The sequence below is a fragment of the Vanellus vanellus genome (assembly GCF_965231255.1).
Source record: "Vanellus vanellus genome assembly, chromosome: 4".
In the NCBI taxonomy this organism is placed as follows: Eukaryota; Metazoa; Chordata; class Aves; order Charadriiformes; family Charadriidae; genus Vanellus; species Vanellus vanellus.
The window spans coordinates 54,386,162-54,458,250 of record NC_138909.1 but is presented as its reverse complement, the minus strand read 5'-3'; positions in this window follow the sequence as shown (position 1 = coordinate 54,458,250).

Below are 72,089 nucleotides of genomic sequence, written 5' to 3'. Positions count from 1 at the left end.
TGGTCGCGATCTCTCCCTGCTGAAATCACCTTTTACCTACTTCTCCTCTAATCCTGTCAGTTCCAGATGGTTGTCTCAGTTTGCTGACCAGGCCTACAGTTCATCACTCTCTTGACAATAATATCCTATTTATCAACAAAGCTATATTGTGTAGCAGTTAGTTCCTTAATAAAATCTTAGATAAATCACGTCTAGTTGCTATTTCTCTATTTTATTATTAGGCAAATAATTAAATAGGGTTGGAGCTGCAGAGAGGACTTTTAGCAGCAGCAGGTTTCCTTGGTTGCTTCAATTTAATTACATTTCCTTTTTTTTTCTTCTCCTAGTTCATATCAATTTTACTACAACAACAAGACACACTAACAGGATGAAACTCTTCCCAGAGATTATAACTTTTTTTTTTAACATACAGTCCCAAGAAATTCTGTTTTCTCTTTATTATCTAGTGTGTGAGGAGGATATCAAACCTCGCTTTCTTGCTTTGGGGAAAATAGTCTAATAGAAAGGAAGAAACCCCAAGAGACCTTTTTGCCTTGGGCCAGAATGATCAGCTGCATCCACGCCTCAAAGCAAAAATGCTTTTAGGCAGTGTCCAGTACATACGGAAATCTATGAGGATGAAAGCGCCCCTGTTCTGCTTCGTCTTTTGCACCAGTCAGCAATAACTTGACAAAAAGAGAATTATGGATATGCCAAGATCCTCATCTCAGCTGTACAATTCTCATTGCAGTTGTCTTTTGTTCTGAAATATTCTATTTCAGCCATTCATTTTCACAAAGTTTTCCTATATTATCTATCATACAGCAGTTTGTGTCATTGAGCTATTTTTGTTGCCTTTCTTCGGTATTCATATTTTGCTTTCTATCCTCATATCCAAGGGCTGAGTAGCTGGAGAAGCTGACAGAATTCATAAAGCTAGACTGAACATGAAACTGATATTAATGGCCATTCCTCTTTGTGTCCAGACATAGATTTTAAAAAGGTTAAGTGTTCCCTCAGTAGGAAATCTCAGGAAGAGGGAAAAATATATAAACATGGAGATTCAGTTGTAGGAGCAGAGAAGGAGAGAAAGGAATAAAGGAATGCAATAAAAAACCTACGTCAAATTCTAAAAAAACCCTTGTGTTCTCCAGTCAAAATAAAGTTGTGCTTTATTCCAGCGTAGTCATTGTGGTGAGTGATAAAGCGAGAGTATAATGCGCAATAATTTTAGATTATCACGAGTATTACCAACAGTATCTCTGAGCTTCAGTATCTTGGCTGTCACAAGCCAATGAGAGGAACCATGGTGTTTGCTTTCTTTATGCCTAATGTTGTAGAGGTTCTGCTTAACCTATCATTTACCGATGAAAATGTATCTGATTTTCTTCCTAAGGCTTTGAGAAGTGAAAATTATACCCTGTGCATTAAATTTAACTGAATGTAATATGTAACAGTATAAATCAAATTTAATTGGTGTACTGTTCCATACAAAAAGTGACAAGATATTTCTTCAGCTGTGGAAAAGATAAAGTGTGATTGATGGCAGAAATTAATAATTGAGGAAAGTAATTCACTGCAACAGATACAATGTACGGAGCAGTTTTCAAAATGATTAGACAAGGCTAATAAATGGGAAAAAGTATTTCCATAGCTCTTCTTCGAGAAGCACAAGGTTGTGAGATAAACAAACAAACAAATAAATTAGAAGGCTCTTAAAGACAAACAGAGCCAAACTGCAACAAACGCCTTTTCAAGCAGTATGCCCATGTCCTCTGCACACTCAAGGGATATTACAGCGACGGGGAGTCCCCAGTGCGGGGGTCTGTGATGGGCTCTGCTCCGGTACGCAACAGCCAATTCGCAGTTCACGCCATCGAGGCTCAGAGCACAGTGTGGCGAAGGGGGATGCAGAAAACATTTCTGAAACAGAGATTTGACAATGTGAAGCATCCTGTTTTAAAGTTAGATTCCTGCCTGTCAGCTCCTCTTGATAAGAAATGAGTCTTCAGTGTCTCCTGCCCAGGTTTCATGGCAAAGTCCTATGAGAAAGACACATGTTGAGACACCCGATCCTGCTCCTTGCTGTAACCAGGCTCTCCCTCTGATTTGAGCGGTCTCAGCTCTTCTTCACTCCTGCCCAGGATCAAAACCTCCTGCACTTGTGCAGGTCATTTGGACCATTCCTGGGAACCAAGGGAGGATAAGAAAGGAAGATGCTGGCACAGAGGCATTGAGTAGCCCCAGCAGCATTAGATGTTGAAGTTTGCTTCTTGTGATGCTTAAATATAGTTTACTCATCACTGGTCCCTTTTCTTTACCCCGGTATGATGAACTTCGGTAAAAATAGAAGGGAAAACATAGATGTAAAAGACCTAAAAAAAAAATAACCTGATTATATCCAGTTACATAGAAGGGTTTTGTGAACGGTCCTTTGGGCTATATAAGAATTCAGATTTGAACACTTTTACGCCTCAGATTCAGGGAAAATAATAGCTCTGCACTCTTTTACTTTCCCCAGCTTTGTGCCTGCTTCCCTGTGAAATCAGCTGATCAAATTAGTGTTCAAACTAACGAGTGGCTAAAGTGCTGAGAAAAGCACTCAATCCAGCTATGCCAAGCAGCCATACCTTCCTCCTATGCTAATGTCTCGTAGGCACTGTTTTACATTTATATGATCAATAAAGTGCTTCCAGTTGACAGCCAGAGGAGTAAAGGGTTGTGCTGGATTCAGTTTGCAACGTGTGTTTCCAACTGTCACGACGAACAGGACGTTCAGCTCATTATTTATCTATTATGCATCAGTGTCACAGCCAGGTGACTTACATTATTCCCGCGGAGCTGATCTCTCGACCTCGGCTTCCTCCACACGCATGTGCTGAGGCTGCGGCTACCCCAGCCCCAGGAGCCGTCACGAGCCACTGTGACCCCGATAAGAGCCAGACAGTCCTCTGGAGCTCAGGTTTCCTATACGCACCCCTTTCAATATCACTTCTTCGCGTCAGTCTTCCCAGATGATCGGCATCAGGAATAAAAATGTTGCAGTCCGCTGAATGGGCAGGGCACGAGACGTGCCCTGAATCAGGCCCAAATTCAGCGAAGCATCGCTTTATAGGACAAATCTGTTTGATGTTACCAGGCTGCAAGCTTGAAGGAAAGTGCACGCTCCAGCGCCTGCAGTCCGGAGGAGTGGCATTTTCCGTCTTTCAGGCAGTGTGTAGTTTGTGTTGACATTGAATAAAGCCCTTTTCAAGCTAATACATTAGAGAAATTGTTCAAAAACTGTTCATCCTTTATAAACAGCACTATGACTGAACTGAACGTTTGCGCACTGAATGCGCATGAGATTTGAGGCACAGGTGTGGAGATTAGTAACTAAATTTTCATTTTGGATTCAACAGCAAGTGGACTTTTTTTCCCCTAATGATCACCGGCACTATTTAATATGACACTGTAAATTAGAAAAAATACAATTATTATCTGGATTGAAGCTTTATTATAGGAATAAATACCTTATTGCTAGCTTGTTGGACTTTTTTATTTAAAAAAAAAAGCATTTTTATTTCAGTGAGTGTGAAGGAAGCGGGCAAAGGGCTCAGACCAGGGGCGTGCTGCTTCCTGCACCACGCGGCAGGGATGCAGCCGTGACTGCCCTGTGCTCAGCAAGGGGCATCTTAACCCTGGGCTCCGACTCCTGCCTCTACACCAACCTGTGTTAAAAAGTGTTAAGTCTTGGCACTTAATGTCAGCTCTCTTTCAGCCTGTGTGGAAAAAAACAAACAAATGAACCACCTCCCAAGAGCTCTACTCTTTGCCATTGAAGATTCTGGTCTGAAACCTTGCTGGTGGGCATGGATGGAGACTGCGTTGCCTTCCAGGAGAAGAGTTAATAAGGCAGCTCAAAAAGCACATTTTCAGATATGAAGTAGGCCAGGAAGGAAAAGAGAATTGGTTTAGTTGTTCTCTCCATATCAACAATTCCCCCCCCCCCCCTTGCTTCTCTCTGTCTGTCATTCTTCCTCCTCTTGTGGTTTTCTCCTTTTATTTTACTTTCATCATTTTTTTTTTCTCCCTATAAATTTCCTGTTGCTAATCCCTGCCCCGCACCTGCAGAGAGCTAAGCCAGAGGTGTACAGCAGCTGGATCATTTCACAGCCTGGAAGGGGAGAAGCTCTGCTCCCAGCAGTGGAAACCCCACGTGTGAGCTCAGTGCCCTTACCCTCAGCCAGGTGCAGAGTCTCCCAGTCTCCCCAGCTTCTCACAAGGGCTTCATCCCAACACAATTGAAATGTCCTGGAGCTTTTCGCAGGAGTCAGTAGTGCGCGTGGTTTGTTTTACCTCCATAAGTAATTTTCTGTTTTCTGTTTACAGGAAACAACAACAGCGAGGCATCTTATAACCACACTCCTAGCCTGAGATGATACTGCTGCTAATTCTCAGACACTTATGAGTGCCTCTTGCTGTCCGTGTTGTCTGTGATATTTATCCGCAGAACTGCTGCTGCAGTTCCTCAAGGGGTGATCCTGCTCATCCCTCACCTATGTTAAATTTTCTTGATGTACTGTAAAGACAATTTTTTCCCTATCAATTTGAATAGTTCCCAAATTTCTCTTGGAAAGGGCCAGATTCTGACACCTTTATAGTGGGCACTCACTTTAGGAGCCATCCCACTAAAACCAATGGGACCACTTAAAAAGTAAAAGATTACCCAGTTTCAGAAAGCTCATCTTATCAAGGCAACTTTATCTGTTCTTCTGCACTTGAGAGTTTAATTTGGCCATCACGCGTTGGCTTATTTAGATTTAGCAAGTTTGTGCCAGAGAGCATATTTAATTTCCTCCATTTGATTAGTTATCAATATTTTGCAGATGCCCTGCCCCTATTAAAAATGCTGCACTTCATCACAAAATGGACATGAAAGGTTTAGCTCCCTTCAGTTCAACACCTGGATCTCCTTAAGTGTTATCTTCCTTGCTTTTGAGCCTCAGGGACCAGATTGTCTTCCCAGGAGTGGAAGAAGTTTCAAGTGGGAAGATATTCTGAGGTTTATACCCAGTTCTGCACAGTTTCTCTTTCACTTGCAGTTATGAAGAAACCCCACACTGAGAAGCAAACCTAGACTGTCACCACATTTTATCATATTCCACGCTTGAAAGCCAAAGCTTCATGATTCTCATGGAAAAGTATAATTTGTCAGTATTCATATTATAATGACTCCTGGATTCCCTGATCCCCAGGGTATTTATGAGTTTACAAGCAAAGCAGGGAGAGGCAGAAACTCCTTCTGAAGTGACTGGCATTGCTGGAAAATGCAGGCAAATATTTATGTACAGAGACATTTCTTCAGGTCACCTGTACCTGTAGCAAACGTACACCTCTAAAGAATAGTCACAGAGTTATAAAGATACTTGACACCTTTTGTTCCAATCTGCAGCACAGTGTTAAGTGGTACTCATGTACGTAGCTGGAGCAAGGACGGTTCCCACTACCCTCAGAGTAAAGAAGGGCTCTCAGTCATTCCTGCACCATTCCCAAAACAGAATATATACTTTAATAACAAGAAAGCTCCGGTTATATTGAACCTGCAGTTTTCCAAGGATAATACATAATTTTAGCTCAGGACAATGGGGATATTATATGGATTTTCTTTTGGTTTTCACCCTTCCTTTTATTTAAGCCAGCTATGTATAATAGAGCTGAACTACTCAGCAGATTTCAAGTCTCGGATAAGCATACTTGTAATAGATCACAGAAAAAAAAAAAAGAAAGATTATGGTCATTACTGTACCTATCAACTAAACCAGCTGTACTGTAAATATGCTATTAGGAAGTAAAGAAATGCCCTATGTGAAGCCCTCTGTTGTCTTTTTTCTCCCATCTCCTGTAAGATGATCTTTTAGCTGTGTTCAGAACACGGCTAACACTCTGCTTCCTGCGCTTTGAAATGCAAAATGACTTCTTTTCTACCTGAAGGCAAAAGCCGTGTGTATGGGTGTGTGACACTCAGTGCCACGATGTCTGTAGCAGACAGACGATCCAACAACTGCAGTGAGATTAATCATTTCAGTTCAGTAATACATTCACTCCTCCTGATTAGTATTACGCATTTGCACGGCCCCTGCATGTACCCAGGCACCGGCAATACAAAGAAAAAGCCTCATCCTTGAGGAGATTACAGTCTCATCTGAGTTATGATCTGAAGGAGGGGTTGAGAGGTAGGAAGCAGTCCCGGGCTTTGCAATGAGAACTTCAGAGCTAACTAACATCAGCTGGGGTCTTTGCTGGGCCAGAAACGTGGTCAAATTTTGTTAGGTACCTTAACTTCTGCAGATGTCATCTGGCTGGCACTGTCTGTCTTCCTTAAGAGGTGAGAGGATTACAAACAAGGAGATGAGAAAGTACCTGGAGAACCTGCCCTGTTGCAAGGTGGGAAGAAGAAAATGCCATACATCTCTTCTAAGGGAGGCTGTTGTCCTGCCCCTGGCGTGCAGGGGTACCTCAGTCAGCTTTCCCATTGCTGGGCCTTCCCACTGAGTCTTGTGACAGAAAGCTGAGGAAAGGGAAGGTAACTGTTGAAGTGTAAGAGGAATTAAATCATAGACTTACAGAGCAGTTTAGGTTGGAAAAGACCTCTACAGTTCATGCAGTCCAACATCCTGCACAGAGAAGGGCTCGCTTCACCATTAGACCAAGGGCCTAAGGGCCTGGCCCCCTTCAGTATTGGACACCCCCCCAAGGACAGCAGTTCCACAGCCTCTGTGGGCACATATTCAGGGTGATTCCCCCCCCCCCAACACCTCAATCAGAATTTCCTTGTTGCAGCATATGGCTATTGGTCACCTGTGAGAAAAGCCTGGCTCCTTCTCCTTATAGCCCCTTGCTGGGGAGGTGCAGACAGCAGCCACATTCCCCCACACTCCCTCTCAGCTTTCCCTTCTCCAGGAGGGACAATCCCAGAGTCCTCAGTCTCTCCTCACACATCATATGCCACAACTCCCCAGACCGCTCAGGGACCTTCTGCTGGGCTTGTCAATCCCTCTCTTATACGGGAGACCCAAAAATTATTTCAGAGGTGGCCTCCCAGGCTCTGAGCAGAGAGGAGCAGACATTTCCCTTAACCTGTACCAGAGGGACAGTCTAAGCTGGGGACTGAACCAGTAGTTAATGGGATACTGTTAAGAATAAATGGGAAGATGGAAACCTGTGTTGCTACTAACATCTGAGAGCTGCAGTGGTTTGAATAAGACACAAATGAGATGTCAGATGTTTACGTGTTTATTGAAACCAGCCCCTAAAACTTGTGAAGTTCTCCCACCCCTAAATAGTATGAGTGGTTTCAAGATGTTTCTGTTTTCCTCAATCTGTTCTTGTTTCCTTGGGAATTTGTTTTACTGAGAGAAAATGATGGTCTTTTTGCTTTCTATGAGCACCACTGACACATTGCTATGGAAACTGGAAGTTCAATATTTTAGTATTATAACTTCAGGAAAAACATGCAGGTACAGTCAAGCGCATTCCAGTTTATTTGCATAAGTTTTTCTTTAATTTACTGCTGTTCCTGGTTAACTGTGATTTTCATCTCCGCTAATACTATTTTGCAGAGGTTGGCCTGTTGGCACGTAATTCATCAAGATGAAATGTGGGTTTCCTTCAGAATGGTAACTGCTTACCAGCTTTCACGGAAATTGATTTGCCAGCGTCAGTTTGTGCAGATGGACCCACGCACGTGTATAGTGTTCAGACTTTCCAGTGACTGGGAGCACGTGATTTTGACAGTCTCAAGTTTTGATTGTCCCACCTGAGACAGTAAATTAACTCAGCGTATTCTGAAAATCCTGCCCAGCGGGCAACCTAACTAGTAGCTGCCCATGACTGGTAGTTAAAGACAGCCCGGACAAAGAGCCATCCTTTACCTGGGCAGTCGTCCTGCTGACGAGCCACACGGGAATTATGTGATGAAATGATGTCTGTAGTCACGGTAGAAACAACCTGATGCATATCCAATGCTTTTTGTTACTAAAATCAAGTAAGCTTTTTAACAAAATACACTCAGTCTCTCTGGCTTGTCCAGAATAAAGCACATGAGAGACAGCAGAGATCTTATCCTGTGGAAGCAGCTCCTGCAATTACGTCACAAAGCATGTGGCTGGCCTTAACCTGTCCAACGCACATGTGCTCCTCTAAGACATAATTGCAAATTAGATCTTTTTCAAAATATTGAGTGCTTGTTAAGACTACAGTTACATCACTCCACTGCTAGAGTATCAGCTGTCACAGAGTTGTCAAACATCAATTTTCCTAAGTATCTTAAAAAATATAATCTGCCTTCAAGGACACGCAATGCCAAACCATCATCGTTGTCTAGTCGGCAAACATTTCAAATTATATATTAATGTGTTACAGGGTTAATTATGCTCATTACACCATTAGCAAATCTTATGCCTTCTCTTACATGTGCATTTCTGCTATGCAGAACACCTGTGCATGTTACACAAACCTATAAGCTGTCTCTCAGCAGGACTCCTGCCTCCCCACCAGCACCCCCTACTTTTTTCCAGGTGAGAACAGCAGTTGCTTTGTCTTCCTCAGGGACATTGCAAGTTTGGCTGGTCCTACGCCAGGAGAGAAGAAAAAAGCAAAGAGAGGAAGATCTGCTGCCTCAGAGATGCAGGTAGGGAGATGGAGGTGCTCATCTTTTGTTGAGGTGGAGCATTACTGGGGAAAGTCCTGACACTTTTTAAAAGGTACGCATTCTCTGTTTATTTATACATAATTCATTGTGCTTGGCTGAAGAAGAATGGGAGTGACTTTCTATAGCGTAAGCCATTTCTCAAAAATACCGTTTGTTATTTAAAAAGTAAAAAAGACTGATGGCAGTGAGTGTGAAATAGAATCTCTGTTGCAATGAATTATTTAGACTAAAAACTAATGCCCCAGGGTGGAAGAACATGATTGTTTTACTTTAAATCTCTTTGTCATCAGTAAGCATAGTTTAAGTGGAGAAGTAAGCTGAAACTGAGAAGCGGTTGAACCCAAATAATTTGTTTCCTTGCTAATAAACATCATAATATGATCCAAAGAATGGCACCGATTCAACCCACCATGAAATGAACTGGAGAAACAAAGGAACACTGTGTCAGGGCAGCAGAGTGAGGTTGTCCTCCCTCTAATAAGGCAGATGTTGTTGACAGAAGATATACAACTGAGATTGCTAATTTTCTGTGTTTCTAGCTGCTCCATACTGTTGGTTTAGAAAGGACCATGATGGCAGGATCCCAGCTAATGTCAGTCTTAAACCCTTGCACTGAAAAAGCTTCTGGGCGTATTAGAAATCTGTCTAATTGGAAGCACAGGGTAATATTCAAAGAAACAGCAATTAATCATGCAATAAAATGATTCATCTATATCATACACCAAATGAAATGTGAGAATTACCCCAAGGACATTTTAAATATTAAAAAGAAATATGTACATTAGGATAAGGGCAAAATTATGACTTCACTGTCTATTATGGTCTACATGCTCATGATGAGGTTACGCTCACGATATAGGGAAGTTTGGGTTTTCTTTGCGCTCCAGATTACCCAAGCGGGTAATACCCGTTAAGAATCAGCTTTTTCATCAAGGGGTCCCCAGAACATTAGCTTGTGTATCGTAACCCACAAAGAACACCCAAGACCCTCTAGCTTACAGCTAAATGTACTCAGAAAACAGAGGTCTGCAAGCTCCAAAAGCCAGAAGAGCTTGCAGGTCTAAGAGCAGCTGGAAGGAAGGTGACCTTAATCAGAAAATTGTTCTTAAAATGCAGGTTAGTGTAAAAACTTAGACTGTGAAAACTGTACAGTTCAGATGAATCTACATGGAGTTTAGATGCTATCAGTTAGAAGTAATCATTTGTTGCACAGAGTTGGTACCTCTCCCCTATAATATGTAGACTGCATGAATATTTGCCCTTAGTGACAGTCAATTAATTAAAAAAAAAAAGTTTAATTCTGCGGCTCTTGCTTACTTAATTTTTTTTTCAATTCAAAATGTATAATTATGCATAGAGATTGAAGCTGACATTCTATTCCTTGCCCTCAATGTCACATTTGTAGTCCACCATATACTCCTGTATTAATATGCTAGCCGCTCTCACAAATCTTGCCTGAAGTCTAAGACCTATAAATTTTATTTGTCACATTTGTAGTCTCACTTTAAAACAAAAGCTCTTTCATTTTGAAATGACAAAAATATTCCTGGTTGTTTTAAGAATTATTTTGCCTTAGTTGCCATTCTCTACCATACCAATGAGAGGGGAATGATGGAGTGTGATGGCTTGTCAGTATAGAACAAAATGCCACCAGAAAGGTCTGTGCTTGAATTTTGAACACTCCTTTTCAAACAGAAAATAAAAAAATCAGAGAGATATAGGCAAATTATTGCATATCTACTGTATCTAAATTGTTATATATCTACTCCCACAAGCAGTCCTCATGACATAAATGTTCCTAGTGATTTCAATGACTTTCTACTGAAGCTGTAAGATGTTACGTACTCAGAGAAAATATGCAGAGATTTTTTTTCAAGTATGTGATTTATAAGCTTAAGGTCTAATCTTATTGTGTTCTACAAAGACACTTGAGACCACAAAACTATTCTGTATAAAAACCAAACACATATACCTTGCGTCAGTTTTCTGCAGTTCACAAAAGCATGTTTTAGCAATAGTACTAATTGCACTAGGGTTGACAGCACCAGCAGTATAAAATATGTTGGCAACTTCAGATCTTTTTGAGGGTGTTCATTTGTGTGTCAGAAACCTAGGACCTACCTAGCCATAAACTGTGGTTATGGTCTCATGTAGTGGCTGTCACTGTAGCAACTGATTTCACTTCAGTGCAGAAAAATGATCGTTTGTCTACTGACAAAGCAGATATGAGGTCTCAAGTTTGAGGTCTGATGATGCAATCTCCCTTGCGAAAACCGGGGACTCCAGTTACAGGATAACCTTAATAATGTGAATTTACAGCACATCTAATTTAAAATACAAGTTTTATATAGAGGGGTCATATCCTTTATTAGATCAACCAGTGTAGTTGGAAAAACATCACAGGTTTTTGAGCATAAATTCTTTCTTGCATCCAAAACAAGTTGGAAAGTTCAAACCTAATGAAGACTGAGAACAACTGCTCTGATTTTAATTAGCAGTGTTAATCACTCTGACCACATGAAAGAAAAGGTGATTGGTAATAGTAAAGGTGATAAGCTGGTTTTCTCTGGAGGATAAAAGAGAGGCAGGCCATTTATTACCTGCAGAGCATTGAAGAATTAGTGAGAGAGAGAGGGGTAATAATGGTCCAAGAAAGCAGTATGTCTCTGGGCTCCATGACTTCACTACTCAGTAGAATTAGGAATTATAATTCTCAGAACTGAAAAGTCAAAGGAGAAGGGTCTTTATAAAGGAATACTCCCATACTGGTAATGGAGGATTCTTTCCTTGTTGCCTGTGTGTGCCCCATTTGTGATGATGCTCAGTTACTTGAAACATGATACTGCAACAAAAATCAAAGCTGTTGCAGTGCAGAAGACTGTCAGTCTGTGGCATAGGTCAGCATCAGCCATTCCCTGGATAGAATAGCCATGGTGGGGTTATGCGAGCTGTTCTGTGTCAGCAGAGTAAGTGCCGGCAGAATTTTTAGCAGAACTTGGAATAAACAGAATTAAAAATGGTCTTTGCTTCTGGCTTCAGAAATGAGTGCAGGCTCCCCATGAAAGTAGCGGATGAAAGCCTGACCAGTGACGCAACCTGTGGGGGTAAATTATCCCATCAGTCACAGTCCCCCCAGTCCCCACACCTCCAGCCATCTATTTTGTTTACAGATTAAAAGAATCCAAATCTTTAAAGGTGTTTAGGGTGCACATCTCCTGTTGAATTTTCTAGCTCGTTGTTTATTAAACTTTAGTACCTATGTTTCTTATCTCCATGTTCTGAGGGATCCCAGCACCGAGATGGGACTTGCACACAGCACTGTCCCAACCAGCACCGACTTTCCTGGGGCAGAAACTGGGATAGCCCCAGGGGAGAGAGCTGAAAGGGGGCCCAGCTGAGATGGCTGGAGAAAAGGAGATTGTTAGGAGTGTCCTAGAGCACTCCTTTCCTCCGGTCTAGATGCAGCCGACCTAGTCTGACCCTTCATGCCTATCATAGCCACGTCTGAGCGCATCCTTCTGCATCCTTAAGCACAAAGGCTTCCCTATGCCCTTTCCTGCAATACAATTAAATCGACCTGGCAAGTATTCATATTTGCTTTGAAAAATAAATTGTTGCTATGTCTAGCTGATTCCTAGAGCACTATGGGTCCTGGAGTTCCTAGGGTCCTCATGGCATCTGACAGGGGTTGTCATAAAATTTTCACTTGGGCTTCCTTAATTGATGCCATGAGTGGACATTTGGAAAAAAATAACGTTTGCCGTTCTAGTTTGAATCTGTCAATTTGGGTTTTCTAGTTTTCATCGTATTTTATCTTTTGAATCACAAGCATATGGTACAATCCTGTGAGCTTTCTTTTCCTCTCTCACTCATATTCTACCACTTTATCAGTATATAACTTTCTAAAAAGAGATGAGGATGTGAATGGAAAATATTCTTCCACCTCCAATATTTCCCTGAGCTTTCTGCAAAGAATACTATATTTCTCTCTTAAGTTTGCAAAATAGCTCCATGTTGCCTTAGCTCCAGGAAATTTATCATTTTTTGGTTTTATAATGCTGAAAGTAACTTAGATGTGGAGGAGCCAAAGATATTTTAGGAATAGCTGAGGTCAGCACAATAATCCGCTCTGATCTCCTTTGTCATACAGGCCACAGAATCACAATCACAAGCATCTTTATCAAGCCCCAAACTCTCAAGGAGAGGTATCTAGCCCTGATTAAAGGCTATGAGGGGCAGAGAATCCAGTGTATACTCAGTAAATTGTCCCAATGAGAATTCACCCTCACTACTAACATATTTCTAGCTGCATATTACTGAATTTTCCTTTAATGCAACCAATCAATGTATTGTGATATATACTCAGAAATTGTGGTAAGTTTTCCTCGCTCTCCTTGTACCATATTGATGACTGTTGTTCTTCTAGTTACTGTTGGATCAATTAATGACATTCCTTGAAATTTCCTTCACTGCTTCTGCATTGACCAACGTTATATTAAAGTACATTTAGAGGAAAAGGTTAAAACCCTTTCATGGTAATGCAATTAGAGCGAACATCTTTTTACATCCATCAGATGTGAAATCCACTCACAAAATCCATTGCACATAGTGGATTTCAGCTGAAAAACCCCTGGTTTTGCAGTCTCTGATGAAGTCCAAGTTTTATCAGTTGAGGCAGATATTTAATTAGAGTTATCTTGCAAACTCAAGGCTAAAATATGTCCACTGTCGGGAATAAAGACAAAGATTCTGACCATAACTGCAAGGTGGGAATAATTCCACTGAAATCAGTGACAATTGCATTAAAGAAAATTAGCTGAGAGTCTTACCTAACATCTTTTTTTAACACATTACAGGACAGCTTCTGCCATTCTTGTTAGTGATAAATAATCCTTTTCACAGTCAAATGCTATAGAAAATGGCCCTTTAAAGTATACTCATTTCTGTGCTAATGGTCAGAAGGAGATGAATAAGTATCCAAATGAAAATTTGGAAGTTATGTTAAATCTCTGTTCTGTTCCGCTTTTCCACAGAAAGTGCCAAGGTGCTTATTTGAAGTGCTCAGATGGCAAATCAGCTTTTACCAGCCTTTCTGTTTCAGCCACTGATTACAGCTATAAGCCTTTGATAAACTCCATGGAATGGGAAATTAGCCTCATTTGACTTTCTAATTTTAATTTTTATAGGTTGCTGCTGGTTTAAAAAGTAGCCCTGTGGTAATTTTATAGCTAGAAATAAACAGGAACCTGTAGTTTCTTTCCCACTTCAATGGCTAGATTATAAATACTAATTTTAAATTATAGGCAAATAATACAATATATGTTGCTCCACATGCCAGGCAGCATGGAGCCAATCCTCTCTGCAATCCCAGTTGGCAGTGTGGTCCTGAAAGTACGGATTGCTGAGAAAAGAGTAACCACAGCCCCTCGGTCCTACTGTTGCTGCAGAAATGTTAGGAAATTGGGGCCACATTTGCATAGAAAAATAAGCATGTTACAAAGGAATTCTTCAGTTACAGTTACTTCTGAGACATGAATTCGTTTAAGTGCACGAGTAAAACAAGAATTTGAAATCTTTTCTATCCTAAACAGGACACCTCATTTTAAAGTGTACAGCTTAAATCCCAAATAGTATAGATATTTTTTTTTTTTCAATGTAAAATCAGGTAGTCAAAAATGATCATTCAACTGACCTCCTAAATAAAACAGGTCATTGAACTCCACCGATAATTTCTAAAGCAAACACAGCTTTATAAATGACTAACATACCTAGAACCTATTTTTGGAAAAGAATTCAATCTTGAGCAAAAGATTCAACTAGCGGTGAGTTTACTACCCCCTTTAGCAAGTATTTAATTGGTTAATTGAGCATGAAGAGAAAAATACTGCACTTTGCGTTTTCATAGCTGTAATATTTGGCTACTGGATTGAAATCAGTTTTACAGGCAGGTATCTAAATATTTATTTTATAAACTGAAACCTGCAGTCTTCACATGTATGATCACAGTGCTGAATCCTGCTAGATTACAGTTGTGCAGCACCTCTGAGTTGAGAATGACATCTTAACTTGCTTTTCTGGTGACTGACTTTAGCTTGTTTTTTCTTTTGAAGATTCCCCTCTCCAGCAGTCTCAGAGTAGAGTATCCTCCAGACTTTTTCTCAGTCTAGTAATTCTCTCTGAGCAATTTTACAACATTATTTTCATGTCTGGGCTCAAGACCTGGAAGAACTATTCTGTAGAAATCAAGGAAATCTCATTTTATTGTTCCTCCGAACTTTTTTTTTTTTTTAACTTCCATTCCCCAAAATCTCACTGGTAGAACATATTGAGGTTATCTGCCATTAACCTTCAGGTCTTTTCAGAATTGCTGCTTCTAGACCACAATCTTGTCGTCTGAGCTTGCCCTTCTCTGTTTTGATGTTTGTGACCTCTGTAAAAGCATGATACTCTATAAGTAATTTTTGGAGGCAGTTTTTTCTTTTCTTTATGCATTTAAACTTCACATACTCAGAGACTGCTGTTTGACTTGGGATGCTCAACGGTCCCTAATGTTTCTCTCAGGTCTAACATTTCTCTCGGGTCTCGCTCAGGTCAAGCTAAACGTTTGTCTGTTCAAACCCCACAGCTAAATAGAAAAAATCCTCATCAAGGAGTCTTTGTTCCTAAATGTCCTTTAACTTCCCTTTGTCCAAGAAAGCTCTTGTCTTAAGTGTCCACTTGAAATATATTCAAGAGTCCACTCTGATTTTGTCTGACCTTTTTTAAAAGCCTGTCTCTGCTAAGCCACCAATTTCTGACACTCCCTTGAGTGGCTCTTCAGCAAAGGCTTAAGGATGCAATATCAAAGCTGACAACCTCTGATTCTGCCTCAATAACATCTTGAGGTAAAGGTTAGAAAATCGTATCACTAAAATGATCTAAACAAGACTGCAGAATGCCATAAAACAATAGCAGTTGGAATAAAGGCAGTGTTGGTGAGACTGAGTTTGCTAAAGCACCAAACTAGCCTTGGAGGACGAGGTAGGGAAGAAGTAAGAGGTAATATATTTCTTCTAAAATAAGAGCTTAAGTTCCTTCTCAAGTCAATGGAAAGAGTAGCTGGGATATCTGTGAAGACCAGGAGCAGTAGTAGCAGTTTCCCTAACACAACCATTGTTTTCCTCCACTGCTGTCCAGGCAACTAGTAGGAATCAAAGAATCACAACCTGGTATTTCCTATTCCCCTCTTGAGCAATAAGATCCTGAGGAGCACCTCTAAAAGGTGCTAGCAGCAGCATCAGTTGTCCCCTAATCTCCATGACCACACAGTTTGCACAAAGCTGGATGCTAACGCAGACAGCATGGCAAGGGCTTCAGTAAGTCCCAGGATGGCACCCAAACCACCACAGCGAATGGAGTAATGTGTGTTCCCTCTCTTCTGAGCTTCTGTTGAAGCGACAAGGACTCTCATTTGGGAAAGGGTAGGAAAAATAAATAAATTCAATCTGAAGTCCTTGTAATAAGTAATTTGGCAAAAATTTTGCTTCAGCTAAAAATGAATGTGTGCTCGCTATGGCTTCAGCTAAGATGGGTGTGTGCTTGCTATGCGTTTGGAAAAGGGATAGTTTTAAATAGGATATCAGACGAAAGCAACAGTTAGAACTACCGAAAATTTGCAGAACAAAGGGTGGTGTAGTTAGCTAAGATAACCACAGAAGTGTAAGGAGTGAAGAAGCCACAAGAAGGACATGGTGATAAAGACTTTGGCCCTCCCTCCATGGACTATCAGGAAGACCCCGGAGGAAGCACGCCGCCTGGGAGGGGGGCATGTTGCATTCCCAGAACTCATTGACTATGTATTTGGGGGTGGGTTGCATTCCCAGAACTCATTGTTTATGTATTTGGGGGTGGGTCGCGTTCCAAAAACTCATTGACTATGCAAACTATGTTCCAAGAAGAAACATGAATAATTATAAGGAATACGAAATAAAAACAAGCGGTTGTAAAGGGAAAAATGAGACACAGGAGGAGAAATCCCCTGTGTAACTCCCAGCGCTGCAATAAATATTCTTTGCTCCACCGAATTTGCCCCGGACTAAAATTCAATACAGTGAGCGCGTTTCTCACATCCTTATCAGTATTTTTACAGCTGTTTAAGAAACTAAAACCATTTTTTCATATAAATGTAAGAAGTAATCTAGCTGGTTTTACAGCTGTTTGCTCTGTTAGAAACTAAAACTATTCAGCCATATAAACATAAAAAGAAAGCCAGCTATGACATTGATTCTTGTGCTACAAGTTAGGTTACTTCTTCTGCGGTGAAGAAGGCAGATGTATTTTACCAATATAATCTAGACTACCTTTGTCAGTACATTTGGAACAGTGTTTTTTGTTTCCACCCTTTGTAGGTGTACAAGCGAGTGAAAAATCCATCTGGATAGAAAAAAATTTGTAAACCAATGCATATACTTATAAACCCAAAGCAGATTTTCCTGAGCAACAGAATTTAGCAGCTTTCAGGTTCTTTCCAAAGGTGCTGGAGCAAGTGCAGAGGAGGGCAATGAAGCTGGTGAAGGGCCTAGCAGACAAATCATATGAATAGCAGTTGAAGGAGCTGGGACTGTTTAGTTTGAGGAGGAGGAGGCTGAGAGGAGACCTCATCACTCTCTACAACTATTTGAAAGGACACTGTAGAGAGGTTGGTGCTGGTCTCTTCTCACAGGTAATTAATGACAGAACAAGAGCGAATGGCTTCAAGCTCCAACAGGGTAGATTTAGACTAGGAAATTCTTTCTTTAGGAAAGAATTTTTCACAGAAAGAGTGGTCGAGCATTGGAATAGACTGCCCAGGGAGGTGGTTGTGTCACCATCCCTGGATGTGTTTAAGAGACGTTTAGATGTGGTGTTGGGGGATATGGTGTAGGGAAGAGCTTTGTAGAGTAGGGTAGATGGTTGGACTGGATCCCAAGGGTCTCTTCCAACCTAGACAATTCTATGATTCCTGAACCACCATAAAATGGTGATAACTGAATAGGATGATGAATCAGAAATAGCATACTGACCCATACTTTGATTCTGTCAAGTGTTGATGCTACTCAAACATTTCAGATTTGTGTTGTGAATTGCCACATCCCCTAAATATTGTTATAGTCACAATCAATCTCTGAACAGCTTCATGTTTTTTGGGGGGGGCAGATATTAAAAAAAGGATTTTTTTGTTCAAACAGGAGGTTGTTTTGCTCTCACACCAGAGATGGAATCTCAATACCTCTGGAAGGTATTGGCATGGCACCTCTTTACTCTTGACCACTGTTGCTCCAGTAGGATCAAAGGATATGTCCTTCAGGTTAGGAGGGACCTCAGGAGGTTTCTAGTCCAACCTCCTGCTCAAAGTTTGATCAACTCTGAGGCTGCTGTTAGATGCCCTGAAGCTGTGTCTTCTGGGCTTGAACAAGCCAAGGTCCCTCTTCTCAAAGAACAGGTGCTTCAGCCCCATTTCCACCTTGGTGATCCTTCACTGAATTCGCTGCAGTTTATGGATGTCTTGTTCTGAGGGGCCAAAGCTGGATGCAATGTGGTCTAACAAGTGCTGAGTAGAGGGGGATCATCACTTCCTTCAATCTACTGGTTCTGTTCCTGTTCATATGAGCCAGGTGCTGCTGGCACCTTTGCTGCCAGGGCTAGCTCATCCTCAGCTTGCTGCTCACCAGGACCCCTCTACGGCAGAGCTGTTCCCTACCGGTTGGTGTCCTCCTTCCAAGGAAAGGACTTTGCATGTCTCTCTACTGAATTTCACAAGGTTCCTGTTGTCTTGCTCCATCTGGAACACTGCAAATAGTCCTTCTTCACAGTATTTTGGGCAGTCCATTTTTGGTCCCAGTCACAGATCGCTGCAGATTCCCAGTCTCCATTCCACTTCTTTTTGCTCTGTAAAATAGCCAACTTTTACTAAGCGTAAACTTCTTACCTCTGGTATTTCGCCAGTTGTGAGTCCTGTTTTATTTAAATAAACCTCAGTATAGCTATCTCAGAAAACGCAGACAACGTATAGGTGCAGGTAAATAGCACTTCTGTTGAAGCAGAAAGTTACTTCCTGAAAAAAAAAAAAGTGTGATGTTGTTTTAAAGGCTGTGCTATGGGGCGCGAGATTAGTCACTTGCCAAGATAATAGGTTCCATGGTGCTACTCCACCTGCACTTCTTCCTGTGCATACCCTTTGTAACATCGCTTAAAACTGAAATCATACATGGGTGAATCAGGCTTGGAAAGTTTAAGAAAATAAGAAATGGAAGTGTGGTGGGAGGTTAATTTCCCTCCTACAATATTTCACAACAGTGAAAGCAACAAAACTACCTTTTTTTTCTTCTTTAAAACTGAAAGAAATGTAATCTACCTCTCGAAGCACTTCTACTTTGTGTGGTGATATTGTTCAACAGCTGCTTGGAAAAAAAAAAAAAGTCCCTGGTTTTTTAGCATAGAATACTATTCCAATACTAAAATAATGGAAAATGCACTGATGAAATATACAAAGAGGAAAAATAAGAGAAGAAAAACAGGAAAAATAATATTCAGTGAAAGCACATACTTCAAAACACTCAGAGTTAAAAAATTCAGACTCACAGTTTGCTGAATGTCTGTACAATATAGAAGAATTCATCTTCTTCCAAAACTGACATGACAGCAATGCTATTCAAGGAGCTGGGATATAGGTCTAACAGTTGCAGTTCTGTGGAGTGATAAATAAGTTCTCATCTATTTCCTTTTAAATAAATAAGCTGGGTTTTGGTTTTGTGGTGTGTGGTTTGGTTTTTTTTTTTTTTTTTTCAATGCTAAAGAAAAAAGTTGTGTTCAAAACAAGCTCTTAGCTTACTTTCTTTTGTTTATTACTTTTTTTTCTTAACCCTGTCCGTTATGATCAGTACATGACAATGTGACAGTAAATAGCTTACATTAAAGTTAGAAAGTTTCTAGCAAACTGTCTACATCTGCTAATCCATAGGGAACATGATGGACTAGTGAAGAGCTTCTCTTGGTTTCCAAATATATCAAATGAAGATCATGATCAGAAAACTTTTATTCTTAGCCTTACAGTTCAGAAGAAACAGGTTTAGAAGTTAGCAGATCTATTTGGTATTATTTAGGGAATTATAACTTCTACATTTCCAGAACATTATGCTCAATAATACTCTAAAACAGTACTAATTTCTCTGCTGCATTGTCAAGTTATCCCATCTTAGTAACAAGAAATGCAGTATGAAACTGGTGAAAAAAAGCTGCATAATAGTTTGATTTCTGTATAATTGAGTTTTCCAGATCTGCCCTCAGACGCTAAAGCACAGCTCTGTCTAATTTGCAAGAACAAGAGAAAGACACACATATCTGAACAAAAATCAGCACTTACTGTTTAATTTCTTCACAAATCTGCTTAGTACATTAACATCATTATTCTATTACTCTATTATTACTCTTTGCTGGGCCAATGTTCCCTGACACAACCTTCCCCTAAAGGGTTTAGCTTTCCTGACATAAAAAGAAGACCAAACTTAAGGTGTAATTTTGATCTTTGTTTAATTTCTGTGTTTTGCAAGAGAAAATGTGATTGTAGCAGCAATACCAGCAGCAAAAGGGTGAACTCTGTGATTTGCCTTCCAGCAGTAAAGTAAACCTGTTCCCTTGCTTATATTATTAGCAGTCAAATTTACCATTGCTGTATTTAATGCTATCCAAGAATAGATCCCCAGAGTGCTTTAGGAACACAAATCTAAGGTGGTCATCGCCCCAGAGAATTTTCATTTAAAATCATTCAGATGGGAAATGAGAGAAGAGCCATCCACAAGCAGAGTAAAGGAATAGTACAATAATTCAACTGTTCGGGACTTTTTGGAGGAGGAAGCAGAGACAGGGAATGCAAAGGGGTCTAGGGAGGGAATTAGCTTAGCGGAAAAGGAAGGGAGGGCTGGTGAGGAGGACCTTTCCAGGGAGCGCGTGTAAAAGAGGCAAAAGAAGACCAAAACTTGGATAACAGAGGGTGGACACCAACACCCATGAGAACAGGGCAGAGAGGATCCTACCAGTGCTAGGGAGCATCTGAAACCCCCTAATACCTGACTCCCAGTCACACCAGCTGGGTTCTCTCACTAGTTATTCTGCACCTTCATGTTAGGGTGTCCGAGACAGCAGTTACCCTGTCCCATTGTCTGCAGCTGTTCCTGACATGGCTTTTGCTGTTCAGGAGCCCATGCTTGATTGCCCTCATCCACCAGTGGAGCTCCCATGAGGTCGCTTAGCACCACCACTGCAGAATAGTGCCGACATTGTTGCAGCAATATAAGAATACATAATCCCATGGTAGCTGTGTTCCCTGTGTAAGAGAAACATCATTTTCTAGAGTTTTGTCATTCGTGGCATATCCCCTAAACCAATCCCCACAGAATGGGTATAGAAAAAGGAGAAGACTCAACAAGATAAGGAGTGTACCATAAGGATAGTTAAGTGCACCATCAGGGCAAGCCTTTCAGAGTTTAAGAGAATGAGTCTGCAGTGGGGGGGGGGGGGGGGGGGGGAGGTGTGCCTCCTCACTCATTGCAGATCTGCATTTGAAAAGCCCCATTATGTTGGAGCAAGCACATTTAATGCTTTTTCTGCTAGGCATGAGGTACCCTGAGAAAGGAACATCCTCTGCAAAGCAAGCACATTCAGCAGATCAGACTGCATCACTTACTAACACAAACAAATGTGTTTCTAAAACCCCAACCATTTCTTCTGTAGGATTATTAAGGAATTATTCTGAAAAGAAAAAAGAACAAACCAACAGCTGTTCCAAATAATACTTAAAGATTTCACTCTGGCTTATTGCACACAGGTTTATTTAAAGAATAAATCTTTCTGTGAGAGAATATGAATAGCAAGTCCTAGATCTTATATTACTATAACTTTTAAATATTACTTAAGTCAAAGCAAATTATCTTGTCAGCCTCTGGTTACATATATTAGAAACTGAGGAAGTTGCAACTGCATGTAGCCAGCACCGCCAACACAAATCTGTCACTGGCAATGATAATATGGGAAGAAGTATTTTTCTGACAAACATTATCAGAATAAATAAATGTGTTGGATGTCCACACTGTATCATAAAATTTTCACCGGAATCCACGCTAAAGATGCCTTAACAAGAATTCTGTTTTAAAACCATTTGTTGATAACAAAGTCTGATTCAAACTCTACTAATGCCTTTGAAAATGACTTGTCCACCTCTAATTGAAACTTTTGCCTTTAATGAGAGCGAGGCGAATCCAACGCATGAACAGTGCTGAAGAGTGCTGTTATCTCATCTCATGCTTCTTATTGAGTCTTGACCCTCAGAGAACATCCCAAACAACAGCTCATCGAGTACTTAACTTTTGTTCAACAAAATAAAATGAAATCTTGTGTCAGGAATTACATACTTCCGTTCCTATGTCAGCTGAGCAGGTAGAGTGGAACTAAGTATAGTTCTACACACTTCTAAAGGGCTCTTCCACCACCATACACAGCCTTGGTGTCAGTGCAATGTTGTAATCAGATAAAAGGCAAGACCACATACATCAATTTTTCTACCAATTATCTCTGCCCTCAAATGCTTAATCAAGTTACTTTATACAAGCTGACTGAGGCTACAGTAGAAGTTGTCTTCGCATTCTTTTCACACTTCTCTGGTGAATGAAGATATCTCCTCCTCAAGCATCGCTTGTCAGCGCTCTCTGTGTTGCGCTTCAGAGATGCTTAATTAGCTCATCTCAGGTAGCCTGGCAGAATTCAGAAGTTACTGTTGAGCTCCTTCGACTGTGCTCATCGAGGGACAACCCTTGGAGGTGAAGATGGGGATGTTGCTATGGAGACAAGAGGAGCCAGCATTCCCTCATGTCCCACTCGATCACAGTGATATTTCGGAATCTCTATAGTAACAGAGGCGTTTTTTGGTCTCTCTGGCCATCTGCGGGTTGAAGCCGCAGCCCTCAAGGACTGAGATGCAAAGAGTGTTTCAGGTGGCTGTAGTTGGATTGCACAGACACCTGAATAAATTGTTTTCCCTCGGCTCATAGCACAATGTTTCTGCTACTGGACAGCACCCTGAAATATGGAAGAGAAAGTGATAGTTGAGTTCCAATGAAAGATGAGACAGAAGTTACAGTTTAGGAAAATATAAGTTTACAAAATTAAGCTATGTATACTACAGACTACAGGCTTGCCTCTATCCTTTCATGTTCTCTTATATTTAGTATTTTTACACTGTGGGTTTTTACAGTGAGTGGTCCGTGCTTAAGGAACTGAGTTTCATTTACACCAGGCATTAAAAAGCCTAATTTCCTCATTTTTTTTCTCATACTGTAAATTGTGATTCTTGAAAAAATTGTAATGGAACTCAAAGGACCTTGGGAAATGCTTGAATCAGTTGTTTTTATTGGAAGCTGCCCCCCAGGTAAAGAGGCTGAATATTTGTAACTGCATCTAGGAATTACAGCTGGTTCTCACTCTCACTTTGAGAGACTTAAGATGCTTCCTGCAATTATAGGTAATTATAAACTTCCTGGTGAATACAAATGCTTCAGGGTAATGGAAGGTTGCATGCAGATAGTTGCACCCAAAGATGGAAATTTGGCATTATCAATTAGCATATCTATTATTTGTATAATCTGGGTAATCACAGAGCAAGCAGAAGTCCTAAGGAATAGGCACGATATCTTCTGGGTCCTCCTTTAGTTTTGTGGTAGAATCAGTGTGGGAATAATGCAGAAAGGAACAGAGAATGATCTTACATTTACAGTGAGGATTTCTGATCCCTTTGGTGGCGCGACCACATACTGAGTTAAGGCTCTGCTACTGTTTTTTTTTTTTTTTTTGCTAACATTTTTGTGTCTCTCCTTCAGAAAGATCCAGAGGCCCAGGTCTCGCTACCAACAGTTTTAATGATGGCAGCCCCTTGTCTCCATTTACTTTCAGTTGACCAAAAATCTGAGCAAAATTTACCAAATCAGATTTTTCTGTGTGATAAAAAGAACAGGGACAGATAGCACTAAGGCACCCAGAAAAAAAAGGAAAAATTTCAAAAGATCCAAAATGAACCACTGAGCAGCTGCTCAGTGTTTTCAAAAAGACACTGTGATTGTTCATAGAGTATGGAAATGAACAGGGCAGTAACAAGCTGCATATCACTCAAGCGTCAAGTGTAACAGTAAAGCAAATCACAGGGTCAGAGGGTGAGCTGAAACTCAGTAGAGTACAATTTAAAAAGAAAATCAGTCAAAAAGGCATAAAAATCGGGCAAAAGGACATGCCAGGAAGCACACAGAAGTTTATACGCAAGGGCAGTACTTTCTGTAGAGTTTGTCTCATTGGCTTTTGCATTGTGAGCTGAGAGTGTGATCTACCTCCAAGAGGATTTGGGTTAGAGATGTTCCTATCAAACATTCATCAAAGGCTGTGGGAAATAGGGGCATTGATTATGCGTCCTTGGATAAAGCGGGGAGCTTTCAGATTCAGTGAGGCAAATGGACAAGGGTGGGAGCTACAGCCTGATCAGAATTGATAAGACCTGCATGGTCACACACAGGGAACAGGAGAAGCAGAGAACAGGATGTTTTCTTTTTAATGCTAAAAAGCCACAAAACTGCCAGCATGATTGTCCAAGTGGTGTCAGTTGGTTTATGGTCATCTAGTGGATAATAAAAACAAGGCCTGAAAGAAGAAAACGCTAAAAGGATTGAAGCTTGGGGCTCCGTTTCTATTCCCTGGCTGATAAAACTGCCAACTGACAAGCGGTAACCCACAGCAACCAGAAAAATTTATTGAAGATACAAGTTAATAATTACAGTGGTACACGGTGCCTGTAGCTCTGGGATAGACTTGACGTGCTTTCTTGCTGTCCCTTTTGAGGTGGACTATAGAAATCCACATCCTGCAGTTATGTTCTTATTTAACCAGACAATGAGTGAAGCAGATCTCCCACTCAAGACTGAGGGCGCTGGCTTGCCCTCCATCAGCGTGTGATTTCCACCTGAGACTGTGCAGGGAGTGAGTTGCCTTTCCCCCTTTGAAGACTTCTGTCCCTCATACAAATATTTTCCAGCTCAAGATGGACCACCTTATTTTCATCTAAGGTGTACTTCTTAATAATTTATAACTTTCTATGCTGCTATTAGTATCATCACATCCCTAAGTCTGTTTTCAGCTTCTTAGACTCTGAAACTCCTATTTTTCACCATCTGTTTCAAAAAAAAAGGTATTTTTCAGTCTATCACTTAACTCAATTAACGTCTCATTTTTCTTTGACAGAACAATGTGTGTTATCATTATGATTTTCATGATCTACTTAGGAACTCAAAGCAGGGTTGGCTTTTTTTTTTTTTTCTCCTCTCATAAGCGCTCCTCTTTGCAAAAGCCCAGATTCATTAGGCCTAAATTAGGAGCTTAGTCACTTCTAGGAAGTGATTCAGCCCACCTCACACCTAAACTGACCCTTCAAAGTACCCTGGTCTATGGAGGGAACCTAAAGTGATCGGGCTTATGATGTAGGTGTGTCAGTTATGTGTGTAGAGCTAAGTGGGAAGGACCATAGTCCTTTGCTTCTTGTGGCAGAATCTTTATTTTTTGCTTTTGTTCATAATGACAGTTAATTTACTTTGCCTTCAATGACAGTTAATTCCATTTGCCACCTTTTTTTTTAAATATACCTCAAATAGCATGCTGATCGGCACGCAGTTTTGGAAATCTAATATCAGCTGTTCAATCTGAAATTGTGGTTGGCAATATCAGATCCTATAAGGCAAAAGCTCATAATATGTTTAATTTCATGCATTTGCAGTAGCACAGAATTAGTAAAAGTGGAAAAATATCTAATATATAAGTAAGTATGCACAGATCAAGTTTGCATAGTAATCACCTCTAGATAGAATCACATAGATAAAATGCCCGATTTTTGCTGTAAGAGTTCTTGTTTAACAGTATCTTCTTGTGTTTTGACAGATAAATAACTAAAAATAAGGTAAGAACTAACTCGTTTCTAGGAGCTCTCTAGTAAGTGTCATGACCATACTCTTGCCCAGTGGTAAATGCTTTGACTTCTATTCTAATCCTGACCCCTCACTAGTGCACGACAAACTCAATACTACTCTCTCTCTTTCTGCTGCACTGATCTTTGTCATTCGATGTCACAAGTTACGGGCATTGCATCTGGGTTTTCTGTGTGCTAAGGAATTAGGATGGCAGAACAGGTTCATCCTGAAATCCACAGTAAGGTGAGTCAGACTCCAGTCATTGCAGAGCACATGTTTGGAGGAGACAAGTTGGGGGAGTGGGAGAGATGCAACTTACCTACAGACCAGCACCAGGACAACTCTCTTCTAGTTGTATTGATACAGCAAATATCTCCTTGCTTTTGGTTTACCATTTCCTTTGAGCCTTTGCAACTCCTCACATAATTGATTTAAAATAGTTTTGTTTTTTTTTTTTTTTTTCACTCAGGAAAGACTCCTTTTTGTTCCATTCTTCTTGTCCCCCACCATCAATCCTCTTTCACACTGCCAACAAACCTGGCAGCCCATCACTGATTTACTGAGAAATTAATTTGCATGTCCTGTACTCAGGATTAAAAGGAAGCAGGAATCCAGAGTTTCGCAAAAGGATGAACAAAATGCAAGGGAATATAATTTCACTCCCTCCCCCCAGTAAAACCTTACAAAACAGGTCATGTTCTAAGGCACATTCTCCATTCTTGATAATATATCTCACGCCAAATTGTTGGCCAACATGACCAACTAAAATAACACAATGGGAAATGAAAGCTCAACAGCAAGTGAATGAAGTCAAACCACCTTGAAGACAAGGTGCCAAAGAGTTTATATTTTATTCTATGGTATGCACATGATCTGGCTCTTTCTGTGAGGAAAAAAAAATCACAACTGTCCATTAGTGAAAAACAAAATGACACAGGAATGGAGAATAAGAGATACGGTGTGTCTCATTACTCCCTCGTGCTCTTTTGGGAACGCGATCAGCATGTTTACACAGTCAAGGCCTTTTCTGCTCCTCGCACTGCCCCACCAGTGAGTAGGCTGGGGGTACACAAGAAGTTGGGAGGGGACACACTTGGGACAGCTGACCCCAACCGACCACAGGGATATTCCATACCATATGACATCATGCTCAGCAATAAAACTCGGGGGGAGGTTGGTGGGAGGTCCGTGGCTTGGGGACTGGCTGGGAGTCAGTCAGTTGGTGGTGAGCAACTGTTTTCATTTGCATCACTTGTCTGTCTTGGGCTTTATTTCTCTCTCTGTTATTTTCCTTTTCATTAATTAATTATTATTTCAACTATTAAACTGTACTTATTTCAACCCATGATTTTTCTCACTTTTACCCTTCTAATTATCTTCCCCCTTCCCACTGGGGGAACGGGGTGTGAGTGAGCAGCTCTGTGGTGCTTAGTTTTCAGTTGGGGTGAAACCGCAACAATTACTCTGAGATAAAGTATGTCGGGAAAAGTAGTCAAAATGATGCCTGTGTGATACTGAGCTTTGAACTGGCAATGGCAGTTTAGGAAAAATATTACGTGTTTGTCATTGGCAGCTCTCTGAAATCATGGAGTCTTTATGCAGTGGTAGAAAAATGCCCCAAAAAGTGTTGGGCATCACCAGAAATGGTATTGAGAAGAATCCTTGGTGTAATGACATCATGAGTATTATGTGTACTTTTGGTCTCCCTACCACAGGTTGGACTAGTGATGACAGAACGGGTACATAGAATAGCAAGCAAAATGATCAAAGCAATGGAGAATCAACTGTACGAGGAACAACTAAGGCGGCTGGGATATTAAGTTTCAGAGCATGAGGCTGAAGCAGATATTGCTGAGATTTACAACATCATGAAAGCAATTGATAAGGTGATTAATATCCCAATTCTTGCAGTAGTAGAATGAGGGAGCACAGATTAAAGCTGGTTGGATGTCAAACACATGAAGAATTGTCCATGCAGGTCAGGAACTTCTGGATCTTATTGCAAGAGGAGACTTGGTGGCAGATGGCATCAACAGCTTCAAAAGGGATTAAACCAATTCATAGTTTCATGCTTAAGGGAATAGATAAAGATGCACCCTTTCAACTTTCCCAATCCAATGACTGTGAATGCTGGGAGGAGCATGGAGGGTTTTGTCCACTGACGATGGACAGAGTCTGGTACTCTCCTTAAACAGTATCGCTTAATGCCATTTTCAGACACAGAGTGCAGGGGAGCTGGAGTATCTATCAGGCCAGTTAAGGCATTCCTTATGCTCCTAAAACTAAGTGAAGACATGCCCAAGCAGCTGTCAGTCCCTTGTGCACTCCCAACACTCACTGTCCACCCATCTGAGATCCTAGTTCTCCTCCAAGAGATACCAACTTGTGAGCTCATCAGCTCAGATCCTCAGCTCAATGATGTGATATCAGTGTGCTGTGGGCAAGCGTCTTACAGTGTAAAAAGACTGGGCAGTCATGCTCGCTCTGTGTAAACATGCATTTTTAAATATGTGTTAAGCTGAATTTTGTCCTTTGAAAATGTTGTTAAGGCATCTTGCCGTGACAAACTGCAGTTTGTATTTAGAGCTTCGAACAGTCCAGAGTCAAGGACATTTACAAAAATGATTGCAGACAGTTATTTTGTACAGATATTCATAAATGTGTGTTGAATCTGCAGCTACCAGAAGCTAAACGACCCCCTCCCCTCTTTTTTGAACAAAGTTGACTGCAGTTTCGGTTTGTTAAACACCTGTGAAGTGTGCTGGGTAGGTGACAGAGAACGCAAAGCCTATGAGCATTACCACTTCTTTCTGCAAACTATCCCCTCCAAGATGGAGAGTGAGACATTAGAGTCTGCCTTAATTAAAAAGCTAGCAGGCAGTCCAGGGTATCTCCCTGTTTAATACAACCGATCTAAAGACGAACTCTGCGTTTATCATCTTCCTGCCTTTTCCTCTCTGATGTATTCTGTCTTCTGTAATTTGCCCCAGATTGCCTTGAATGAGCAAGTTGGAAAGAATATCGGATTCCCTTAAAATACTTTTGTTTCTTTTACTTGCTATATTACCTGTTTTATCACACTAGCAAAAATGGAAAATACTTGAATAAAATACAATATCTTGTGTAACTGTAGGAATTACCGTCCCAAACAAGAGACAATAAAATAACATTGGATTTATACTTGGAATATTGTGAGAAAATAAAAGCTATGTACCCATAGGAAACACTTCAAGTGTCAGCTCTACTAAATAGCCATATTTCCTTGTGAGAAGAGAGTTGTTTGGCACTGGGTTAATCAGGAACTCGAGCATTTAGGAGAACACATCCAGGGATCCTAGACCATCCTGCGTGGAGATAGCATAACCTTTCCTTCTGACTAAATATACCTCCGTCTGCAGTCCATATGGGGCCATCATGGACATCCACATGGACCTTTGGAGTTTCTGCTCTTGGACCCATATAATTTTTTTTGGAATAACTTTTTTCCCAACATTTTCTACCTAATAATGGCAATGGAGGATGTCTACAATAACATATATTCTGTTTGTGGCTATTAGTTTGTTGTTGTTTTGATAACATGTAGCCCTCCAACAGGCAGAAGCTTTGTTGTATATAGCATGAGGTCAAAGGTATTGTTTGACCTGAGATAAGATTACTATATAAAAAGGGGAGCAAACAAGGTAAAATTACATATGCCCTGAAAGTGCAAAATGCAGTGGCCCAGATTCATGATTTGTAATTTTTTTTTTTTTCCAGTTTTTGTTTTTCCAGTTTGTGACAAATAAATCCCTCATGAATGGACCTATTCTGGCAGCGAATTATTCTTTCATACTGTAACACATACAATACTAAATAATTCCTTAAGTTCATGTTTGTCTTTCACCAAAGACTTCTTAAAGTAAGTTACACATTAAAATTAATCAGTACTAATCTTGCTCAAGTCCAGCTTTAGCAAGGATCACATACCAAGATGAAGTTTTTCTAGTTGGTACTTCACGTACCATAGGCTGTTGGAAGATGGAAACATTTTTCATTCTGATTGATATCTGCCATATTTTTTTTTTTATTACATTGCACAGCTGTACACTGCTGAAGGAACCCCAGAGGTCTCATTCCTTTAACAGAAATTATTTGTAAAACAGACCTAGTTTCCATGAGTAAGCTGGGCACTGTCTCACCATCAAAGCCAATGTTCAAATATTTCTCTTGCGAGGCAGCACCTTCCTCCCTCTCATATTTCCATCCGTTTCAACTAGATGATGCCCATGAGGGAGTCTGACATGACTAATGGTAGATTTTAGCCCTTTGCTAGTAAAGCATTGTATATACTTCCAGGACTGCATAAATAGATTATTATAAAATTATTAATATTAAACAAATAGAGTTGGTTTGCAACAAGGAAGAAGTAGAAAGATAATCTTTTGGGACGTATTGTCAGGCTGTAGGACTAATAGCAAAAAGCAGAGAAAACTGGTGTTCACAGTCAAACTTGATGTTTTGGAGAGATTTTGTGATGAGACGAGGCTGTCTGGAGGCTCATGAGCAGTAGCTCAGGAGTCAGTGAACGGGGTCAGACATGAGTTGTGGGAAAAGGTGGTGGAAAGCACAAGGAAAGGAAGGGGATGAAAGCAACTAAATATTGTAAAAGAATTTTTTTTCTAGAAAAACTAATTTTCCTTTAGTGTTACCGCTGAAAACATAAAGTTGTACATATTAAAATGATGGGTTGTAAAATGTACAGTGAGATCTAAATATCTTCTTTCCAGTCATGATGAGTTTTAACACTGTTGAGCTTTTGCCTATACGTGGCTTCAGTCCTGTATGTACTTGAGACTACCAGCAGTGTGTGCATTTATTATCACTTTGAGACTGCTCACAGTGCGTAGCGTAATGCAGATATTTCTTACAGAAACAGAGTTTAAAATGAGCTGTATCTCTTCACGCTGTTCCAGGATGGAACAGGTTAGAGTCAGAGACAGAAGGCAACCTGTAATTAAACGTGACCCATAAAAAGCTTGTCCATATCACCATTTGGTTTCTTATGGTGAGGTTTTGATTCTGTAACATTAACACCAATACTGAAGCTTCTGCATATAAGGAAATTAGAAGAGTTTTCTGCTTTTTCAGCTACACCTATTTGAAACAAATACACCTGTGTATTTGTGGAGCAGAATGAACAACTGCATGGATGCAGCTGTATTAGTATAAACCACTTTGCACTTCTGCACATTTCTGTAGTTTTTCTTTTTTTACCATGAAGCCACTTTCAACCACACTTGGTCAAGTCACTGATACAGAATGAATAACGTGGAGAAAAGCTGATCTTCTGTGGCATCTCTTGTACAGCTTCCCTAGATGACATAAACTAAATTCAGAAAGCTCCACACCAACATTTAATCCACTAAACATGTCTTCTGTCTGCATGTACACATATAATATGTGTATGTTTGTCTATCTGTGGAAAATCTGATTTGCTCTGTAACTAGCAGTATTATTGATGCCCATGTATTTTAGCAGAATTCAGTACACTTCTCTACTTTGAATACAAAAAAGTGACTCGTTAAACAATAACCTGATTTTATGGGAGGTGTTGACTGAGGATAAAGAATTTTAACGGTGATACAAAGTCAAATTAGATCATCAGCCAGTCATATCCTGGTAGCTAACTATCAAATGCTGAAATTCTAATTAAGTTCTTTGTGGTTACAGTATACTTATCAGCCAGCGTAATACGATTTGCTTCAATGTTTTCTTCAATAATTTAAATCAGCTTTTGTAGATGTGTTATGCACATTTCTGGAGTGCTACTATTTGCTGTGTCTTAATAAAATAATTCAACAGAGTATCAGTGGTATTCCTGCAAAAGATTTGGTTCCTGTAAGAACGTAGAGATATTAAACAAATTACACACCTGCTAACTTATTTATCTTGAAACACAACTACAAACAGAAAATCAAGTGGGCAGTACTCATAAGCTCTTTAATGGACTGTTTCTTGTCTTCATTTTTTAACTTAATGAACAATTTAGAAGAAAACATTGACTCGTCACTGCTAACACTTGCAGAGGACACCAACATGAGGGAAGTGCTAAACAATGGAAAGACCAGGCTGGCTGATCAGGAGTGATTACAAACCTTATTCATAGCAGTAAAACTAACGCTTGGGATGACTTTTGCTAGTGGTTTAGAAATATTAAATTTTTTAATTCCTAAAGAATGGTTACTGGAAGCGCAAATCCCATTAAAAGTTGCATAAATGTAGATTATCCAAACTTGCTTTACGTGGGCACCTTTTGGAGATTTATAAGACTATTCAATACACTACAGAGGACCACAATCAGTGCTTTAGATCCAGATACTTATATGGACAGATTTTCCCTACAGATCTAGCTGTCCCAGAGGTCCCTAAATATAAGAGATTGTCAGGCAACAGAGCAGAACAAACACAGCAGGAAAAAAGAGCTTGTAGTGTGAACTGCAATTAAATAAATTCGTAGTAGAGAGAGAATGGATTTCACATGGTAGTATAAAAAGTCCCCTGTAGTTCCTGGAGAGGACAAAAAAATAACACTCTGATGAGTATCATTAAATGTTGTGATTGTATAATCAAAATTGCCCTAGGTCTCCAAGAGGCTTTCCTGCAAGCAACACTGGAATAACTATTTCTTCAAATGTTTGGTACGGACTATACTTCCATTTTCCGAATGAGGTTTTCTCTGGCAGAATGAATTGAATAAAAATGTTTTGACTGTGAGATTGCTGCACTGTAATTCTTTCATCTAGGCAACTGGAAAAGTTAAAAGCTCTTAATTTTACACAATCACACCTGAAAAAAACAGTTTAGATCATTAGCTGGAATAAATTGATGTAGCCACACGAAGTTGGTGAGGCCAAGCCTACTTATATAAGAAAAAGATCTGTCTCTAGACCTTAAACATCTGAGAAGTTCATATTAGGCACACCAATTCAGCAAATTCTTATTCAGATGCAAATTTCCCGTGGGAAGAGGGAGAAGGGTAGGAGAGAGGCACTTCACTCTCACCTCCACTCTCATCCCCACGTGTTAGAACATCAAGGCGTGCTGCTCCCCATCCAAATCGCAGCCCTGCAGCCAGCTCTGCCATTAAGTCACCAAATATGGAAACAGAGTGACTTCTGTCTGTCTTCTTGTCTCCTGAAGTCTTGGGGCACCAACTCCTTTAATAGGCACACCCCAATGTTTGTAGCCTCCCTGAATTGTGGAAAGGAGGCTCATTTTCTGCATGTGTGGTGGTGGGACCCTCCAAACTGTTAAAAACATGTAATTCTTGTGTAAGGGAAGGCAGGAGAACCTCATCCCTTGCCTGCCCTGTGTGACCACCCCACAGCTGAAGGGATGCAGAGGGCTGGCTACCAGGCAGGCAAGTACCAGCCAGGCACTGTGAAACTGCAGACTGGCAAGTTTACAATACGGCAATAGGGAATGGAGAGTAAAGCTGAGGATAGCTCGGAGCTGGGAGTAGCGAGGGCGCGTTTAGGACACAGAGAAGGGATGCGGGAGTACGGGAAGCATCAGGCCGTCAGGTTACTAAGGACTGGGCATTTTTATAGCAAAGAAAGGCTGGTCTTACAGCAGTGAAGAGGATTTAACACCTAAGCATTTAGGACACCAGGCTTCACTAATTTTCCTCCTTATGGAGGCAGGAACTTGTTTTACAACAGGCAAAGATTTCTAATATCTCTTCTCTGGTGTAGAAGTGGCAGGAAACAAGTATTTCCTGAAGTTGTTTTTATTATCTTTCTTTGAGGAAAACAAGTAATTCCTTGAAGCTTAGCCCCTGCCAGATTAATTTGGCGAGCCTAGGCTGGTGGCCCTGTACCAGGAGCAGATGCAAAACTGTATGGGGTAGAATGAAATGATAATCAATACATAGAAAGGAGAAGAAATGCGTTTGGAGTGACCTGAATGAATACTGATTTCTTCTATTGCCATGCGACATGAAGAATACCACGTGTGAGGATTATGCAGAAAGCGATTCCTTTAAGAGAATAAAATCATTCCATTTGATAATGTCTTCTTGTTTCATGGTATTTAGTTTTTTCTCACAGTTAGTTCTTAGTAGCTTGGAGTGTTTATCTTCGTACTGAGGCTGAATCTCAAATAAAGGGATTAGAAGTCCTCAGTGATGTGAAGGCTTTGCATTGACAGGAGAAGCATAAAGGATGAAACAAACTGTGCAGCTGAATCACCAGGCAGAGGGAAAGCAGTCTGCTTCCTTCGGCACGTGGGTGCTCACTGATTCGCACCAAGGAGCACACTCCACACGACACCAAAAGCTGCTGCGCACCACAGACACTGATAGACACAGCTCCATGCCGTTGCTTTGGTGTTAGGTAAATACACGTATACTTGAAAGATGTGCAAAAATAGAGGACAAGCCCAGCATTCCCAATCTTTCACTACCATCTGCAAAGCCAATAATTTATGAGGCTCAATTTAGAAATTAATTCTGCTTAGGAACTCTGTAAGAAGCAATCTCAGTGAAGGTTAATTTTACATATATTTGGGTGTGGAAGATAAAGTTAGGTGGTTCCCTGTCTAATAGGGGGTGAAAACATTCAGCAGTCTTCTCCTCAGCATAAGCATCGGTATGCATTCCACCACCCAGAGGCTAATTTCTACAAAACCCGTAGAAACTTCATACCTTTGAGGTCTCTTGTCCTCTACAGTTAATATTGACCAGCAAATTAAAAAGCTATTGGCAGGTCCCAGAGGCAGATGGATGCATAGACTCATTCACCAGTGCAATGCCACTGAAGCTTCATTGCCTTATGGCTTTGACAAAATTGGATCCCGAAGCTAAGGCACTGGCACGGTGCTTGTCACCATGCAGAAGTCGTGCTAAGCAACATACGGCGTGGTCGTCGCTTTATTAACGTGCTGGCAGGAGCAGTGGGAGTTTCAGAACGATGTGCCCAAGGGCAGTAAAAACAGAACCACATCCGAGTCACGACGAAAAGCAACAGTCAGCAGCTTCCTCTGTGGAAACACTATTTCAAGGCACTCCAACCGAAATCCTGAGCGCTGGCTCTGTCTGGCTTGCCACCCATTCACCTAATGGCTTGTGCGAAGAGCTAGCAGGAGGTGCTAGAAAGGCAGAGATGGACAAAAGGTCCCTGCGGTATCTGCTTCTTTTGGTCCCTACTAATACAAGCGTCAGACAGGTCCTTGGAGGAGCAGTCATCTCCTCTGAGCTCACGCAGCTGGGAAAAGAGGGAGTCTGTCTCCAGAAATGCATTAAGGGTGGTTGATCTTCCCAGTTTAGCTTTGGGTGACATATCAGCATCTTTGCTATTGTCTGCTTTGAATTACAGGCCACTTCAAAATCTCCAGGTTTTTTTTTAGTGATCTGAGGACATTTTTCTGCAGCTAGTAAAATAATTTATAGAGATACAACGCCTTTCTATGAAGCAGTAGAAAACTGTAGTTTAAAGTTTACTTCCTTTTCCATCATTCCGGTCTCCTCTAAGGCTTGGCTTACCCTATGCTCTTTAGAGTGTGATCTATACATAGCTAATACTGTAAAACAAACACAGGGGGAAGAAGCCAATGATTATTAGGAGCAGAAACCTTCTAACAAGGTGGCATCAAATTGCAGTTCAGCTTCTTTTTTGGTAACAAATTGTTGAGACAGTGAAGGAAAAAATAACCTCTCAGATTTTCAGGAAAGGAAGGATAAAAAGTTACATTGAGGCAAGCCCTCTAATTCCAGTTCAGGCTGCTCTACAAACGGGAATACTAGCTTTATATTTGTAATTTTGCATTATGCAGGTCCAAAGAAGCACTGTTATGACCTGTTATGGTTAGGTGGGGTGTGATGCCTGCATGCAATTTGTGCGTCCTATCTATCACAGCACTATGTCATTTTGACCAACAGTGGGAGATGGTATCCACTGGTAATGTCCCGTGTTCAAAATGAACTATTAGAAATCAATATGGTCAATTCTAAAGGAAAAAAATGTACATCAAAAGCAGGTATTTAAAAATAAAAATATCTGAAAACCGTTAAACTGCAAAAAGCCAAACTCAAATTTAGGGGTAAGAATGAAAACTATAAAAATAACAGCTATACAAAAATTGAATTGTAGTTCCTAAAAAGTGCTAACAGAAAACGTTCTCCGCCAGTGCTGAAAACAAATTTTACCTCTTATTTTGTGGCAAAGTCAGGAATCCTGCTTTGAAATACAAGATGCTTTAAAGTCTAAAAGTTGAAGCTACCAAATATGAAACGTCAAGTAGGTTTATGTTGCCGTGAAACAGATAAATAGTTCATATTTATGCTTTTCAACCCTGAAAGTGAAAAACCTGAAGAAAGTTTTAGGTGGCCAAACACTCGTGTAAACTTTACCCTATACCAAGCCCTGATATACATTGTGTTCTGGTCCTCCTCACAGGTATGCTGGTTTGTCAGGTGAAATCCCACTTGTATCAGTACAGCTTTGCACAAACAAAGATTGGCTTCATTATGGAAAAAATACCAATATTAGGGTAGTTTATATTATTCCAGGAAAGTAGATATATAAAATTTTCTGGAAGCAAAATGGAGAGCAGTATTCCCCGAGAGCTCAGGGGCACAGGTCGAATGCAGTAGGTTAGGCTGACAGCCCATCCGTAGTCAGCTGTCTGGCACTTTCCCATCATAAGTCTTTGTTTTCAGCTGCCAAAAGTAACAAGTTAAGGTAAAAGTGCATTTTATTTCTCCACCGCAATGAGTGCTCCTTTGTGGGGGGGTTTAAAGTGGCAGAAGGAGTGATGCACAGGTGAAGAAACCTTGGGAATGGGGGAGCCATAAGGATCCCTGTGCAGAAGAGGCAAACCTGGACCTCCTGTATGCTCAGCTCCTGCCTTAATTACCAGGCTTTTGGGCAAGGGGAGACCAGCGTGACCTCCAGGGGCCAAGGCATGAACGAGGAGGGAGCTGCCTGAGTCCTCGCAGGTTCCAGTTCATCTCAGACAGGCCCGGGAGCAGCAGTGCAGTGGCCTAGAGTATGTTACAGTTAAATACCTTCCAAAAGTTCACCTCTTCGTGGACAGGTATATCCCCCAAAGTGCGATACCGACATTATTTTGCAGCTCTTGTTCTTAGTGTTAACCAACTTGTTCATGTGCCAGCCGCGTACTAGACCTGGGGCTAAACTCACCTCTTGATAATTATGAGCTTGGCAAGGGAAGGTGTTGGAAGAAACCACAGACCATTTTACCTTTATTTTCAGCAGTTTCTCTGCTGGCATTTGTTGCCATTAATCACTTAAGAGTTATTCCAACTCCTATCAACTTAAGCCTTCAAAATAGACTTAAAACACCCCACCAAAAAAAGTACTTCAGCAAGATGCACTCACCCATTGAGAGTGTCTGAACATGACCCATGATGGCTCAGCAACAAAAACATTAGTATAACTGTACCACAGGAAAGAAAGCTACTGATGCACCGAACCATCCACCCAGCTCCCCACCACACGCACACACCCCTCTGGAATAAAACTGTACTGGAAAATTATGAATTGCCTGAGCAACCTTAATTTGCTCTGCATGCATCTGCTTCGTTTCATTATCTTCCCTTCTGTGGCCATAGGAGTCTCTCCCTTCGAAGGCAAGAGGAACGATGGTAGCCAGTGGGCAGGCAACTTTTTGGCATTATGGCTTGTCCTCATTGCCTTGTGCTTGGTCTATTACACGATCAAAATACTGGTTGCATTAAGAATTATTAAAGTTCCTGTGACATTTTCTATAGTATTCACCTTTATAGTGTCTGACTGCCTTACAAGCACGAGATAAGTAAACTCCTACCGTACCACTTTGAGGTGAAGTATATTAATTTCGCAGCTAGAGAGTTGATAAAAAGGTATTGTATACAAAAATTTCCTGCAGTGTTGGGAGCTCACTTTACAGGAGCTGTAATCCTAGAGGAGACGTACAGATTGTATTTTCTCCTTTAGATTGCAAAAGGTGCTTTTTAAATTCAATTTACATTGGTATACATAGATTAGACTACCTGTTTTACAGGCAAAATTCACAAGACGGTCTGATTTGGATCAGTATACATTTCTTCTGACCCACTTTTCTCGTCCCCAACAGAGACAAGCTCAGGCATAGGCTCAACTCCTCACAGGGGGTAATGCACTATGAAACATAAGATATTATAGCCAGTACCACTTCCACAAGCAAGATTTTTTTTTACTATCAACTTCCGCATAAGCAGGATATTTATTTATTTTATTTAAGAAAATAAAAAAAAATAACACTTTTTTTGTTAGCTATATAGAAAGGGAATATGCTTTTTAAGTGTTGTGCAAGTAGCATGACTATAAACAAAGCAAATAGTACCAACCATTGGAAGAGTCTGAAGCAATAAGGATGGATTGCAGGATTTCATCTTGCCTCATAAAATAAGAACAGGTTACTAGTGCTTTAGAGTCATGCTGGGTCTTTTCAAGAGTGATTTCAGTTCTGATTATACAGCAGAAAGGAGTCTGGAAAAAGCAGCCTTAAATTTAAACCACCAAACCAAAACATTTTTATTTCCTTTGCTGGACTTATGTATAACTTTATATATAACGCTATATTCAAATCAGCCAGAACATTAAGGGGCAGTAAATTTCAAATATGAAGTCTTAGAGAGGCTCATAGTTCACAAAGCTCTAAAAAAAAAAAAGCTCTAAAAAAAGCTCCAGCACCAGACAGAATATAGAGGACAATGTAGGACCCCAAACTGTCCATTATAATACATGCCTTGAAGCGTGTCACACACAGAAATAGCTCCCTTTCATACTCATTACAAATAGCTGCTAAAGGCAGCATTTCACATCTTTGCTGGGTTCTTTTGTAGCTCATTGAAGGATCATTTACTGGTCCGGTTTTTTGATTTAAGGTACGTTAGAAGTAACCCATAATTTGGGGCACTCAAAAAGTGGCAGTTCTTTTCAAAAAGTTTTAAACCTTTTTGGGAACCCTTCAGCACGTCTCACGATTAGATTCTCAAAAATGGTTACCTGCATTCACTAGCCATGTTAGAAAATAGAGTAATTTTCTTTTAGAGCTTTTATACTGTGGGTTTCTCTCTCCATCCTGCCAGCACTTAGCAAAGAATCATCTTGAGCCATAGAAATGCTGAACCCAGGCAGTGTGACACCAACAGTCCTATACTTGACTTTTTTCCTGATGCCGAATTTTGCACATACAGTATCTTGGCGCTGACTTTTGTTTTGCAAAGCGAAAATAAATTTCAAGTCACTGTGTTTTATCAAAACCATATGGCTTAACTCAAAGTTCTTCGGCTTGGCAAGATTTGCTTGTGGAAGCAAACGTGATATGAATAGCTGAATTCCCTCTGCAGTTTAAATGTGTTCTTGGAGATGCCCCTGACTGATACTGAAAACAAACTATATTTGATTTAAAGTGATAATCACATGATTTAATTCCAGTTTATACTATAAAAATGAAGTTAGATATAAATAGCACAAAAAACCAAAAACTAAATGGAGATTGATACGGCCCAAAAAAGAGAGATGTCAAATATGTAGGTTAAACTGTAGGATTTGGTGGAACCTCTCCAATGCCTCTGTTAAGACTAATGCTGCCTCAGGACTAGTATTTGGGACTTCTTATGAATTATGGCATACAAAATGCTACAAAATCTTTCCTTAAGTAACTGAAGAAAAATAATAGTGAAAAGAAAAAGGAGAATCCCATTTTTGCAGATATCACAAATACAATTTCAGGCAAGATACACCTTCTATTGACCATGGAATAAATCAAGATAGTAAAAAGTCTGAATATATGAACTTCAGACCGGCAGGAGAGAAAAAAATGGGGTCGTTAAATTTTACCTGCATTTGCTAATCTCTACTGTTATCAGAATGTATGCACGGGGGCAATTACATTACATTACTTGTGAGGCTCAAAGGTGGATGGAGCAGGATTGGGTTTGGTTTGGTGCTGCCTGTTGTGTTTCAAAGGCAATATGGTCACATTGCATCTAAAGTGGCAGTGAAGTTTGTACCAGTTGTCTGTCCCGGGTGCACAGGTCTCAAGTGGAGAGAGCTGACCGCTGAACCACCTGGAACCACGTAGCAAGTTAGGCTCGGAGGTGGTTTCCCCCCACCAGGAGGGAATCCTCATCCAGAACACCAATGCTCAGATGTGCACTGCCAGACTCCAAGTACAGATGCACACCAAATTTGCACCAAAAAAGAACTCCTTTAGAGCTCTGAATTGCTAATGTAGACACATCCATGGGGCCTTGTCCCCTGCTCACACACACAAAAAACTAATGAAATCCTCAATGTCGGTAAGAACTACATACTGTGGCAATTAATTTTTGTTTTCATTATTATTGATTCCCACCAGCAGGATCTTGTACTTTGGATATTAACATTCTTTCATTTAAATTTTTTAAACCATAGCAAAACCCAGCCCTCATGGGACTGATCATGTAACATACTAGCTGCAGCAGAATGTAGGTTTATACACTCATATTTTGAGTCATATACAGTCTATTTTGAGATATAGCATTACCCTGTAAAGCTGGAGTAACTCCAGTGGCATCAATGGAGTAGCTCTGGTTATCCATTATTTAAACCAAGATTAAAGTTAATTATCAGTAATCATACTCCAGCAACTACTGAGAAGATCTTCACAGAAGACATCCTATCTGTCTCTGAAAAATGGGTCCTGGTCTTTGGAGGACAAGACAAAGGATTCCATTTTCACTATTTTATTTTGTTATGATTGACTCTACAAGAATGCTTTGCAGAGACTTAAGAACCAAAATAATAATATTCTAGCAACATGAGGAAAAAAACATACAAAAGTAAAAAATGCATCCAATCTGAAGTAGAGTCAGAAGTCTCCATGTTAGCTATAGACAAGTCTTAATATCAGAGGAGCCAAGATGAGTTCTGGAGACTTAAACAAATGGTGTCCTCAGTTTGAAGGTCTTATAGAAAGTGAGACATCAGTAGACAGGAGGATGAGACGACAGATTCCTGCAGGAGGGAAGAGGAGGAGGAGTCGGTCCATACAGGTGTTTTGTTGCGCACATCATGTTCACATTACAATTCAGGCGTAACCACAGCCCAAGCAAACACTCTCGTGCTAGCTTTAATGCAGCCAACTTGGGCAGCAGCAGTAGAGAGGACCTCACAGGCACAGAGGGCAGCCCAGACTGCCTGTCCAAGCAGATACCCAGAGACCCCAGCAGGCTTCTGCAGTCAGGGAATGGGTAGGGGACAGGAATCTAAAAATCAGAAACTGTTTGCAGTTTGTGATGCTAACCCTGTGTTTCCCTTCAGGAACGGGAAAGATGGAAAGCAAACTTTAAGAGAGCTAAGGACACGTAGCAAGCATCAAGCAATAATGGTGAAGGTAAAACACAAAGAAACCCACGGGATAGGATGGGAGGAAAAAGAGTTGCTTTTAAATTGAACAGGTAGGGTCTCGGAAATAAGAAACCAAGAATTAAATTAACAAGTCTACTGAACAGGAGATTCGATTCAGTGAAGACCTTGTTTATGTGGCCATAATAACCATACTGAGAAAACACCTCGCTGCTTCCCAGGCAGTAAGTGCCTTTCTCTCCATTGCTGTCCCTTAGAGGCTGACAGCTCTATCACTCCTTCCCTCACTAACATCCCTATCGGCTCCACAAGAACTCACCGCTGTTTCCCTCAAACTGTCCCATTCATTCAAGAATACAATTTACACTCTTAGCAAATCCACTCAGACTGTATTAGATTTTGAATTTCCCTGTGGGAAGCACAGGCCTGGGCCTAAAAGGGTACCCACTTCTCCAAAGTATGTCACTGGATATGAGATTATTTCTCCCTATAAACTGTGCTCCGTTTATGTCCTTAGACTGTCACTGCTACTGAATTCCCAATAAAAGCCTGTGAGATAATTTAATATGAATACATAATAGTCTATTTTTATAATCAGAAAGTATCTTGCATTTAAAAGGTAAAAAAAATCAATTTCTCCTCTGTGAGTTGTTACTGGCCCATGCTACTCTGCTACCTCGCCAAAGCATTGTCAGCACCCACCAGTGTAATCCAGAGTGTGCATCCATCTTCTCTGATCACAGCCAGAACTGGTTAACATAGGAAACAGACTTTGTGTGTGTATTTATGCAGGAAAATGGGAAAGTTCAGCCTTATGGAGATACAAATATGCTGTAGCAGCACCACATCTAAATTACAAATATTGTTTTTTTTTTTTTTTTTTTTTGCATCTTATGCCCTCATATACGTGTATATCCTAGAAGAAAGACTCAAGGGCACATGACCAACATGGATATACGCCTCGGGTAACCCAGCATCAACGCACAGTCCCCTCTTTTACAACACATGGCAGGGCCTATTACTTGTTTCCCCCCCCGAATCTTCTGCTGACAACGCTGTGCTGCATGGCTCACAGCAAATGACTTCTTTAATGTCATTATGACTCTAATTGGGAATTCTTGATAAGGTACTACCTCCTCTGACACTCACACAGCGTTAGGATCACGCATCCTCACGCCTTGCCTTTGCAGATGCTGTAACAAGCTAGCTGCTTGTGTAACACCGAGAGGCACAGCTTATTTGAGGTCATTACAGCAATGACAGCGGACCCCAGTGCGGTACACTGTTTTGCAGCTTTGCGCTCTGGTTCATACTGGGATTTGTACTTAGCAGAAGTGTCCTAGAAAGAAGATTCAAGGGCTTGTAAGAGCTGAAAATTCAGCCTGTGAGAACCATCTAGCGTTCATCCGCTTACCCGCGTACAAAGGAGCACACATCGCTTTAGCCTCTTTCAGTACTTGTAAGCTGATTTTGCTTCAGAGTGCAAAACCTGTTAATGTTGGCTTGCACACAAGTGGGCTTTGTATGTCTGAAACGTATCTTTGGCTGAACACGATACTGAGTGATTTTGGCCATGATACTCAATTACAAGGTGTACAAAGCCTCTCCAAGAGTGTGTTTGTAGTGTTGAAACAGGAACTTAGAAGTAGGGGCGCGAGCTTTCAAAAGAAGCAACAATGGAAGCTTTGGCATTCTCTTGCACCCTTTCCTGCCCCGTTTCCTCTCTGGAAAATGCTGGAAAGCCGCTCTCAAGGGCCATCCTTGTGTGCCAGCATATACTGGCTCATTTTGAGCACTGGCTGTGCCACCTGCACAGATTTTAGCTACAAACACATCTGAAGCTCACATACTTTTTTAAGAATGATACAGTTTTCATAAATAGAGCAGAAATTTGGGGGAAAATATTTACACTTCACATGCTCTCTGGAAGCATCTCATAGATTTGCAAGATCCAAGAATTTAAAGTTACAGTTCTTTATTGTGCTAGGGAAAGGTAATAGGGCTGACTAGGCAGTCTCCAAATAAAGTTTGGGGTTTCTCTGAAGAGTTAGAAAATCCCAAGTAACCAGCCATGGAAGGAACAGTAGTGAAAACACTCTTCAAAAGTTGAATGCAGTGACTTCCCTGCCACCAAAGCCTGGGTTAATTTAATCTGTTCAATACCATATGCGCTTTCTGACTTGCTGAGCAGTACCTGCGATACCTTGACTCTTCTGCTCAACTCTCTGTATGGAGCGGATTTGTATAGCATAAGTTCAGATAGGTTCTTTCCACTGACCTGCCTGCCTGAAGCCCGTTTTGGAAGAAACGCATACACTTTCAGGGAAACATTGTAATGTTGTACATTCGCTCACAACTTTTGCTCAAAACACAGCCTACTCTTACTGAAAGTACATAGCTCCTGAGTGCGTTTGATATTGAAGAATTACTGCTTTTATTATGATCATGGTACTATCTCCTTTTAGTGTCTCTTGTCCCTTTTTTTCAGAGCCTACTTCTATATGTTTGGTAATACAACATGTCTGTTGATGGAGAAGAAAAGCTGTAACAGAAGACAGAGAAATACAAACATTTGAATGGTGTCAGGCTCCATAAAAAAAGAGTAGGCACGCAAAAATAGGCCTGTTTTCCAGTGCTCTAAGCTGATATTTTTCCACAGTATACAAGAAACGAAGACTTGGAGAACACAGCATCACTTAGCTTTTCCTCGTGTTTTGGTTTTGTTGTGGCTAGGAGGCAGAGGTAATCACCGACCTGCCTCCCAGAAAGTAACAGCTAGAGCCCATGCTAAGTGTACTCTTTCCAGTACGGTAGAGTAAAGCTGGGAAATTGCCAAAAGTACCATGTAAATCAAGAAGGATTAGAAACAGGTGACTGCCAAGTAGCTATAGCGGTATTCCTCTATATGCAAACAAGTAAAAATATCTTCTGCCTTAAGAGAAAAAGAGCTTTAAAGAAGCTTGATGTGCAAATACTATTGAGATATGTTACAAATCTTCAGAAACTGAAATGTGAGGAAGAGAAAGCTGATGCAGCCATAGGTGTTTCACGCAGACTGGATTTCCCAGAGTCATACACTGCTTTATTAACCATGACACCAAGACAGAAGCATGATGTGGTTGCTGCCTTCTTCCAGTCTCCTCGCCAGTCACCACAGCTGTTAAAATGCCAGAAAAAAAAGGAGCTGCAAAAATAATGTACATACTGGACAAAGCCTATATTTTTTTTTTTAACTATCCCTGCAAGAATTGTTCTTGTTTTGTTCATGTCAGAGCATGCTTGTTTCTGATACTTATGGCTGAACATCTGTTTTATAATGTCTGGAGAAAGCTGTGCAGAATAAATTCACTATCATTAAGTACAGAGCAGTGTTGAACTACACTCCCCAATTCAGAACATCATTGTTATTTACGGGCTCGAAATGTTTCTCTTCATGGCTAATTGATCATGATCCATGTGACAGCTCCTCCTCTCTGAACAGGAAACATCACTAAGGGATTCTTTGCCTTTCTTAAAGTCTGTGTCTTTTAAGTTAAAGTTGGCTGTTCTCATCTAGGCAATAGTTTTGATGCAGTTAAAGGTAAGGTGAAACCACTATTAAAATACAGATCAAACCCAGACTGCCCTGACCACCTGAAAAGCCTACATCAGGCATCGTCTACCCTGCCACAAAACCCGGGGGTGAAGAAGCCAAACTGCCCTAATCAAATTTGAGAAAAGAAAGTATCCATTCACTGGAGAAGTTGGGTTATGCGTCCCTCATGACACCAAGGAGGGGCACTTGCGCACGTGGCTTCTAGTGGGACACCATGTGAAGCACCCAAAATACCACATTTGCTGCTGCACAGCTTCCAAGGTGGCTCTTGAAAAGCCAGTCAGCAACTTCATTTACCTGTTAGCAGCCCCACTACAAATTCACTGGTAAAAAGAAATCCCTCAGCCTGACATGCTGTTACTCGTCTTTACTTTCCATGGCACATTCCTGCTGGTATCTGATGCTTTTACATGGTCTCCCTCTGTATCTGCCTCACTCGGTTCCCGCCTCCCCAGCAGTCAGCCTGTCAAAGCTGGCAGGCTTTGCTTTTTTCCCATTATTCAAAAGGATACTGGGGATAACAAAATCTTTTAAGTTGCTTTGGTCCTTTTAAGTTGCTTTGGTCCTTTTTCTCTCAAGGCCTGGTCCTGTTCCTCATCCCTGTGTCCCACATCTTCCTGTGGACTCTGCTTGCCACTGCAATTAGAATAATCTGGCAATATCACAGTGCTGATCACAGCAGCCAAGCATGAGATTGCCTGGAGGTAATGACTTCACAAGATCCACAGAACAGCAACAACAACAACAAAAAAGCAGCTAGGATTTTTAGAAATAACTGAGCATCCTGTTTTTCATTAAATTTTAATGGGGGGATGGAGGTCATACACTGAGCTCATGACCCAGCACTGAGCTTGTGCCCAGGAGACAGAATACAAACTGAAAACACTATGATTATATCTTTGCTTCTTCTTTCTTTCTTATCAGTTGCAGTAACTGCACTCTCTGGCATGCTAAATTGGTATTTGTTTTTTAATTTTTTTTTTTTTTTTAGTCTTTATTTTTGGACTAGAACTAAGTAGAAATTATTTTCTGAAACAATTTTTGAAAAAAAAATCATAAGGTCAGAACAGAAACCAAACACAAAGGTGGCAGGTTAATTTGAAGAAAGTCCCCTTGGAGTTTGAAGGCAGGAAGCCTGAGCTGTCCCACCAACTCACCATTCACCTGAGAAGTCACATAAGTGAACACCCTAAAATATGTTTACAGTTTTGGAGCCCTGAGCCTGGAACAAGAGATCCTAATTCTTCCAAAGGGTATTTCCCATAAATTTTCCTTGGGTGTATTGTCCTGTCAGAGGCAAGACAAACCCTGTACATTTAAATGTGCTGCCCAAAATTCAAGAAGGTGAAAAATCAAATCTTTTGAGCACATCCTGCGTTTTTCTACAATCGCCAATGACAAAGATAAGAAGGAGGATACAACACGATATTTTGCTGCCTAAAGGGTCCTCTCATTTGGGAGTTACTAACTATTTGAGTAAAAATGATTACAGACGAGCTAACACGCATACTGGAAAGAGAGACAGGGGCCTGTAAACAAAACAGCTTTACTTCCTTGCTAAATCGGATTCTGCAAGTGTATTCACCATTAAGTAATTCTACCTGATATGGGGGCTTTTTAAATAGCTGCATATATACTGGGTGTGTTTGATGCAGGACTGCAACCTCCTTTCTGTTCGATGCTACTTCAGGAAGGAAAACTATATGAGGAAATTAATATGCGGTGCTCAAGGCTGAGATGATCAGAAGAATTTTTACTGCTTCAGTGCAAGCTGAGACCTACTCAGAAGTTCATTGTCCCTGTACAGTGTGATACTTTTTATCAGTGCTTCCCTACTCTAATTAAACTGCTTCCTGGGTGACCCCCACAATTGAGAGGCTAATTCACTTTTTTGGGAGTCTATAACCTGCAGTGGCTATGCTCAGCCTTTCTGAGAAGTCTAATGATGTGAAAAAAAGTTGGAGACAGCTCCAAGCGGGTGGCTGATATCCTAATAACAGCTTTTCTCCTAACATCTTCATGTTACGTCTCTACTTGCCAAATCAGGCACAGAATTAACAAGTACTGAGGAAACAGGGCAGAATTGTTGCTAAATTAAACATTTTGTTTGTTTTGCATCATCTTATCCCTTTCCTTGTGAAAATTAATTTGACACTTTTTCAGTGTTTTAATTCCAATATATTATTCCTCATTTATTTTTCAAGAGTCTAAATCTCTCTATTATACTCTTTGACATTTTCTTTCATAGCAATATTTCCCTTCCCTCTCCCCCCAGATTTTTTTTTTTTTGCACTCCTAGCTAGCATGGATTCCCAAGGCACAATCTGAGGGGTGTCAGAATCATAGAATGGTTTGGGTTGGAAGAGATCTCTAAAGGTCATCTAGTTCAACCCCCCTGCAATGAGCAGGGACATCTTCTGCTAGATCAGGTTCAGATCAGGCTCAGAGCCCTGTCCAACTTGACCTTGAATGTTTCCAGGGATGGGGCAACTACCGCCTCTATGGACAACCTGTTCCTTTGTTTTACCACTCTCCTTGCAAAAAATGTCTTCCTTATAAGTGTTCCTTATATATAGTCTTGGTGGATGTTTTGAGAAAAAAGTGATGTGGAAAGCAGGAGGTAAATGGCAGGGTGGGGGGTAATTTAAAAACCATTTAAAAAAAAAACCCTGAATAACACCTTAAACAGAAGAGGTTTAGGTTAACCAGTCTTCATCCTAGCAGAGGCACTTGTTCATCCCCCCTCCAAACAAACATGGAGCAAAGAAGTGCAGAAGGAACCACAGTCATTGTTAGCAGCTGGGTCCCCAGCCAGCCAGCACTTACAAGTGTTTACAGCTTTGCTTCAGCTGGTGCCATACAAAGTTTGTGAGATCACAAGATCCAGACCAAAAAGAAATGGTCACAGCAGTTTAATGAGGCGTCACTTGATTTGGCCCTCAGTTCTGAGAGGCACCCCTTGCCTCCAAGTCCTCCAGAAACCCTCTGATGAACTCCGGCATGCCACAGTAAAGTTATTTTCTCATGCTTTATTGTCCTTTTAAGTCTTTCACCCACACCCCCACCCATTTCTGCAAGTTAAAAGCTTTCTAGTTTAACAGCTGACATTTCCTGCAGATCTGGAGCTTAGTGCTTGCCAGGAACCAACTTCTACCAGAAGGGAAGAAACCAGGTGTAAACTCACATCCTGAAGCTTTTCTCCTTCACGCCTGCAGCTTTATTTTATACTGCCTGAGCACAGACACTAACTTCATTACCTCCAACTTTAAATGACCCCACTGCAGACAACAGATCAAGGAACAGAGCATTTTTGTTTTGTTTTGAATTACTCTCTAGCCAACAGCTATCAGCTTGCTTTATTTATTTATAAAAATTTAATTTTATCTGCTATACCATACGTGCGAATGCTTTTAAAGCTCATGCCTTAAGGTTTTGAAATTAGCAAATACAGAGCTACTTGTTTGGTCCTCGGGTGTTATCCACATCTCAGCAGGATCTCTAATGGATTTTCCACATCATTTAATGTCTTGCAAGATACAACAACACATTGTGTCATTTTTCAAAAGCAATTAAGCTTAAGATACGATTTGAGGGAAGCCGCCTGCCACTTCATCAGAAAGCAGTATGTTTCCTTTGCCAAAGTTTAGCCTTCACAAAGGGAACTAATACAACAGCTCTAGAAAGTAAAACTGTTTGGATCTGAAGAAATGTTTATAGAATAGTTCCCTTAAACGGGAGAACAGAAACAGAAAACAGAACCTGGAGTTCCTCTATTTGACACCACAAGTTGCATGGCCATAATCAGGTCGAATCCAAAAGCAGCATAGATCATGTGTAAAGAAACAGCTAATCCAGTCACTCTACCTTGCTGATTAGCTCAGCTGAGGCACTAACTCACCGGCACAGCTCCCAGGGCTGCCACGTGGCCATCTAGGTTGGACAACAAGCAGTGGATCTCAAGCTCCTCTGAACCTACCCACGGAGACAAACTCTGTGTCCACTCAGTCTCCTGGCAGAAGCGGCGTGGAGCAGAGCCCACGCCAACAAGCTTTATTGGTTATCGCTAACATTGTGCTGGCAACAAAGTGGTGGTTGGGATGGTCAAAACAAGAAGGAAGACAGAGTAAGGCAAGGCCGTGGACAAGCTCCAGAGGACGAGGAATAACCAGGAGTGGAGAGGAGGTGAATATCAAGTGCTGCCTAGAAATCACTGCTTAAAGCTGTCAAAAATGTCCCATGAATTTTCTTCAAGCAGACGTACAAACTGCGTACACAGACTGAGCCAACTCACTGATTTGCAGACAACAGCTATTGGTCTCACTAGAAGTAAAATTTCCTTTTAAGCCATTTTTAGTAGCTTATAGTACACTAATTTCTTTTAATCTCATGCTTTTTTATGCTTTCATCTATGCCAAAGATGAAATATTTCGTTAAAGCCGAACGGAAATCAGCTCACCATTTCTGATCCAAGTTTAAAACATGAGCAATTTTGCAAACCTAATTATACATATTTAGAAAAAGCTTAGAGGCTGGTTAGAAAACGTTCCTGCCCTGGAGACCTTACAAGCTTATGAAAATCTGGAGATCAACAAAGGGCAGAACCATCATGCTCGTTTTGCACATTTCATTAGATCTAAAGAACAAGCCAAATGTGTGGTGAGGAGGAATAGGGCAGGGTAGGAGGTCTGGCTCATAGCCTTAGTTATGTGCATTTGCAATGCAAATTTCTCACATACGCAGCAAAGTTGCTATTACAGTTTGATCGAGAGATGGTTTAAAAATATATGAACTGAACAGTTTATGAATAACTTCTTTTTGCAGCTTGTAATTGGTTCCAGTTCCAGTCCAGAGAGCAAGAAACTTAATCTGGGACATTTGCATTAGGTCCCAAAGGGATATCAACCATCTTGCTTCAAAGCACAAAACAACCTTTAACTGTGGGAATTGCCAAGAAACTTCCCAAAACGTGGAGGTTTTTGGCACTTACCTGAGACTTTGTTTTTCCACATGGTGTAAGGCATAGTACTACATACTTTAAGAAAAAGGCACCGAATTAGAATCAGTTGGGCAATACTTCAATACCCTCTTTTCTGTGCACCTGTCCATTCTTCAGATTAGTTACTTATATTCTGAGCAGAGTGTTCAGGTGTATCTCATTGCTTAATAATAAAGATAAGTGATGTGAGCTTGCCCAGAAAAAAAGAGATTCATAGATTCATTGGCAAGTCTTGCTCATCCCAACACCTTGAGCCTATCATTTTTATCAGCTAAATGAAATATCTCTGACTGCTGCCAACTAGGTTAGAAAAGGACAAGTCAAATAGATCTGTCACCTTTAAACTTCCTGTAATGATTTAGTAAGGCTTTGTTAACTCTTTCAAATATATCTATATTTATTCCAGGCTGCATTCAATTCCATATGTTAATAGCAGTTCGACATGCAAAGGACAAGACATTTTGTATCTATTTATGTCCATTTTGCAAAAGCTAACTGGAATCTGATAAGAAGGTCTCATATTCTATTGTATTACAAAGAACTGCTCATGACCAGGTTCACTCAATAAATGTGGAAATCATCTCTTTTCTGAAGTACAGACTGGTAAAAAACCCTTTTATTATGTTGGGATCACAGTAGAAAGTCACTAGCAAAAATCATGAGTGTTTGCCATTACAACAACAAAAGATTGAAATCCTCCTTCATTTCTGGCAGCCTACGAGGCACTGTACTGCCCCAGATGCAAATATGGCACCTTGACACCAGCGGAGAGTAGCTGGCTGGTCTCTTGCAATCTGCTTATGGCAATAAAAAAATCAGTTTACAATGACTTTGCCTTGTAGATAGAAGAGAGACTGTATAACCCCTATCTTGGAAATTAACGGAGCACACAGTGAAGGGAGCAACTTCACAAGCTGAAGCACCGGCTGCAGGAACAATAGTTATTACAATGAAATAAAATACTTCTTTCCTAGCCCTAATGAAAATTATTGAATGAAAATCTGGCTGGCAGCTCACTTCCAAACACCTGTGATAAAGACTGGAGACACCTTTAATCACTGCCTTTTTATTTGGCTTTCATCCATTGATAGGACCAAAAGAAATTAAGTTATTTTTCTAAGAGGAAATGAGAATTCCTATTGACCCACACAGCATGCAGACTGATTATTCTAACGTTCATAAAACTGGTGGGCTGTCCAGGGTAAATAAGCAATACGAATTATCGAAGAGATATTTTCAATGAAATTTAAGCTTTTATGTCAACTGTTATTTTTGAAAACTTGCATGGAATCAAACGTATGTTGAAAAGACAGGTAAAAGATTGGAGATCACCATGCCTGGCAGTATTCTTGGAGCAGGAACGCAATTTCTTAGTAACTATGGGTTGATATGAAATGAACAATATGATCGAAGGACAGGTCTGAAAACCTTTGTATTGAAATAATATTGGAGGCAGAAGCTGGAGCTAAGAGTGAGGATAGATACTTGCTGTATATTAATAGTGTTTCTGTAATTATTTTCATACCACAGGAAATAGGATGTATCTTGTGATCAAATTAATGTTGAAGGAAATGATCCTCCAACTACATAAATGTGAACACCGTGGTCTATTTGCCTTGAACTCTAGAACTCTTTAACCTTGAATGTCAAATAATTCACACTTTATGGTTTCAATTGTATAACAACAACAACAAAAAAAAATAATCAGAGCTTTCACAAGTTTCACATTGGTATACAATCTCAAGATATCTCTGGGGAAAGGGGAGGGGAGGAGGAAATTTTGGTAAACCTGTCATTTTCCAGTCCAAGGTAATTCTTCTAGAGGATTACCAGGATTTTTAAAAATCGTCCTCTTTCCTAATTGTCAGCCAAAGGGCAAGGTTTTTAGAAAATAGACAGACTACCTCCCACAAACTACAGCTTTGCCACTTGTATTTCAAAATTAATTTACCAAATTCCACAATCAACATAAAACAGTTAACAACAAACAGCCGTAACAATGAAATGGAGAAATTGGTATGAATTCCAGAAAATGTATTAAAACTCATATGTCCGGGTCAGTAGGACCTGGACTCAAAGAAGATTGTATTTTGAAATACATTTTCCCACTTCTCCCCTCCCACTGTTCACCTGAGCCTACAACACAACTCAAACTCATCTTTGAAGCCTGTCCACCAGCTGACAAATGGTGTATGCAACCAAACTGCACCAGAACAAAAACTGCAATACTTTCCATCTTACCTTTATAACCATCACGATAATTGTCCCCCAGAAGAAAGTGCTCAGGAACTCTGAATACAACATGTGGGTACTTCAGTGAGTGATTTATTTTACCCAGTGCACACAGGGAAACCGCATGCGTGGGACTGAATTACCATTACTCCTTCATAGAGGATGGTTATATCTACTAAGCTTAACAAAAAAAGCCATCTCTGACCTAACTTAGACATCTTCAAAGTTCCATAAAATGCCTTTGAAACATGAGTATTAAATTCACTACTTTTTTTTTTTTTTTTTAAAATAAATAAATCAGAAGACACATCGGTTTTATAAACCACTGTGGTATTGCCCTCAGTCTGTCCTATTTGATCTCTTTGTTCCACCTGTGCAAACGACTTCTCCTCTTGGCTGTTCCACCGCAGCTGAGCCTGTCACCTCCATACCTGCCAACTCCAAAAGTGCTAATTACTTCTTTTTTTCTCTCGTCATCTAATTGATTAGTATAATTAAATTAAAATATGAGCAGTTGTTTCTAACTTCTGGGTAGCTTTGAGTTTGTTGCTTCTTTGTCAGGTATCATGAATCCACCATGTGCCAGAAAGCTTTTTATTTCTGCATTAGACTGCTTAATAAAGCCTGTTAAATATCTCTATGTTGTTTTTTTTTTCTCTTGTGTTCTTAGACTGGTGTAGCTACAACACAAAACAGCTGTTACTATATATTTGTAAGGCAATTTCTGAGTTAATTGAACCAATTCATTACTGTAAAAATAACTGCATTTTGTCTTGTTTAGATTTCTTTTCTGATAGATAGAATTTTGTTTGATTCTATCCACTTCAAATAAATGACACACTTGAACAGTCATAATGGGGAAAGTTTAGCAAAGTAAGTGTCATGCACTGAGCCAGAACTCATTGCAGGGAACTTCTTCTGTATTAGAAGTCCTGTAAACACTGTTTGTTTGAGTCAATTTTCTACTCAAAACAAGAAAACAAGTAATTTTTTTTCTATCTATTTGTTTTAGCTATGGGGCTTCCTTTTTGTTTTTGAAACTTGGAGTAAACAGCCTAAATTTTAGGCTCTGCAAAAAATGTCCAGAACTCCGAAAAAAAAATTGCAAACTTCTTAGGATTAGGCACATGCCAATATGGGAATATATAGGAATATATGTACTAGTGTAAGTGAAAATTTTTAAGAAAGACAGAATTAATTCTTTCTTGAAGTATTGTACTCCATGCACAATATGTTCATTATGAAACATTTACATTTTGTTTTCTATCATTACTTTTCCTCTTGCTTTTTGGCAGCCATCAGGATTTATAGAAGGAATACGAAGAACTTACCGTCTATGGTATTTTTCTGGTTGCTGCCTGTGTTTGAATTCATCTGGAAGGTGTAGACTCTCTTTTATAAATATTTTTTATCTAGCTCTATTCAGAAGAGTTTTCAATGAGACTCTGTCATTTATGTGTTGGAATGTAAGAGGAAGTCATCAATTAAAAAGTGTGTCTTCTGGACACTCTTTCTGCAAAGACTCTAGAATGATGAATAATTAGGGGTTATTGGTGTGGAAGTAAGAAGGATAAATAAAATAAACACATGAAAACAAAAGGGATTAAATGTAAACTGGGTTCACGATTAACTGCCATTTAAAAACCTGTCTTTAAGAAATATCTTGATGATCCACATTACTATGTAATACTAGATCTCTGCAAGACTTTCACTCTTTCATCCCTCCTCCTCTTCTCTGTTTTTCACATTTGCTATATTTAATCTCTGATTAGATGTAAATGCTGGAAATCAGGCAGGGGTCACCTTGAGTTTGTACAGCACCTAGTTCAAATGGGTCCTATTCTTAGTGGCAAAGTTATTACTGGATGTCATAAGATCACCCTCAAAATAGCTCTCCAAGAAATCAGTTTCATGCGTCCCAATCCTGCAAAGACTCTGCCAGAATTAGTTGGACCATTGGAGAAGCATGAAGTAAAATAAGGGCAAATAAGTCTTTGCAGGATCACCGATGCACACCGGAGAACATGAATATATTCTCTGCTGCATTTCAGAGAAGAAGTTGAAGCATATGGAGCAGGTAAACTGAACTTATGTTACTTAGCATTTATGGAATGACCGACAGTGAAAATACTGTGAAAATGTATGAAGGAGAGAACTAAACATTTTTTATCACATTTTTTGCCAAAAAAGTCATTCAAGACAATGGAACTTGTTTAATACTAAATAGACAAGGTATGCTGCTTTTCTTTATTGAAAGTTTCAGCTGAGTGGAAAAAAAGAAAATTTAAAAAAATCACTTTCAGATTGGGAAATTGTTCCTGGGTGTGGGTGTAGATAGAAAAAAGGGTAGCACTTAAGATTAAGCAAGGAGTAGGAGGAAATGTCTGTACAGGGGAAAGTAGAATTTCATATCCTTGAATTACAAAGTTAAAAGACATCTGAAATGTGTCTGAAATACCATCAGAAATAACATCAGTAAAGAGAATGCAAAATTACGAAGCATACCTTGATCATTTTTCAGTAGGGGTCAAACGCAATTTCATTTTTCCTACCAAAAATTGAGTCTATATTTTCTTTTGACAGTGGAAAACAGTCCCATTAACCCTAAATAAATCTTCTCTTTTTTCTTTTCTTTCTTCACTTTTTTTTTCCTTTTTTTTTTTTTTTTAAGGCTTTATCAGAAAAACTGTTGAAAGAACCATTAAATTGTTGGAGGAGGAGCCATAGCCATCAACCTACGTCTCCTGCCTCCCAAGAGAGAGATCTTGGGAGCCTCCTTTTTTTTTTAAAAAAAAAAAGTTGCGATTCCATCCGGAAGCTGTTTGAAGGAAACCTACATCAAAATCGCTTTTCAAGAAGTGGCGACACTGTTCTCAAGGAATTAGGAGACCGTTCTATCACTTCAAATACCTGGGTGGCAAAATATCTCTAAATATGGTAAAATATGGTACTATGAAGAGAACTTTCAGGTACAACTATACATTAGAATAGCTAAGTAAACCAAAGGCAACCCAGCAGGATAATTCACCCACCACCATTTTTGTTTGTAGGTACCAAAACCAGAAACTCCTCTAACCCTGCGGTGGGCAGTCAGATGGAGACGGCAGGGAGTGCGGGAGTAGGAAGCAGGCTGCCCAGGAGGAAGGTCCTGGCACATCACCTACTCCCACCTCCTCTTCTGGCCAGGGAGAGCTCTGACAGGGACTCATCTGTGCACTTGGCGCTTTTGCTCTTTACTTTTCCAGCTCCTGCCGTTGCAGGACCTCCTTCGCCCCTCCTCCTCTTGCTTCCATTGGCTTCTAGTATCTACTGAGGCTTTCCAGCTGGTCCCTGAGGTTGGCCAAGCTCTGGGCCAAGCCTTTTCTGGCTGTCTTTGAAGTACCAAAACCCTGGACGCTTCCCAGAGGGGTATTTCAGCAACCACGCTGCAGCCAGACAAAGGAGGAATGGGCAGGAAAAACAGGAGCTGTGGTAGGGCCTCTGGAAGGGATGGAATTGTCTTGGGAAACTGAGAGCAAACATGAACAATTGTGCCACCGGCTAGGTGTTTTGCCTCTGACTATAACTTAAATAAAATGAAAGGACACAGACTTTGTCATCCTAAGCATATAACTCCTGTCACCAGTAACCATCATAATTTTCACTCTCAGACACGTTGTCCGTGTTACGTATTCGCAACCATTGGCCCAGTCTCTTGGCTGCCCCAATGTAGACCCATAAAAGATTTCCAAGATTAGGATTAAAGTCTTTCTAATTAAACCCTGTATCCACATCACAGTTATCCTTCCATAACTCTTTCTGTCCCTCTCCAGAGAAGCCAGACATTGCCCACCAGTCCACCACATTTCGGTATTCAATTTTCAGAGCCAAAGGAAGCACAAACACCTGTGAGTTCACATCTTACTGAGCTACCTTCACCTTCGAAGCAATCATTATGGAACATTTCCCATCCAAACTACAGCATGAACAACTGTGCAGAGAAAGGCCATGAATTAAGGACTCTCTTTCCAATGTTGTCACGCCAATATTTTTAAGTGTGGTGCTAAATTAATTTATGATAAGAGACAGCTCTATGCAGTAACCTTCCCTCTATAACATTACACAGCAGCACAAATCTGACAAATAATTCAGAAGGAATTATTTGTAACATTTGTAATCATACTTACTCACAAATACGCCATAAAACGATCCCAAGCTGGCAGTTTAATAGCTTTATCTCTGATTACTGTTCCCATAAAAACCTCGGAGAAACAGAAGTGCCTGCATTTGGATGACAAAATCCCCAGCTATTTCAAAGACAACTAAAATTTTAAAACAATAAAGATGTTTTTATTGTTCCCTACAGTAAAAGCATGACAGACTAAATAACGATACTAGCATAAATTCAAGGAAAGCCTCTCCCTCTAGCAGAGGCTGAGACAGGCCTTAGGCATCAGCTCAGTTAAGTATTCATAGCAATCTTCATAGCAATTCTTATTTCAAAGTAAAAACAGCCCATGTTAAGATAAATTTGAGATACTTTTTCGGTTTTAATGTGTTTCTTCTTTCAGATATCAAAGGTGCTTGGCATAGGGTTTTCAAAACAGTTTTCTACTCTCGGTGCATTCTCCACTCTGCACAGACATTGTAATTGTCAGTAAAACACACCCCCTGTCATGCAGCTTTCCTTTTATTCCAAAATTACAACTTTGACCTCTGTCCCTTCCTGACCTGGCTGTTGTCTCCCTGGCACCTATCACTTCCTTTCTATAGAGCATCTTGGTCTTCTCCATGCCCAGACAGAAGTCAAGGACTCCCACTAAGCTGGTAGCACAGCTCTGAGCTTCCAAATAGAGCCCCAGGATTTGACCGGAGACCACATTCTACACGTGCAGCGATGGGACAGCCATGCACCATTGCTGGATCTCACCTGCAGGGACCTGAGGAAAAAACGTTGCTCCAGGGCTGTGCTGAGGTATGGGATCTCGCTATGCTTTCTGTGTCATGCAAAGTGAGAAATGTTACAGGATTATGCGTGAGACTCAGTGCTTTCATCAGCTACTGCTCATTTTTTATTTCTGATATTCAGGGAGACATTCATGTCTTCAAAAGGAGGTTTTTACAAATAGGCTGGAGTTCTGGCAGCCCCTATGCAGCCAGGAAAGAAACAGGCACTTCCAGGGTGCCTGTGCCAACTTGGTTAAAACACCTGCTCTTCTCCATGGCTTATAAATGCAGTTTGTACAGTAAACTTGGCTGTCTGCACTGCAGACATATAAAGGTGTGGGAAAAAGGTGAGGTGAATCCCCACCTTAATCATCAGCACTGTAGTTATAGCACAATAAGTAGGGCAAAAAAAAAGAAATAAAAAAAAAAAGGTAGGGATGTTTTAAAGCAGTTATTTTATAATGGCTATCCTTAGTCCTCTTTAATTAGATGTCATTGGTCTGAGCAGAGAATTATCATTAACAAAGAACAAGGAAAAACCTGGTTTTGTTCTTAAACATGTACCCTCAGTGATGATGCAGTAGAGTTGCTTCTAAGAGGTCCTGTCTATTCGTCTTGTCATCACAAAGCCAAAACACAAGTATGTCTATGGCCTCCACAATATTTGAAATTTCTTTGTCTAGCCCAGTAAAATATCAATGATGATATTAGTCTAACATCTCCACAAGGATATCCTATGTCTGAAAATCATATTATTCCTCCATTTCCAGTCAAAGAAGTATCACGAGAGGAATGGCTTTTTATCACTGGGATTGTATCATCTCCTCTGCCAAGAATCTAAAACATTCTTACTGGTAAGGTTTTATCTACAGCGAGGAAATCATGATGCCTGGAGTGCTATGGGCATGAAAAAGGGGATATGGAACTAATCAGTGGTTGCAGTAAAAAGGTTTAGGAACAGAAATTTTTCTCCCATGGGAAATTCTAACACTTGAAATGGTTTTCATTCTTAATTTGAATAAAAAATATGCAAAAAGATTAAAATTAAAAGAGAGAGAGAGAAAAAGAATGATTCACAACCAGCAAGAGACTTTGTTTCAGTAATGTAAAAGCACAGAAAATTGAAGTTAAAACAATAACTTGAAGCAACAAAATAGAAAACACATATTTTGCCAATGGAATGAAATGAGCTGGAAAGAATCCTTTCTACTGCCTTTTATACAGAATTTCATCAAAATGGATACACTCTTACGAAGCTTTTCAGTTGCTAAAACTGTCCTTTCTGAATTTGCTAAATGCCGTTTCTCAGCAGGAACATTTTCTGTCCAGTTTTTGAGCAGACCTGTTTTAGAGGATCGTGTAAAAAGTGGTTAAAAGCTCCCAGGTGCACCCTAGTATTGTTGAAGCCAGATTGATCTAAGAATGCAAGGAAGGGGAGGTTTGTGGAGAAGAACTACAGGTTTCCACAGGCCAACAGGGATAGCCACAAATACAGGTGAGGTATAAGGCCTTCTGCAGGGTGGAGGTAAAAGCAGCAGTCTCCAAAGGTACTTGCATTTGTGGACAAGTGCATTAGCTGAAGTTCGGCCATTTGAGAGAAAAGGTACCTGGTAGATCCAGTCACAAGTGGTGTCCTCAGTGATAAAACAGAAAGGCCAGCAAGTTTTTAGGGTTCGTTACTGCTTGAAAAACAGTTCAAGAAAAAAAAAACAAAACAGGTTCAGCAAAAAACAAGGCGAAGCCACTTTTCTGTCACATTTGGTGGATACTTGCATCCACTTCAGTTTAATATTTCTGTTAAGGATCTGGATGATGAAATACAGTGTGCTTATACCCTTCCACATCTTCTCAAACAAGGCTGTCTGTGAGTGTGTGGGAGAAATAGGTTCTGTTTCAATGTAAGCTTGATAACTTTGAAGAAAAGGTCTGAAATCAACAATAGCCAATTGTGACAAGCATTTGTTCAAGAAAAAGAAATCAACGAGATGCATACAAAATGGAGAAAAAACATCTTAGGCAGCTTTCTGGTAGAAAAAGAGCTAAAGGAGGTGGCACTGGGTCACAAAGTGAATATGAATTAATGGGGTACTCGTACTCTTTGGGAAGTGTCTATGTAAGAACTGGAAAAGAATCAGCAATGATGACTAATGTATCCAATTTGAAGCAACATACCCAAAGAAGCGGATTGAAAGAGAGAGAACAACAAGAATGATAGGAAGTTTGGGAAAAAAATCTTTGCAGAAAAGTAGATGTTTGGCATCCAAACATTTTTACTAATGAGAATTGTACAATATTCTTATCTATGCATCTTAGACTCATCTTAATTGCCAAAGTACTGTGGACTACCAGCTTCCAACTGATTGTACTGTGTTGTTGCGTTTAATCTGTGAATGGTTGGTTTGAAGTCTTGACCTGTGCTGAGGGAAGGATTTTGTTAGTAGAAGAATCATGCTTAATGCTGCTGGCTACTCACACACAGAAAAAGTGAACAAAAAATATGAAGTAAGTTTTAAAATGGGGACGTAAAGAGGGAGCAACTGTCAGTTTTCTGTATTTCCTCCCTAATTCAGAGACAGAATAGTACCAGTTTTAGTACCAGATTACAGAGGATGAGGAATAGGGAAACTAATTGTCTTTTTTTTGAGTGTAAGATGAGAATTGTAATTTCTGACTGCAAGCTCCAGTGGCAGGACACTTTTCTTTGATGCTAATGCAGCACTGATAAGCGAATACTCTGATGGTGCTCAGTAAATTATTCTGCTTTGTGTTGAGCCAGACATCAGCCAGTGCAGAGATAAGACAGAGCTTTGCCAAGTGGACAAAACCATACAGTCTCTGACTGGCATTATTTTTTTTCCTTTAAGGGGAAAAAGGATATAACAAAATGTATTTGTTGGCTAAATGGACCTTATCTCAGTTACATGGTTGTACCCTACAGCACTAACTCTGAGTACAATTAACCCTATTCCAGATATACTGAAATTGTCATCAGAAGCAGTTCTGAAATTTGGGGCTATTCTGCCAGAACAAAACCCATCATGTATAGCACTTATCTAAATGACTGACTGAACCAGACAATGATTTGGAACCCTTTTATAGCCATCTTCAAATCTATTTTTGACACCGATCTGTCTTTTCAGAACAATAGTCTCTAACTAGGGACACCTAAAGTTTGTTTGTGGACTTTTGGTGCATGTTTACCTAAGCATACTGCTGTTTCCACTTCACAACCATGTGTTAAATTGACAATTACCACTGTATCCTCTAACACTAAACTTTGGCAGCTTTGGCAGATGTTGCCAGCTGACAGTGAAGACGATGAGACATGCCATAGGGACGAGATGGAAGTACCTGAGTAATTTGGCACTCTTAATGCTGACCTACATCACGGAGGGTCGAGACCATCCCTTTGTTCAGGAGAAATATGAGACGACAATGTGAGAGTCAAAGCTCCAACATGCTGGCATAATGTTCCACGGTTTGGAACATGTCCTAAGCAACTCCTTTTCAAAAGGCTGAAAAGAATTTGGTCTGATACGCAACAGGAGCTGACAATTGCCTTGCCAGTACTTTTGCTACAGATTTGCTTTACAGTTTTGTGCTGAGAACAAAGATGCAGCAGGAGAGAAATCCACTTCACTATAAACAGGCTTCACGCATAAAACCCTCACAAATTTTTAATGAAAGGAAATTATTTTGCTTGTAATTTGTGAAGCACAGTAACCTTCTGCAGCTCCTGTAATAAGTCTCCATAGAATAATTTTCACGTCTGTATCTCACATTATCAGCAATAACTCATTTGTCTGATGTTTAATGGCACATGATTGTCATGTACATTATACTACACAATAAGGCTGGGATCTGAATCCTGGATCTTTTACAAGCCAGCGAAAGTTCTTTCAGCTCTCAGTCTCATCTGGAAAAATGGGATAGAAATGATACTTCAGAGATGCACCGCGGTATCAACTCATCAAGTATTCAGTGTTTTGTACAAAGGTCTCAGAGAACCACGGCTAGATACTATTTGTAGCAGCGTCAAACACTAGACATATTAACAGAGGGTAGCAGGGCAGTCAGGAGGGAACGTTTGAAAAACAGACTTCAGAAAATTCTTCTGTCTGTCAACACAGAAATTCCATTGCTTTGCAAGTAACGGTTTAGGGCCCAGACAGCTTGCTCAGATGTATTCAGAATTTAATTTTTAAAAATGAATGTTAATGCTGTAAATTGTGACAACTTAATTTAACTCCCCTGTCCCAGCTGCATTATCTGTAATGTCCCATGTTTCCTTGCACAGAACTCTTCATCTTTTGGTCAATTATGCGTCTACCGGGGATCTCTGTCACTACTACATTTAAAAGCAGATTTAGTACACTAATAGCACTAATACATTAAAGACCAAAAACTTATTCTCCTTGACTCAGCACACATTTGCCAGATCTTGTTATACTGCTCACAAACGTGTAATAATTGACTTTTCTTGGGAAATTCTTGGAGAATAAAAGGCAGAAAGTCTTTGTCTAAAGGGCTTAAAAAGACAGCACAGCCTTAGGCAGCACAGTTTCTGCAGCAAATAGTTTTTGTCTTTTGCTGAGCATGTCAATCAGCCTTTGGCTTCAAAAAGGGAATTTTGAACCAGGAAGTGCCAAACAGATATTAAATGAGAAGTTTTTTACTTCTTATTTTTAACAACCTAGCAGCAGAAGACTGTAGGTTATTAGCAACCCCCAAAGGTATAACTATTTTTTAGTAAATCCTAGTATTACAATTCCAAATTTGGGGATTACATACCTATATTCAGCTCCACTTAAGGTTTGTGGTATAAGTCACTCCAGTCAATTGCCATCATGTATATTTACACTACACGAATTTTATTACCTCTAATATCTATACTAACAGGAGTACTAAGAATATCTGGAAAACCAAGCATTCAACAGTCTGGAAGAATTGTTGCCTGTCTTATTGATTATCCTACAGATTGCAATTATAGGCTTGTGTTATATACCCATCCTGTAAACAAGGACTGAAGGCCTTAACTAGAAGATGCTTGGATCCACAGAAATCCTGTCTGCTTGCACTCAGGCATCAGCAGAAATAAGTTTTTAATTTCTCTGTGGATACGTTGACGCTTAGTGACTCCAACACTACAGATTACTATTCTAATAGCTGGGATCAGGAGACCCAAATATTGGAGAACTTCTATCTGAAAACACAATTACAAGTAGAGAAATATCATAGAATCATAGAATCATAGAATCATAGGGTTGGAAGGGACCTCTGGAGATCATCTAGTCCAACCCCCCTGCCAGAGCAGGGACACCTTAGAGCAGGTTGCACAGGAAGGCGTCCAGGCGGGTTTTGAATGTCTCCAGAGTGGGAGACTCCACCACCTCCCTGGGCAGCCTGTTCCAGTGCTCTGCCACCCTCAAGGTAAAGAAGTTCCTCCTCGTGTTTAGGTGGAATTTCCTATACTCAAGTTTGTGCCCGTTACCTCTTGTCCTGTCACTGGGCACCACCGAAAAGAGCCTGGCCCCATCCTTCTGCCACCCACCCTACAGATCAATTTATAAGCATGGATGAGGTCCCCCCTCAACCGTCTTTTTTCCAGACTAAAGAGACCCAATTCCCTCAGTCTTTCAAATATAGAAATAAATGCTCTGGTGGGAGGAACATGATGTAGAACTTGATGTAAGGTAGTCTGGAAATTGAGCATGGTTCCCATCTGACATACACAAGGCTATCCTTCTGAGGGTTACTCAAGCACCAAGGTTAAAAGTACTCAGCAATCAGGATCTGTATAATGCCCTGGTAGTTACCCCACTCAGTTTATTTTTAAGTTCTTCTGTCTCTTCCAGATATCATAAATTGATAAGACTTGAGAAGTAAATGAAAAGAATTTAGGCTATTGCACGGTAAGGGTGACACCAAAGCTGTTTTGCGGAAAGGTAAAAGGTCAGAAAAGTTCTCCACTGTTATTCTCCCTATGCAAGAGGCACACTTGAGGTGTGCCTGGTAGGAAGGTGCTCACTCTGATGTCGAGGGCATGGCTGGTCTTTGGATTCGTGTGCAAGTGAGTTGTAGCAGCATCACTGCAGCTGGGGTGGTCTACAGCTGCAAGGAAGATGAGGTTCACTCAGAAAAAGCACATGCTCAGGGCACTCAAGCCTTTCTGCAGCAGAGAAATTCTCCATTTTTGTTACAGAGTATTTAATAGACTCGTGGTAAAAGTGAGAGTCAGGGAGTAATAGCAAAAAATAGCACAAGCAGTAAGACATGGGCACCTGAACCTTTATGGTGTTGCTGTAGTCTTACATGAGGACAGTTCCTTTGATTCTGGCCCTATGAGTAATCAAGTGAACAACCCAAACATGCATATTTAATGAGAACGCATTCATTCATCAGTTAATATGCATGAACCCCAAGCAAATTTTTATAGTCCTTGGTTAATTTGTTTCCTAACGTAATGAAAGCTGTTTTGTACTTTGTATTTGTCCCTGTACTTTGAGAGGCACTGCTTATGGATTTTGCACAATTTACACTAACAAACAGATACTTTAAGCTGAAATTAGCAAGTGTGTTTCTCTGTTTGATCTAGTCATTTTGAAAAATACAGCTTTTACAGAAAGTGGCTGACACAGGAAAAGAAGAATAATTATAGATCCTTGAGTAGATTGCAGCTAAACAAGAGTAAGTTTGTGGTTCTCCTCTGCGATCCTCCAAACAAAGCTCTACAAAGAATTGGAAAGGTTTTAAGAATAAAAACAAGCAGGACCCATCTCTAGCAATCTCCGTGAAGGATACAACAATTGACTAATAAAAAGAAAATTAATCCAATATTGGAAGAATATTAACTTCTCATAAAAAAAAAACCACCTTGACCTGGTTAGCAAATATTTGAATATATAGTACATTAAGGAACTATTCAACATATTTCTGTACTTGTAACTGTGCGGTTTAGCATTTTTCGTACTAAAACAAGATAATCTAATCTCCTCTTGGATGGATCCTGTCCCTTTCAGACTGTACTGGGAAATTTGGGAACACTTAAATAAGTGAGTTCCAGCTAAAAAGTGACCTCATTTCCTATATCATCCAAACTAAGAGAAGAAAAACTTAATTTTCATCTTCAACATATAATTCATAACTACAATAAAGACTTAATCTTTTCCTCAGTTAACATGAACTTTTACAAATTAGATATAAATGTCTCTCGTGCTGTACTTACTGAAAATCAAGCTGAGATAGAAGTTGATTTATTAATCGCCATTGCTGCAGGAGGGCACAGAACCTATAGTGTTAACAGATTAGTGATCTTATACTAAACGGACGTAATTTGGTTTGAAAGCACTGACTAACTTAAGTGGTGGTTTCCAAGCAGAATAAATCAGCAGGTGTACTTCTGAGAGTAAATGCAAACAATGCTAATGTGCTTGCAGATTTAGATAAGAAGCACCAGCAATGTTTCCTATCGCATCTGTTTTATGGTCTTAATAATATTTGGTGCCAATTTGAAAGCAAAAATACATGTTTTTGTTTTATATCCCAGAGCTCCATTTGAATAAAATCTATAATTCCAGGCTAAAGGTGCTAAAAGCATGTCTCAATGAGAAAAACAAAAAAGCTGAGGCTTTCTTCCCCTAGTAAACAGTATCTGTGTTTTTATACAGTAACGCTATGCTGTAAAATACCGCCTTGCCCTTATGGTCAGTAACCTTTCACAGGCTCTTGGATAATATTCACCACCAAACACATCTTGAGCGAACTCTCTGTTCAAACGGTACATAACAGGATTGAATTTGATAAGAGTAAATCCTTAAGAAATTACAAAGAAACCTTATTCAGTCTTCTCTTCTGTCTTGCCAGTTTTATCTTAACTTTTCTGAGCCTGTAAGCTCTTTGAAAGAGAAGCTCTTTCTATCTTTGGCCTGCTCAGGACTGAGAATACAGCTAATGCTTTGAAAAAAGATTAATAAATTGGGTGTTGCAGAAAAAGCCCCGAGCCATTTGGGGTAAACAATACCCATCCCAGCCGCATAAGCAGAACATAAACACCTACACTCTCTGCTTCGGCATTGATCCAGCCTGCCAGAGGCATTCAAAGCTGGCTGCCTGTGCCATTTCAGCATAAAAAAATGCATTTCACGGAATCCATGTGCATTTGTACCACTGTACCTTTATTCGGTCACAAGGCATTTCAGTGGTCCAAGCCGTGCCAAGAGAGCACTGCTGGGCACAGTGCCCGAGGACACCTTCTGCCTGCTCGCTCTGCAGCAGCTTCCCCGTGCGTTATTACCAGAATGGTTTTCTTGCCGTTGGCCCTTGTGCACTCATACTGACTTTTACACACTTTAGTGTGTAAAGCACCATCCCTGTGCTACACAGCAACTTCAAGGAAGGTCTCACCTGAATAAACTCTCTCGGTGGTACTTGTGATAGTCAGTTCTTAATCTTCCCGTGAATCGCTGAAGAAAGGGGTTCAGTACAGTAATTCGAATACACCTCAATTGTCCCCAAAATAATACTAAAGAAGTAGATATTAGGAAATTACCTAATTTAAATTGCCATATCCATAAATTAAATTCTTTATTTCTTGTTCTAGTTCAGTGGATACAGAGAAAACTATATAAGTAAGTCAGACTAACTATAGCCTGACTTACGAGATCTTCCTGCTGGGAAACTGAGTTTCCACTCTGCCTTCTCTTTCTAGTGTTTCTTTGAGCCTTTGCCCCTGAACCTGTTATACCTCATGTGCAGCTCCAGAGGCTAACAACGGTGCTTCAGCATGAAAGCCTTTCAAAAGTGGGGTCTTTCATTCCTCAAACGAAAAAAAGTACCTTCATGTTGGGAGAGGGAAAACACGATCAATGATTTTACTCAGAAGCAAGTTTACCTGTCTTGAAAAATGCAATGGGAAGAAACAGGAGTTGTCTCACAGATAGTCAGCTGAGAACACGAATCTTGATAGCTAGGAGTGAGTGTTCTTCACTGCAGGATTCAGGGACCCCTAAATTGTTTCCAAGTAACTGATGGTATTACAAATAGCTGTCTTGCATGATAATTGCTAGTGCCTAGTGATGAGTTACAATGCATGCTGAGGTCCAAGAATATTATATCTCAACAGTGCCATCAAGTTCATTGCACAACATGATAAACTCATCGTACTAGTGAGCTTTCATTTACTGGGAACTCAAACTTCATGAAAGGTCCTAGAGTATTCTCCTTTTGGCAAGGAAACATAAACTATATCTTGTTTCTAACATCATGCTGAGGGCCAGCTGGCAAGCACATTTGCAAGCACAAGACAGTGCAGGTACAGGCACAGTCCAAAATCTACAGTGTTGTTAAATGCATCATTACACCACAATGTCACGTTCATGATGTCAGAATTGCATTACTCACGCAAGATATAGATGCTTGGTCTAGGCATCAGCAGTGAGGATTCAGACGTCAAGTGAGTCAAAGCCACTCAGAGATTAAATATTGAATGATTCAAAATCGTGCTTGCCAAAAGGCAACCCAAATCCAGTCTGTTGTTCAAAAAAAAAAAAAAAAAAAAACCAAAAGAAAAAAAGAAATCTAATGGAAAAGACTCAGGGACACCAGACACAGCGTACAATGTCATAGAAAAGGTGGATGACTTCGCTACATGGAAATATCTAGACTGTTTTGATGAAAATGGATATTCTGTCAGCTTATGAACATCTATAGATGTATTACGTACAGCATGAAATTAGCAGGAAAGCAAGTTTCTTGCCAAATAGGAGAACATAAGCAGAAGCAAAGCTTTCTCTCTTCAAAGATAAAGGGTAGGCAAAAAAAAAAACAAAACAGAACAGCAGCAGCAAACTGTGGATCAGAAAAAACTCCAGTTCTTTTACAAAGGCTTAAAAACTGTTTGTAGTTCTAAAGGTAGGGATGTCAAGCCACTTCTTAGCAGTGAGAGTCAAAAACAGTTGACTGATGAAAAGAAAATCTTGGTGTGAACATTGTAGCAGTTTATTACATGGTCTGTCATCTTTGATGAAGTGTTGTAAGAAGCCCCAAAGCAGCAACTAGCAACCTTCACAAATTTGCACTCTCAAAGCTACCAAACAGGTGTCGCTGGGTGAGACAAAAGGCATCATGGGGATTCCTGTGAAGTGATACGTGCATGGTGGTCAGCAGATGGTCATGTTGGTGCAGGTAAGGATCAGTTCTCAGCAAGTTCGATGATGCAAATGATATCCCCCCCTTCACAAACCGGAGAAGTGACCACCCGTGCCTTGATAAACCATCATATTTCACTGTGCTCAACTTCTGAAAAAATCCGTGAGAGACCAATAGGCAGCTGCCCAGTTAGGGAGCTTGCTGGAAAACTGTTTCTGAAGGGCAATTGAGCTTTCAGTATGATTGAGACCTGACTGTTGCAATCCCTTTTTGCAGCTGGGTAACATCAAGTGAAGTGTGCAGCAAAATAAAGACTTTAAAGACTTGCATACAGCCTATGTCAGACAAAAGCCTTTGAGGCTATAAGTTATGAATGTCTTTGGAAGCCGTGGCAAAAATGCTGATGTCCAGATGGTTTTATGAATGCTGCTCACTAGCTTCATGGCTTAGAGATGAGGGCTCCTGATCGTGGCAGGTTACCACTACGTTTCGCTATCAGTGGTACCACGTAAGGCTGTATTTCCTTCCTGCTTCCTTTCTATCGTAACTTCTGCAGCAATATTTTTATGCAGCCACAATGGAAGATCCACATTCAATTACCAGATGGTGTTTTCACCATGCAGAGACCCAGTGCGAAATCAACGGCTGTAGAGCAGCCGTCTTTACTGATGACTGTGCATCATTCACCCACGCATGTTGTACTGTATGACACATTACAGGCTTATAAGATCCAAATGCCAGTCAGCTCGAAGTGATTATCAAGAAAATAAATTCAATCCTAAACCTTTCCTTACTGAAAGCATGTTAAGCCAGTTGAGAGTGGTGACAACGCAGTAGCCAGGTCCTGCTATTCAGCAGCACACTGCCCCACAACACTGCAACTGATGGTGGAATCACATTGAAGATTGCAGAAGCCAGCAAAGGTTTGGGAGAGATTAAAGCAGTGTATCTGGAATGAAAAAATCATACAGCTTCAAATAAAGAAGTATACTATGCAAATGTCATCACTATTCTTCTCTGGGAAAAATTTACCATCACTGCATCAATTATATACATGCTTTCTTGTGCCCTTACTGTTAGCAATTCCTGAACATTGAGTTCTTGGGGTATTGAGGACTCAAAGCTCTCAATGTTTTGTTCTGGACATCTGGTAGGTGTACTAGGCAAAAGATTTTCCAAGGCTTTTTTGTACGACCAAGTAAAGTAGGTTGCAGGTCTGAAAACCAATTTAGAAGGATATGCTCATCAGTTACATGGAACTTCCTCTCAGCACTACCTATGTCCTCTGCAGAAAACACAGGGTTCTGCTATTCTTCCCATCAAATTATTCAGCTGACAAATATTTGACAAGTTCTTTTGTTACTCATTAATATGTTTATTGGCCCACAAAGCAGTTTATAACAGCTTCTACAGTAAAGAGGAATCGATGTTCGTTGTGTTTTCCTTGCTACCCGTGTTCATTTCACAGTCTCTTTATTTCTGTTTGTCTAATGTATGATGCAAACTCACATATCACCTACATGTACAGGACAGAAACATGCTTAGACACCACATTTGGCTACTTTAAAAACCATGGGATTTTCTTTGCACTCCCTTGCTTTCTATTGACAGTTCTCTCAATAAGAGACAGTGAACATAGGCTGTATGGATTCTTGGATTTTACAACTTTTCCCTAAGTAGAAATGATGAGAAGAAACCTAGGGGTGCAAGACTGAAGAATTCTTCCATTCTCTCCCATGGGTAAAGGCACTGATGCATTTCCAGGCCAGTATAAAGATTATTTGGCTTGAATAAGAATAAAGGATGAGCCACTGGTCAGTGCCTGAAAAAAATCTGTCACCATAAGGAACAGTAAAAACACGCAGGGAAGTCTTGAAGAAAACTTTACACTGCAGAATACACATTTGACTCGGACCACCAGTTATCTCTCGTGGCAGCCTGTCGCGGTTTGGCCTCAGCCAGCAGCAAAGAACCGCGCAGCCGCTCGCTCGACTCGCACAGCCGTGGGAAAAAACGGCAGAAAAAGGCAAAACTCGTGGGTTGAAATAGTGTAATTTAACAGAACAGACGAAGGGAAGAAGAAAGAAAAACAATAACACCGATAAAGAAGAACGCGATTACAGTACCGCCGCGCAGCGCACCGACCGGACCCGCAGCGCCGCAGCCCACCCCCGAGTGGCAACTGCCCCCCCCCGCCCGGCTAGCGCCTCTTATAGCCCGGCACGGGTCACGTGGGATGGAATACCTGCCTCCCCTGCCGGCTCCTTGGGGAAATTAACCCCATCCTTGCCGGAACGAGGACACAGCCATAGCAAGTTAAATGTGGAATAAAAGGTTTAACAGTCAAAAAAAAATATGGTAAAAAGACTGCAGAAATATAACAAAAGGGAGGAAGAAAGTAGCAGCACTATGAAGAGTGCACAGAAGGAGAAAAGGAGCAGATGAAGATGAGAAGGTGGAGGAAAAAGAACAAGTGAGACTTGTTTCCTGCTTTCAGAGTGCCTCCAGCACCGTCCCCAGCCTCAGCCATAGGATGAAAGGCACTTGTTCCAGCTGTCAGTATGTCCCTCTTCACATTCGTAAAAAAACGACCTAATGAAAGACAAATACCTAGAACTATAAGGCTGGAAAAATCCAAGCACCCCACAATATCCAGGAAATTCGAAAGACAAACAAATCTCTTTTTCTGCAGTTTTTATCAATAAGGTATTATTCACAATCAAATTTACATCCAAAGTAGGCAGAACAGAGGCCACTCCTGGTGCCCAAGCAGTTAGATGGTTTACTGAACTTACAGTATGTCTTACACAGGCTTACAGAGCAAACCTGAGACAAAATATAAGAATATAAGGCCCTGATGTAAACATGAAAATCACCGTACAAGGCAGAGAACCAGAACTGACTCCTCCAGCCCCAGTGTATAACCAGAATTTTGTACTCTGAATATCTGAGACTTTCAGGTATCTTATATCTGATATTCCATTGATGTGCTGTTCCAAAATCTTCACAGCAAAACACTGAATAAGCCTGGAAAATATGTTTGTATACGATGTGCAATCAACAAATAAAGAATGTTAATTTTAAAACTTTTATCTATTAACTGCAAGCACCTACAGTATCTCAGAGCTACATTCCTGTGACTGCAAACTGTTTACTATAGAATAAGTAAGTAAATAACCTAAAAAAAATCTGTTTAATTGCCCAGTATATGTACCATTAATATATTCATTATGCTAAAAAGGCGGCAGTTCCCCAAAAGAGTAAGTTATTGCAAAAGAATAGATGTTTCTACAAAACTAATATTGCTGAAGTAGATTCAGAAATGGGTAAGAAGCAGCTAAAGTGAGGTTTGTACAAGATTTTACATCTTTTCTCCATGTGAGGTCAAAACCCACATTCACGTTGAAATGCCTATTTTAATGAAGGTGATTCTGCCAGAGGTTTTTCCACCTTTGAAATAATTTTATATTTGTGATTAAGAAGTGCAGTTCACAGTGTCACTTGGCCCCCATTACACTTATCGAGGACTGCAACGTCAATCTGTACAACTAAGTGCATTATAATTATTGATATTAGTTTAGGTTTAACATCTTCTCAAAACCTCCGTAGTACGCTTTTCTCAAAGCAATTTACGACTAGAGTACTATTATATCAAAATTTTAAAAAGCAGGATAACAATTTAGACAAAAATGTGTTTTGAAAACAGTGGAGAAAGCTCTTTGACAGTGTTGAAATATCTTGTTTTGACATTTTCAGCATAAGAAAGTAGGAACAAGAGTTTGCTAAACAGGAACAGTGTTAAATGACTCTGTACAGTTCCAGAATCTCTATTTTGATCATTTCAAAGCTCTGTTTACAGTAGCTATTATTTATACCAGATTTCTGCAGCGGGGAAACTAGGAAATTAAAGTGTTTTGATATGGACATTGAAAAAAAGCATAAACTTAACCCATCCTTTAAAAAGATTTTTCAAGAAAATAGCAAATCAGTAATTATGGTCTGTCATTCTCTTACTCAGTTTTTAGGCAGAGTGGAATTAACTCCAGTATATATGCGTTATCATCTTTAAGTACAGTAATAATGGTTCACCTTCTGATTGTCACACTCCCATTCCTGGGCTATAGGGACCAATTTCATGTTGGACTGAGGATGCCTGTTTGATTTCAGCAAGACATTTCTGGACGGAATACCACCTAGTCAGTTGAAATTCTGCCAACTCAGTAGCACTGCTAATCTCCAACTTGCCTGGGAAGGAAGAAGAGCTTTTTTAGCAAACAAACTACAAGGAGAAACAATAAGGTCCTGGAGTGAAATGTCAAGAAAGGTGGCACTTAAGTCAAAGAATGGAGTATCTGTGTGTCTGTGTTGCCAATAAACCCAAATGCCAACCTCTAACTCAGAGTGGACTTTAATCCAGAGTTTGTGAGCAGTGTTAAGGAACAGGGTGAAGACTCAGGCAATCGGTCATGTGTAAGTGGATAGAGTGGCTAATGAAACAAGGGGCGAAAGGAGGAAAAACAACTGTCCGAATTGTGTAGGTTAGATGGGTCTTCTTTCTTTTAGTCCTTTAGTCCCTCTTAGTTTCTTTTCTTGCTGAATTCTTGCTGCTATATCTTATGGCTCTACCAAATTATGAATGGGCTGTGCAATTTGTGCCATGTGGGAAGTAAGACTTAAGGTCGGGTATATATAGTACACACAAATATGAAAAAATAAATTACATTATCGGATTACTCTTACTTAACGACAAGATTTTCTATAAAGGAGCGTTTTGCATTGTGGGTATAACACTGTTCAAATTATAGTTCACAATAAACAAAAGATATCAAGGCTATGCTAAAGTGTGGTTGACAAGATATTATGATTTGATGATGAGGAGAAACAACAATAAACAGATATATTTGTTTTCTACTAAAATGAAGAACTGAAATAACTATTCAGTTTCTGATACTGATAAGGTAATCTGCACAATTGAAAGATTTATTTACATCTGAATTTCCTGAGTCATCTTGAAGATGTCATAAGGGTTGCATACAAATAAATTGTAAGAGACATAAAAAGAGCTAAGACCATTAAGTGTGTAATAGTGAGGTTTATTAACAACAACAACAACAAAAAAGGATCTTGTCAAAGGCAATTT